Source organism: Diadema setosum, chromosome 17, assembly GCF_964275005.1.
Source record: "Diadema setosum chromosome 17, eeDiaSeto1, whole genome shotgun sequence".
NCBI classification, from domain to species: domain Eukaryota; kingdom Metazoa; phylum Echinodermata; class Echinoidea; order Diadematoida; family Diadematidae; genus Diadema; species Diadema setosum.
The window spans coordinates 25,490,209-25,562,297 of NC_092701.1; the positions used below are offsets into that span (position 1 = coordinate 25,490,209).

The following is a 72,089-nucleotide window of genomic DNA, read 5'->3' on the forward strand; positions in this document are numbered from 1 at the left end:
GTTGGATTTCCACCTGGCTAATAGTTAACAAAGGGGCATTCCAGACGATTTTCATAATTCAACATCATGTAGTACATAAATCAACAGCTCCGCATATAGATTCGTGTAATTTATTGTTGCCCTTGAGCAGAGAAACCAATAAAATGAAAATCTTAAACAAATTACACTGAACAGTGTTGATGACATCAGAGCCTCACATACTTCAGAAATTAAGCAGTGTAATTCCATTACAATACCCCCTGCTTAACAAGTACACCTGTGAAGAATCTATGCATGCTTTCTTCTTTTGTTCTGCTTCCTTGCGCCCCAACTCATGCATTCTTATGGTGAGGCTGCCATGTCATCATCCTTGTTCACTGCAATTTGTTATAAATTTTGGAAACATTCTTATTTCTCATCCCAATCACTATGAATTCATAAACTCTGTACTCGGTTTCACTAATTTATAGTTGTTCAGGTGTAAAAGTATGACAATCATCCGGAGGTCCCCTTTAAAGCAGCTGTAAGTTTCCGAGAATAGAGGCACAAGAGCAGTTCACATGAATAAAATCATGCTTATGCCTTTCCTGTCAGAGGTTTGAAGCCATTATCTTTCTGAGCAATTTCGATTAAGATTCATCTCGAACTCTAAAATATTTTGGAGATATCATTGCTTATTATTCAGTAACTGAAATGAGATTTCGCCTTTATGATAAAACGTATGATACGAAAGTAAATTCCGTCCAGAAATATACGCAAAAGTATGGATCAAAGCTGTGTGTGTTGTGAAAGACGAGTGTTTGAAAGTGCAACCTCCTGGAAAACCGATTTCATCACTTTTCCGCTTAATTCCGACAAACTAATATGGCATAGTCTCCAAGTACAGTTCTTTATTATTATTATTATTATTATTATTACTGTTATTATTATTATTATTATTATTATTACTGTTATTATTATTATTATTATTATTATTATTATTATTATTAAGTAATTGCCCGGAAGTGCCCAGTCGAGTGATGTTTATTTTCATTTCATCAATCTTTGCGCAATTTCTGTTAGCGCATTCCCGTGTCTTTATACCATCGTTTCTCGCTCATTTTTTATCCCAAGGGATGACGAAAAGTTATTACCATCATTAAAAATAAAGATCTTCCATAGAGAAATGATGGTTGAGGCATATCAAGGCAATTACCCCCAAAGGCAATTACCCCTGGCTAATACTTGTTAGTGATAAGGTTAGAGTAAAGATTAGGGTTAGGGTAAGGGTTAAAGGTTAGAGTTTGGATTAGGGTTAGGATTAGGTTCAGGATTAGGATTGGGGTTAGGGTCGGGGAACGGTCCTGGGTAAGTGCCCAGGGGATAATTGCCCTAGACCCGGTTGAGGTTTATCCAGCTTGGAACATACTCCGACTTTTACTTTAATGCCTTCATATAGACATGGGTTCAAAGGGAATTAGACAGTTGGTCTCATTCTCTTGATCCTCCTAGGTTTTATAAAATTCAAGTCGCGTAAAGGGGACAATGTTTTGTATTCAGGCATCCATTTGCCACTTTGCAGAGTGGATGCAGTAAGAATAGAGTGTGACTTACAAAACAAGTCATTTGCATGAATTGATTTTGTATCATAGCTTTGTTGACAGATCTAGAGACCTGGCAAAAAGTTTTCTGTAAGACAGTCTTTGTGTTGATGTGATATCTGGACAAATAGGCATTCTGTGTACCATAGGCATGTCTTCAGCTATTACACTATATAATCATAATATTCATTAGTGTGTTCTTTCATTTCCCATTAGCATTATCAGGTTACACGCGCAGCTTGATTATATCCGAAATAGAATTGACAATGACGACTCTTTTGATGAATTGATGTAAATAAAACATTTGGCAAAGTAGGCATGGTAGAGAGAATTTCATTCAATGACTTTCTGTAACAAAACGCGTAATCATCATTCTCCGTGTTATCTCTAATACCCTGCAACACGTTGTGCTCATTCAATACAATAGGTGTTCGTTCAATACTCATACCATGTTTGAATGGAGCATTCCATTCAGTACTATATCAATAAACTGAAGCAATAGAGCATGAAACTACTGTTCATCAATCTTCAAGGAACACCGTCGGTGAAGCTGGTTGACGGACCCTCTCACCTGGACGGCCTACTAGTCACCGGATCAGACAACTATGTCTGCTTTGATGGATTTACCAACGCAACTGCAAAGCTAGTCTGTGAGGAGCTCGGCTTTCCAGCGGCAAAGGAGTTCTCTGGTCAGATTTTGACCAGTAATCATACAGCAGCAGAGAGGAGGGTTGAACGCCTATCGTGTTCGAACGGTGACTACAGAATTTGACAATGAAATTAATACTCGTAGTACTCGATGCGTACTCGAGTGTACAATACCTCACTGAAAGATCAAGATTATTTCGATTAAAAACACATGGTAAATTCATCGCTCAATATTTGCCGAATAGTGCAATTTATTTTCATTGTCATAACTTGATTTCTTTTGAAATTCCCGTCTTATTTGGTTACTACTGTTAAAATCATTACAATTTTTCATTACATGGGTCATTTCTTGCTGACTCTTAGTAACATCGTGAGTTCTTGAACCTGACTGACATAAACGTTGACAACTACCTAATAAATCAGTGTTAAGTAGCAGCCACGATATTCACGTCGATGTGTGTCAATCAGTCGCCCCCCCCCCCCCCAAAAAAAAAAACAACAACAACAACAAACAAACAAACAACAAACAAACAAAAACAAAACAAAACAAAACAAAAACTCAAGAATTTCATTTTTTTGAATAAATACGCAGTACCCACCGCATGCTATAAGTAATAAAACCAGCACTAACTGTCGGGCGGAAGCTCAGTGGTCTAGTGGATAAGACGCCTGTACGGTGATCAGAAGGTCGTAGCTTCAAATCCTGCCCAAGTATGTATGCCCATGATTTCTTTCGTGGCTACTACCAAAAACTGATTAATTCCGTGCATATATTTACGTCGATGTACATTATAGGGCAATTTGTCAATCAGTTGCAATAAAAACAACTCTACGCAAGAATTTCATTACTTTGAATAAATCGTGAGCTCTAAATTAACAAACTATTGCATAGCTCAATTCTCCTCGATACCAATGTACAGGATCTCTACGTTTGGATGAATGCTTATCGACAACCACCGAGTGTTCTTCAAACAGAGCTGTTAGGCTGAAATGCCGAGGTAAGACATACCGTATACAGAATCCATGAATAATTATGCGCATACACTCTTTACTTGTGAACACACTTTTGGCTCGTGTTTTGAAAAAGAAATCGAAAAGATCGGAATCACAATATTCATGACTTTCAGAGGAGTACGTCCGGAGATTCGAGTTGTAGGGTACCATTGGCACTCGGAGTTGATGTTGCAAAATATTGGAAGGAAAAAATAGAGACACAAGTTACTGTTTGAGAAAGAAAACCTCACATGGAGATCCTTAATCTTTAATCCTCCTTGAAATGTTTTAAAGTCTACATGTTTGTATGAATATATATTTGGTTTATGGAATTGATATAATTGTATAATGATTGTTAGTGTTAAATATTATATTGTTGAAATCGGCGCATTATTTTCACGGATGTCATCTGTATTATATGTTCTTACAATTGTGATTTGTAACTTTCGATGTATACCTGCAATTATCTAAATAATTGACCTGGTTATGTATGTTAAATATTTCCTTGAATAAAGAAATGATTCCACCACCCCCCCCCCCAAAAAAAAAGAAATATATATATATTTCGCAATATAATCAAACACGTTTACGTACACATATCATGAACTTGATTTTGTTTAAACTGAGAGAAAAAACCCTTATCATTATGCCAGCATGCAGTTACAAAATCCCCTTTGTTGGATGATTCCCTGTTCCTTAAATTGAATATGCTCTTTATTTCCATTGACTGTATGTTTTCTTTCTCTATATATTAATCATCTAAAGTCATTGACACCTGCATAAAAAACGATAAGGATGATATTATATTAGCCGCACTTGCTGGTTTTCATCATATTTTGAAACTGCGTAGAACCCGGATTTCTCGGATGCTACAAGGATAACGAACAGGAATTTCAGGCCGTTTCTAACTTTGGATTTGGCGTTCATTCGGACGAAGAGTGTATATCTACATGTTATGAAAACTCCGTAAATAATGGCGTTGCTGTCTTGCACCAAGAGGGATGCATATGTTTCCAGTCGGAAGTGTATACAAACGTCCTTTCTGGCGGAAGCTTTTCCCACAATTGGACATGTCCTCTCAGGACACAGCTTGAATCCAACCAATTTTATTCATTTAACCGTGAGTATCAGAAGTACTTTTTTTTTCTTTACCGAGAGTGAAATAAATGCAGCCAAACATCAGTCAACGTAGTAGGTGTTAATTGGTCCTGATAGTTAAAATCTGTAATGCCCACATTACTTCGAAATGTTTATAACTTATCAAAAATGATTTTTAGTATATATATATATATATATATATATATGTATATATATATATATATATATATATATATATATATTATATATTCGGTGGCTACTGTATTTTGCTACGTCTTCAATGATCATCATAAAAGCACAAATTTGTCCTCACTGATGGCATAAAATGTAGTTTGTTATTACACGTAGTTGCTTGTAATTGAAATAAGAAGTTATTCCAAAACCCCTAGTAAATAATACATGAGTCTTTTAATGTTGTTGTTTTCAAGTGTTCACTGATCACTGAATTGATTAGCACTGATTTTTTATTATCTTCGTTGATGGCACCATACATTAAGATTACAGATACTACAAGGACTAATTATCATGTATATATAATATATGGGTAAGTATATTATTCATATTTCTTAGTAATTCTATACATGGCTTGGAAAAATAAGATTGAGTCATACATTTTCCTTTTACGTGTAATAAAAGCGTGTGTGGGTGTGTGTGGGTGCTGGTCTTTCTGACCTGAGATCCGCGGGAACTTCATTGTCGCGTCGGTCCAAGGGACTAACAAGTGAATTATTATGTTGTAGGAAAAAGATATATTGTAATATATTTTCCTTGATTATTATCATGATTGCATATTAACATGGATTATGATTATGGGAAGTTAATCCCTGCCGTCTTTATTCATTGAAAGTCTCCGTTGGGTTTTGTGATCATCCGGGGATTGTGCCTAACGGTCTTTGGGACTCGAATATCACACGCTTCGGGTCCAAGATAACTCTTGCTTGTGGCAGAGAGTTCGTCGTGAATGGGAGTGCGACAATGCAGTGTATGGGACTACCAGGGCGGTCGACCTACTTCCCTGTTTGGAACACTTCAACTCCGTCTTGCCGTGAAGCCAGAAAGGAGACCAACGGTGTGACGTGCAAATACATCCTACAGTATAATCTTGCCTAATCTCGGATAACCACAGTATTTCAAACCAATCTCTCATCAATTAGTGTGGAACAATGACAGATGGTTGTAACGACATTGAATTAATACTTCCACGCTTGATGGAACAATTGAACTAAGTAACTCAAATGCGTTTGTATCATTCAAGACTTATTAACCTAAAATCATACAACTCGTAATGCACAGATTCTGATACATGTAAACAATTGGGAAAGATTAGTCTTATCTCGGTCTTTTATGTTCATGAGAATGATGCGTTTTTGAAAATGCCCCTGGATATTTTCCCGCCTTTATTAGAAAACATACAAAAAGAGATAATGTATTTTTAACATTACCAAGCGATTCATGACAGATTACTACAGCGCTTTCATCACTACGTTTCAATAAGACAACATTTTAAGTCCGTGAAGTTTCTGAGTGACATTTTATGCTACGCTATGGGACGAATTCTGTTTATGTGGTTGTCACTTTTTTTGTGTGTGGGCCTTTTGTTCACAGACGATGAGTGGGAAGATGTCAACATCAGCACAAAGCCCACACAAAGTATGCAAAACACGTCTAATGGTAAGTACCAAGGCTTGCAATTATATACCTCATCATATCCGCATGAACAATATTTTTGTGTAGCAACAAATGGCCTAAAGATTATGATTATGATAATAAATAATAACAGCATGCTCATGAAGCAAAATCTCGACCAGCCTCTAAGCGCTTTTGAAAAACCGTGACAACAACAGCAAAGATGACGTCAAAGATATTGTTCATGAATATCAAAAATATTAGTTAAAGAGAAATGTTCATCTTCCTCGAAATTCAGTTGTCGTTAATGTGGTATTATTTCATTTGACTGCAACGGTTGATTTGAGACTTGTTAGAAAACAAAGACAATCACTTGAATTCAATAAAACGCCGACTTCTCTTTTGTGAGCACTCATACACTACAAACAGTTACTGTTGTACTTTGATCACCATGCAAATAAGTCTGATATCTGACAGATACAAGAATTGTTCTGTATATGCATGTACGTATTGTCGATCTTGGAAAGTGTGAAAACTGTAACATTGCACAGAAAAGTGCTGTCACAAAAAGTAAAAACTGATTAGGAGATTTCCCATCAACATGTACTAGTATATACTGTCAGTATTGCCTGTGTTTTGATTAAAATACACAGGGCATAGACCGACTATTCAAGTTCTGACGTCATTTGGAGAGACAACAGTTACTGTAACTTCTTCGTCACGTGAGTTTAGTAATTGATTCAACCCATATAGCAAGTGTTTTTTTTTTTTTTTTTTTTTTTTACTGCATTTTCCCCTTCTCACTGGCAGTAATTTCGTCAAAACTATTTTGGTGCAATTGATCTACATTTTAGGGTAATCCTTTTGTTAACATGTTTTTATGGCAAAAGCGAACCACGGGTGATAATTCATGGTAAATTCGACATCATTTTATTTGAATTTAAATTCAAGGTATGAAAGTGCTACTGCTTTATTTATGATGACAAAAAAAGTCTGATACTAAAATAATATTGGAATCAATAAAGCGTTTGCCCAGTTCTTTTTTTTTACATGAAAGTTTGTGAGTTGAGTTCATATCTCAATGAACACATTTTAAGAAGAAAGTCGCAGACAGTAAAGCAAGACAGACAGAAAGACGCAAAAAAACGAAAAAAATACCCATTGTCCATGAAGAAATGGCAAGTTGTAATGTGCTTTTTTTTTTCAACAGGGACTGAAGAAAACATATTATATTATGTTTGGCGACTTTATCAGGTCTTCGTAGTATCGTTACTGTCATAGAACACATTGCGTTGGTCGAACAGAAATGCATTTTCTTGAAAATCTCCAATCGTGAATATGGCTTACAAAAGCGATCAAGTACATTACGTCTGCCTATGCAAAGTCAACATTTACAGAAAATGTTGTTAATACTTTATTCGTTTACAGTTTTGTTCAGGTTTGAATGCTCTGCCTGAATGTAAATCAGGGACTTGGGAACTGTTGTGATAAACATTTCGACTACAGTAATCACTTCAGAATCTGTTTATAACACGAACTTGTGTAATAATTCCCCTATGCTCTTTCCGTCAAGTGTGTGAACTTCTATGAGTACAACACTTCAAACCGGGCACGAATAATCTGATTTTCTGAAGTCTCTCATCTCATGCTATCTTAACAGTCACTCGTCAACAGCAAAAACAATTTATTTTTTTATGTCAGTATACTGCGATAATTCAGCAAAGTGAGAAATCTTGCCAGGTTACGGAATAGAACTATTTCTCTTCATAACGATTTGATCTGATTATAAAAACAAACAAACGTCATTTCTGCCTATAGTCATCATAAAAGAGAGAAAAAAAAAAACTACGAGAGCAAATTCTTCCTCCATTGATTTTAAAGGCGACGATGGACTCACTAAATGATTTATCTTCCAGATACCGAACCAGATACCGAACTTTATGAGATGAATTTTATTACGTTCATCCTGGGAACCCTTCTCGGTGTTGTTTTCGCCGTGCTTGTCATACTGTCCATGATAATGGCTTGGTGGAAACATCAAAAGAAAAGGTGACTTTTTTTAAAATACAAACTATTATATGGGATGTAAGGGAATGGGGGTGTGATTAATTTATTTAGTGGTAACGGGTCATCACGAAAATATGATTAAAGTCGCCGAGAATCGAATTTCTGATTTTGGTAATTCTGTCATTATAACGATATTTTTGTTACTTATTTCGCAAAATCTCACCACCAATTGATTACAACGGTGAACACTTAACAAACATACCTGTGAGAAGACCGGTTTAGGAAATCACAATAGGAAAATCAAGATATCAAATAGCGGGGAAAACATCTCAGCTAGAAATTGCTGTTTTACCTATCGGTGCATTCTTCTGATGATGTTTTGTAACATACTGATAATGACAATAATCAAATCTAAACTGAAAATAATAAGAGGAAAGCTACATCTCGATGGCATTCTACTGACATCAAAACTTTCAACAAAAAGTTAAAACTTTCTTTTGTATTAAACTATACTAGCCAATTTATGGTTACGTAGGAATAATGTCTCATAACTTTTTTATTTTTATTTTATTTTAAGCGGTCTATAATTACATCTCCTCCAGTTTGACAGTATGCATTCACTTCTTAACGTTTCTCCTCTTTATTTCATGCGATGTGATACATATAGGCATCCAGAGGCTTCGGGTCAGTCAAATGTCCACTCAAGTGAAGAGCAGTCGCAGCTGAATCCTCTAAACACTTCGACTCAAGGCTCAACAGACGGTGTTGTTTCATTGCACTCTACCAGTATCGACACTTACTCAGCAGGTCGGGTTTTGCCTCACCATCCAGGCAACAAATCTGGAGGCGCTATCGGTCAGCGAGAGAACACGTATGAGAACTCAGCAGAGGTGATTAACGACACATAAATTCGGGTTCGCAGGTTGAGGTTTTTCATGTGAAAGTGTTATTTATATATATATATATATATATACATATATAAAGCATATATATATATCTTAAGGGGGGTGAGCAGGCTTCAAAAAGGAACAGAAAGCAAGAAACCCCTCAACGTGTGTGTGTGTGTGTGAGTGTGTGAGTGTGTTTCAATTCAGAACGTGTTGCGGGCTTTGGTATAGAGCAAATTCTTTTATCTCAGTCCATCGAGCAAACGTAGGTGATTACAGTGCACTCCCGTTATATCGAACATGGTTATGATACAATTCCGCAAAATTATCCACTATATTTTTTTTTTATTGTTTATTTGTTCGTTTACAACGAAATTTCGATATTACGAAAGAAAACTGCCGGTCCCGAGGACTTCGTTATAACGGGAGTCCACTGTATATTTCAGTCAGCGATACCTTCGATATTTTGATATGATCATGCTAAACTAATGCAACTAAGTGCCCCGAGATCTACGTCTATCTGACAAACTGACAATCTGTACCTGTAGTTGCTTTTTAGTTTTGAATGTCAACTTAGTCCACAGACAAATCGTCGACATAAGTTGACTCATTGCACTCACTAGAATAGACGGTATTTTTCGGATCTCCTTTTCTCTAAAGCATCATTCCTGTTTGTTTTGATTTCCAATCATGTATTTTGATGATGAGGAAACATGAAAGTTTGCTGAGTAATGATATTTCCCTTTTCAGAAGCTATCCTCATATAGATATGCCTCCTGGCGATTTTTTGTGGGTTTCCTGATACAGGGTCATACGTCATCTTCAACGGACCGATCTCGTGAAACTAGACAGAGGAGCGGGAGAGGTTCAGCATACACTAGATCATGTCCTCATGACGTCATACACCAGGATGGTAAACACGAGTGTAATAATAAGGCAGCGGATAACACGAAAGCACTATACATGGACATGTCAGGTTCAGAGAAGAAAGGGAAAAAGAAGGTAATATTTCTTCGATCCAGGCATTTTAATAAAGAGGAAGAAAATGTTGATGAAGACGGCTACCTCCTTTCCAATGTCAGTCTGCACAGAGCTACTAGATTTCAACCTGAAGCAAGTGTCTCACCATGTGGTAAAGAAATCAGCATAGCGTCATCTATTCAGTCCAGAGGTGTAGATGACGCTAGTCAATGTGGGAAATGCCAATCGTCAATTTACCACGAAATTCCCTCAGCTTCCGAACAATCTGCGCCTATTCCAGAACCACAGTACTGTCCTACCTACTGCAATATCGAAGGAAATGCCGAATTTGGCCCTTATGCAATGACCCGAAACGATCCTTTATATGCGGTATCTATCTGTCCTAGCACGTCACGAGTGGAGCATGAGGTGGATGAACATGGCTATCTCGTTTTAGAAGCAGATCCTGGTAAAAGCGTCAATGATGGTTGTGAGAGCCACAACAGCTTGTCTTCCACAAAGATAGATTTGTACGAAAACGAAATTTCCCACCAAACAGAAGATCACTTCAATTCAACAGTGTATGAGAGTATTACTCGCGAACCAGAACTGTAAAGATGCCTTTATACTTATTTTGCAAACTGGTAAATAATTTCACAACAACGACGAATATACGATGTTGGTCATTCCGGATGTTCGTTATTCCATAACACGCAAATACCCTATAAATACATATATTCTAAAAATTAAATTGGGTTTCTTAAGTCGAAAATTTGCGGAGTAATTCAGAAGGTTCGTTGGTCTAAAAATGATATGAAAATTGGAATTTGGAAGGTTCGTTAATCCTAACATATAATAGATTCGAATATCCGAAAATTAAATAAAGTTCAGATTTCCGAAGGCTTGTTGATCATAAGGTTCGCTTGTCCGGAAATTCGTCAATCTGAAATTGAAATACAGTTCGATATTCCAAAGGTTCGTTAATCCAAAAATAATGTAAGGTTTGTTATTCCGAAGGTTTGTTAATCCGAACAATGCGCACTAACAAAACTTCTAATTATCAACTTATATTTTGGCTAAATTATCTGTGAACTATTCGTCATGGAGCGTTAGGGAATCATTTAAGCTTTATAAACCTAATTACAACCATGCAGTATAACCCGGAAGTATGAGAACAAATGACCTTTTGAAGAGAGCCTTCAAAGAGGATTCGACCTTCGTCCTTAACAGGTTGAATTCAAGTGAAAAGCAAAAGTAATATTTATTAACGAACGCAAAGCAAAATAATTATAACCTGTGATGTTTATCGTAATCCACTGATGAAAATTATACATGAAGCATCATTGTCATCATTCAAAACTCGTTCTTTGCAATATTCGTGTTAGTGAAACATTAACTCCATTTTGTGAAAACTCATATTGGTATCGTTACTATAAGATGAATGTAAGATAAACTTGATCTGTAAATACACTTAGGACTTATAGCAACAAGTGGAATCCTTGACAGGACAAATCACATTCATGTTTATACACTGTATTAATGGATGTTATTTTGGAGTGTTTTCTTGATACGCTGCAAAGGTACATGATCTATCAGTATACCTCATTGAAGATACCTGTTTCCTACCATGACGTTTGTGTATGCACGATGATCAGGTTTGTTGGGTTATAATTACCGAAATACATTGGTAAATGAATGCAATTTAAAATTATAGGAACGCAAGAACCTCATCATGTTTCTAGCTTGGACTGGGACATGTCATCATTTAAATAGTCTCATTTTTCCACCCTACTATTAAAATATATATATATATAATACAATCTAAGGTAAATTACGTCGTCAGACTTCAGTGGTATCAATGTAGACGGCACACGTATTTGCTCGTGAATTATAAAAAGGTTTTCTGGCATTTTATTCTTCGTACCGGGCTGGACTAAACAGATATCGCAAGTGCCTTGCTATATTTCTGAATAAGCTGGTTTTGTGTATTAATAAAACAAAACAAAAAAACAAAACAAAAAAAAAACAAACAAAAACGAAAAAAAAGAACAACAACCAAAAATGAGAAATATGCTTGAGAACATAAAATGTGTCATAATATTTTATGATAATGCATGGTCTTTCGGATAATTCCAATATTTATTAATGTTTACTATAAGTTATCATCATTACGGTGATATCTGTGAAACAAGTTACAAGTCAATGAGTTTCAGTAAAAGTGAACAAGTGAGCTGACGTAAGAAACGCGAGAAAGCAACGAACACTATTCAGAGCTTTAGTAGGACCTGCGAGGGACGTTTGATAACTCAACTAACCCAGAATGTTGTATACACAATGTTCATAACTATGGTAATCTCAATGGGACATTGTAGAAAGTAATTTCAGGTATGGATTTCACATGTAATATTGTCAAATTGAATTAAGGGCAAAGAAGTCATCGTTCTTTAGATTGAAAACAGAGGAAATAATAGTTTGGCTGATGTTATGCAGTACCGGAATTCGTGTTATCAGGAAATACCTGGCACAATTTCATTCATGACCAGAAGACATCTAGAGCTAAAATTCCGGACTTTGAATAATGAAAGCAACGCTGGTAATAAGTAATCATTAGCTGATATTGTAACAAAGATAATTGGTGTCTGCAGTGCTATTTCTTAATGTCCTATAAAGACACTGAAAATACACTGTATCATATTCGTACAATTACAAGAAGCTTAATAACAAGAAACATCAGTTACTGATGCCGTTATTTAGTGGAAGTACACTGTATCAAGAAGAAGAAGAAAATAGTGCAGTTTAGTGTGTAACTTCTTAGTGTAACTTAGTGGTATTTTTCAGTTGTTGACATTGTCAGTTTTCATAGTGTTGTCTGTGCGCGTAAAGTAATTTGTGCCAAAGTTAGCCCGTCTGATAGTGTTCCATTAATAGTTGTACAGATGATGTAGTGTATATTTTTTTCCCTCTAATCTCAAGTGTGAGAAGTTGTCTAGCAAATGCTTGGACTTAAAAGGTTATTAAATGTGCAACACTGAACAGTATTCCGAACTAACTTATTTTTGATATATTGGAACATGATATCCAAATGAACTTTTGGTCAGAGGACTGCTACAAGCTTCCTGCTTCTATTAAAAACTATGTGCCTTTACATCCACAGCCATGGTGAATCTTATTAGTTTATCAAATGTGTCTTTCCTCTTGATCTGTAACTGATGCATATAAATATGTTTTTCTTTGCATCCAGATGCGTGGATGTACAGCATTTGAAGCTGTATGGATGGGTATATGCCTGCTACGCCTGTGTGTGTGTGTGTGTGTGTGTGTGAGTATGTTTGAATGTGTGTACACATACACTGTACATGGTATTGAAGGGACCTATGAAAGAAGTAACATGTTTAATAAGGTCAGAATCAGCTACACTGTATTCAGTTATTGCAAGAGGTTAGAACAGCAATTCAATTATGCGGAAGAGAAACAAAATGCTGTCAAAAAAGGTAGGAAATGGGAAGGTTTATAATTTGGTTCATTGACATTTGCTCCTGTGACAATTGTCGCCATGCAATATTTGCATGCTAAGCTAAACATAAATTCTACCCACACACATAACCCTAACCCTAATCCTAATCCTCACATCAAACTAAACCTAAAATACTATCACAACCCAAACCTGAACCCTAAGTCCTGGGAGATAATGAGACGGGAACAATTGTCACAGGAGCGAATTTCGTGTCACCTCATAATAAGGAGGCATATAACATATTTTCCTTCAGATTCTAAAGACAATATATATATATATATATAATATGTATGTTTTTTTTGTGTGTGTGTGAATATAGCTGTCATAATCTCAATGTAAGCAGGAAGGTTTGATAGATATCAAGTATTAACTGAAGTGTAATAGATGTACGTGTGTGCATGTGTGTATTGATAGGTACAGGACGAGGGTGTGTGTGTTACTGTGTTTGTGTTTGTGTGTGTGTGTGTGGTGGTAAAAACGAATTGAAAGATGATCGACAATGTAAGTACTCGCTCGTGCCACTTTCCTAAAAGCCTTGGGAATAGGCTAGTACGCTTTCGATTGGACATCTACGCACGCGCAGGGAGTGGCCGATTAGCTGAAGAGGTCTCATGACGTGTACTCGAGCCCTTATCTTCCTCGACATTGACAGAGCAGGAATATTATATGTGTTCACATAACTCTACAGAGCAGGAAAGATCTGGAAACGTCATCCGTTCTGCAGACATTTTCCATTTCGAGGGGGAACGGGCCTGAGTATCCATATATTATCATAAATTCAACATAATCATGCTAAAAATAAAATAACTTCAAACAAACTGGTACTACATTCATTCTGAATCTTGAATATCTCATAATTCTCAAGGATGCAAAAGTTGCTACATCCAGATGCAGGTTCAGCTAACTCGAGATAAAAAATGTAAAGAAAATCTTTAATTTTTGTTTCTCCCTTTTCAACAATCTAAAAGAAAATGTGGCAAGACGTCATTTTATGCGGCAATTTTGGCTTCCATCTTTAAAGGACAAGTTCACCTTCATAGGCATGTGACAGTGGCCGATCCAGGAATTCAGTAAAGTGGGAGGGGGGGGGGGCGCAAACAATATTTTTGGTGCTACTTCCGGGTTTCATCTCATTTTTCCTTTTTATTTTTTTTGTTTTAACAACAAATGAAGAGGTAGCGCGCACCCGGTGCAACCCCCTCTGGATTCGCCACTGTGTGAATCGGGTGAATGCAGCAATATTAGTAGAGAGCATCTGAAAGTTTGGGGAAAATCGGGCAATTCGTTCAAAAGTTAAGAATTACCACTTTCAATTTCATTTACAGGAATACAACTTCGCACTCTGAAATTTCAAATTCAATCAACATAAGAAGTTCCCATGCGTTTCTACGGGTCCTTTCTTGTTTCTGCAATATATTGGATTGCTGTATACATACAATTACATTTTAATTTCAAAGTTTCGTTTATTCAGTTTTAGTCTACTGTATTGTGTGAATAATCTCGTCTTCCACGTTCAAATTACAATATGTACTTCCTTACAGTGTTGATGTAACATTAAGGAAATGGCTATATCTCAAAATTTTGTCTACATTCAAATTTACATTTTGATTCCATTCCCATCTTCCCCGTGTCCATACCATAAGTTGCCACAGTCGGCTCAACTGTAGACCTGTTTCACCCAATGGTTTCACCAGTGATATATAGTCTTGCTAGTTGTCAAAAGCTTCGCCCTTGAATTCTGTCCGTATTCGAGATATTCATGTATACTCTTCTCTATAGCAGTGTTAGGGTTGTGTATGAATGTAATGTACATAATAAGTGATTCAAAGAAGAGTTATACGAGCTTTCATAGGCCCTATACAAGGCAAAAGTCTCATTTCAGAATACATTAAGTGTGCATATTCAAATAGATGAGTAACTACAAGGAATATAAGAAACAACGAAAAAGACTGTCCATATGTTGCAAATGTTTGCCTTATTGCTTATTGTGAATTTGAATACCTTAAACTTCTTCTAACGCCCTTTTTACATGTTTATTTGAGAAACTCATGAAATTGTATGTTGATTAAATCAAATTGAATAAACCAGTTACTTTCTTGAACGCTGACTCTGTGATCATTCAAAAATTCACTCGAACTTGAATGATCACATTTTTAAATCTGTTACTATTGCTATTACTATTACTATTACTAAATTTAAGAGTTTGTTTGCAAAAACCGATAAGTCCATTTTTGAAGATTTTGAAGTACGTTCTCTGTCAAAAGTACAAAATAATACCTTTTAAATGATATATCGGTCACTACATATAAAGGTATATTTTTGAAGTTATGGTCAAAAGAAGCAAAAATTTTCTTATTATTCTCTTTATTTTTTTGGACATTTAATCGCAAATATCTCCATTTGGCAAATATGGACTTATCGGTTTTTGCAAACAAACTCTTCTATTATTTATAGTGCGCTTTTCCCACAAGGCCCAAAGCGCTCACAATCAATTCAAAACATGTACGACAGTATGTGTAATTGGATAAAATGGATGTTACAGCTACGAACTAGTTGCTACTAAAAAGATGTGTTTTCAAGGCTTTTTTGAAAACACTGACTGATGGAGACTGTCTAACGGTAAGTGGTAAATTGTTCCAGTGCTTTGAAGCAGACACAGTAAATGTCCTATCTCCGACTAAGGTGCGAGTAACAGAGTATGTGAGACGAAGCGGATCACTAGATGACCTCAAATTTCTAGTAGGTGTATATAAAGTCAAACAGGCGTCTATATATTTCGGAGCTTGATTGTTGAGGATTTTATAGACAAACAAAACTAGTTTGAAAATTATCCTTTGCTTCAAAGGAAGCCACTGCAACGACTTCAGAAGTGGCTGAGATGGGTAGTCCCTAGAAACCTGAAACACTAATCGGGCTGCCCAATTTTGAAGTCGCTGCACATGATCCAATTGAGTTGAAGGAATGGAAGAGAGAAGCCCGTTACAATAATCTATACGGGATAGAACTAAAGAACGCACTGCGTTATGACATGCAGATTGATCAATAAATCTCCTAATTCTAGCAATATTTCTTAAATAAAACGTGACAGTACTACAAATTTGAGAAATATGTTGAGACATTAACATTCGACGATCAAAAATAACACCAAGATTTCTTATTGTTTCTGAGGGGCTAATTAGTGTGCAACCAACATTGAGCTGAATGTTTGGAAGACCGCGCAGATTGTGGGCTGAAGCCGCAACAAAAAACTCAGTCTTCGAATCATTCAGTTTCAACTTATTTGCTACCATCCATTTCTTAATATCTAAAATACACGTTTGAAGTTTAGTAATGGCATTACAAGAAGCTCCTGCAATCTTCGGGTAATAAGAAATATATAACTGTATGTCATCAGCATAAAGATGGTAATTAACATCGTGATGTTGGGCTATCTCGCCAACTGGAAGAGTATAAATTGAGTATCCTATGGGTCCTACTATTGATCCCTGGGGAAGTCCAAATTCTAACATTGTGGGGTTTGACAAATTGCCGGCAATGTCAACTTGAGAAGACCATCCCAAAAGGTATGAAACCAGGACAAGACTGTTGACCTAACACCTGTTCGTTTATATAAACGGGAAAGAAAAATTTGATGGTCAATCGTGTCAAATGCGGCTGACAGATCTAAAAGTACAGCAAAAACAACCTTGTTTGAGTCAATGGCAAACATAATATTATTTTTCACTTTTACTAAAGCTGACTCAGTACTGTGCCGAGACCTGTAAGCAGATTGAAAAGAATCAAAAAGATTATTAGACTCAATGTGATGAACTAACTGTTTACAAACTGCTTTCTCGATAAGTTTACCTAGAAATGTTAAATTTAACACTGGTCTATAATTTTTAAGTTCGTTTTGGTCCAGGCTGGGTTTCTTCAAAAGTGGTTTTACTATTGCCGAGTGTGCTCCTTTGGGAAAAACACCTGTGGAAAGAGATTGATTGACTATATTTGTAAGCAATGGTAATACATGATTGAGGTTCTCTTTCAGGAGCCATGTTGGAATGGGATCAAGTTTCTGTTTGCTGCAATGAACAGTTTACGATCTGAATCAAGTCTTGTTTTCCGCCATTTTCGTTCTGCTTTACGACGAAGTTGGCGAGCTACAAGTGTGGACTCATTAAACCAAGGCATAGGCCTACGTGATTTCAAAGGGCGAAATTTTGTCTCAGATGGAGCATAGGTATCGAGTACCTTAGTAACTCCAGAAACATACCAATCAAACAAGGACTCGCTATCTAATCCTGCGGGTTGAGACGACACTAAATCCTGCAAAGCATTAGCAAATTGAACTTTATCAATTTTGCGATAATTGGGTAATGAAGAAGTAATAGAAATTAACTCTGATTTCTGTTTAGCCAGTGAGAAACGGATCATACACTATGATGATCAGAGATACATGTTTCAACTGTATTACAATCTGATATTACTAAATCATCTCGGGTAAAAACTAAATCTAAGGTGTGACCCAGATTATAAGTTGGACCTTGAACGTGTTGGATAAGCCAGCAGATGCTATACTATTATTCATATGGAGCACAGCGCTTTTAGACATGTCTTCCCAATGGATATTGAAGTCGCCTAATAACACCAATTTCCCCGGATACAAGGATATCTCACTTACAAATTCATCGAATTCGTTCAGAAACTTAGAAGATGTGAGTCTATTTACTGAAGAGGGTGGTGGTCTATGCACAATGAAAAAATTGACCGAACATGACAAATCAGTAATGTGTGCATACTCAAAAGTGGAAAAAGACAGAACAAAATTTTTCATCATCAACTTAAGAGTAGACTTGTACAATACACCAATTCCACCCCCACGTGTATTTGTATTTCGTGGTGAATTTATAAAGGAATACCCTCTAGGAGTCAACTCCCCAATTATCACATCGTCCTTGGAGTTAAGCCAGATTTCTGTGATAAACATGATATCGAAGTCATGTTCGTGAACATATTCAGCAATGCATATAGTTTTGTTTCTGACAGAATGTGCATTCCATAAACAGACATTACAATTGGACTCTACAAAAGAATTACTTAAATTTGGCACGACTTTAAGATTGTCGACGTTCATCCCTCTCAGTTTCTTGTAGGTCAGTTTCCTACTTGATGAGGTGATCACTGGTATATGTGACGATGAAGGGGCACTTAGAATAATTGTGCTCACTCGTGTCCGTGAAATCGAATGCAAATCTGATGAAATAAGGCGGGAAAACCTATATTATCCCCCTGCCTTCTGAAAGAGGCAAGTCAAGTGGTCTTTTTAATGATGCGAGAAAAGTGAAAATAATATGTTGAAATGTCTTTATATTTTCTTAACATTGTTCTATACATGTAACATCACTAGCTGTAATAGTCTTCTCACCCTGCAGTGACAGAGCAGAAACTTAAAAAATTCAAAACTTTTGAACTGACGGTCCGATTTCCCCCAAACTTTCACTGATATGCTGTACTGCATGCATTCACTCAATCCACATGAAGGTGGATTGGTCCTTTGATATTTCAAAGCCCTCAATTGTAAAAGAGCTTCATCATCTAGATTTGAATCCAGCACTCACAAAAGAAAAAAGCAAAACAGGCGGGTTCAGCTTCTTGCACCAATACTATCAAACATTTAAAATGATATAAAATGCACAGGCCAAAGAGATAGAGAGAGAGGGAGAGAGAGAGAGAGAGGGGGGGGGGGGGGAGAGAAAAAGAGATAATGCTTTGTGAATTTGTTAAGGGTCGAAAGTAGTTTTCCACCCTCAAGAGTTTTGCTTATCACTTTGGTTTACATATTTCGTGTTCAAAACATGCATCATAGTACAGCACAATTCTTTATGGAGTCGTTCAGCTTGCTGGAAGCACTTAGCCAGTATAACTGTAGTCCGAAAGTATCTCATGAAAGTCTGTAACTATCACAGAAATATGATAATAGATCTATGATAGTAACATGACAATACAATATCTCAAACGATAGAGTGGGCGTTATATTACTGAAACTATAACGATTGGCATTCTCGAGTGGCTGTATGCTGTGGATCCTCCTGTATCGCTTCCTTGAAAGCCCAGGCAACTTTATGAGATAATTACAATTTCATTATGCTCGAACGCATTCTTATCATGCGCACTCAGACTTTATAATACTCCAACGTCATCAATCAGTACCATCAACTGCAATTATCGTTCATTCCTATTCCACGTACCGGTTGCATGTAGGGTTTCAAGGGAACATTACACCGACTTTCAGTCTTTTGAATAATAGCGTGCTGGTATTTCGGAGTTATCTGCAGTGGCTGTGCTATGATTCCCCCTTTTTCGCGATGGAGGAAAGAATGATATTCCTTGTATGGATTTCTGCTCATTTCATGTTTTGCAATCCTTCTATGAGGTCCTCAGCATTGGGAACTAATACATGTAGGTATACCTTTCAATTTTCTTTCCATCATTGACATATCTAGCACATTTCTCTCTTTCTCAGTTCTTATTGCATGTCAGTCTTTACACAAGAATGGAATGTTATATCAGATATGCTTGAACCTCTGTTCTAACAATTCCCACGAGTAATTAGGTTCTATTAAGTTAACCTTTATCATTTTTTTTTATCTGCTCCGCTTTTGAAAGAAAAACATTATATAACTTATTAAATAATGAAGACGAATGCGTTCAAAGAATTTGGTAAGAAATAGTACATGATTCGGTGCTTTAAATCATGTCACCGAACTGACATCAGCTCGAATACTTGAGGAATGTTTCATTGTTCCCTTTATTACTATTCTCATAATTCATTGATTTACGTGAACCCTTTGTTATCCTTATCATCACGCAGATTTCAGTGTAAATTGTTCGGGGATTCCAGAACGGGAGATATGGTGTAACCGAACCTGCGCTGACAACCGTGATAGTTGGGTTCTGCAGGCACCCCGTGGAAGGAGAATCCTCTATACCCTCAATTCCATCAACAATAATGTGGTGGGATTCAAAAGACTTGATGAAATAGCAAACAAGGCTACTTGGAATCTCATATTGAAAGGCTCAGAGTATTCTTCCTTTTTATCGCTCACCCATCAGACGAAGCTACGGTTATGGTATATATATCTACCCTGTGAAATTCAAGATGAACGTGAAGTGTTACGGAGGTAAGTGTAGTTTACACAGCATAAATACAACTGTCCACTGACTGTTACTTACTCCAACACTTGTTTTCCCTCCGTTATTCGAAACCTGATGTTTCCATCTGCATGACAGAACATAAAATCTAGGGATGAGTTGACAATAATTGTAAAAAAGACGTGTGGTTTAATCATCGTGTTTCTAAAAGAGTGAAACATGAAAATCTCCAGCGAGGACGCACTCCGTTGACACACATTACTATTAAAAACAATAAATTATTCAAGTCTTAAAACGTAAAAGACGCGATGAAACAGTGACATAAAATAGAAGTAAAATGAAAGTATACAAAGTTATTGAATGCCGTGTCATATGCCTCATTTTCATCGAAGCCATACTGCAATGTATCAAAATGTCATTTTATGTACAGTATACAAATATTCAGTGATTGACAAACAATTATATATACAGGACAGAAATACTGGAACGATCTCCCAATACAAATTAAGACACAATTTATTGAATTATTACATTTGCGTAAGTCCATTGAAATTTCTCTCTATCTTGTTTATGCGCGTTTTGCTGCTGTGCTTGGTTGTTGTTATTCAAATCAGTTGAGCCTCGCTGTTTGCGCTCTTTAATTCCTCCACATTAGTATACTTCTTCCTAATGTACAGACTTTGGAACTCGTTAACAGCTGGCTTTCTTGTACCAATTAGATTTTATACATTGGAGTTCCAACTGGCTGTGATTATTCAAACAGTTGTCAGATTTCTATTGATGTACAAAGGAATTCCACAGGTGCACTTGTGCCTTTGATGATCGATCTTCCTTGCCACCGTCGCTCAGAATTCTGAAGATTAATTTTGAACGTTATCACAATTTTGGCCATATTTTGCTTATCTATTTATTAAATGAAATGAAATTTCAATTAATGATAAAGCATGTATAACAAAAGACATTTCCGTCCAGAAATTTGCGCAAAAGTGTAAATCTGAGCTGTATCATGTGAAAATGTTTAAAACTGTACCATCCTGGAAAGCTGGTTTTATCACTTTTCCGCTTAGTTTCCACAAATGAAACTAATATGGAATAATCTTCAAGTATAATTCTTTATTGATAGATATATCAGATTAGTGCCCGGGTATGCCCAGTCGGTTGTGACTAAATTCTCTAGAACCTCCTTGGTTGTACTCACGTCATTGCTACTAGCTGGTAAATCTTTTGTTAGTACATCACAACCGTCTTATTTCCTTTGCTAGATGTTCGAAGCCGCCGCTAAAAAATATTTGAAGCATGTGCCAACCAGGATCTACCGCGCAGATGCCGAAGACAATTGACTCGTGTCTCATTGCATAATCACCAGCCACTTTCAAAGGAAGATATCTCTTTGTGATGGTAATTACTTTTCACTATCCCTTCTTATAAAAGGTAGGTGGTACAGACACGAGGATGCGCGAATAGAAATTGAGCAAAAATGCTGAAATAAAGATGAAAATTTCTCGACTGGGCATGCCCGGGCACTAATTTGATATACCTATCAATAAAGAATTATACTTGAAGATTATTCCATATTAGTTTCATTTGTGGAAATTATACGGAAAAGTGATAAAACCAGCTTTCCAGGATGCTACAGTTTTAAACATTTTCATATGATACAGCTCTGATTTACACTTTTGCACAAATTTCTGGAAGGGATTGACTTTTGTTTTACATGCTTTATCATTAAGTGAAATTTCATTTCATTTGATAAATAAATAAGCAAAATATGACCAACATTATGATAACGTTCAAAATGAATCTTCAGATTGCTCAGCAAGACGGCGGCTTGAAACATCGATCATCAAAGGCACAAGTGCACCTGTCATGCCTGTGGAATTCTTTTGTACATCAATAGAAATCTGACAACTGTTTGAATAATTACACCCAGTTGGAACTCCAATGTATAAAACCTCCTTGGTACATGCATGTTCTCTCTCCCTTATAAAGGCTTCCCATGTCTCTTCTGAGGACCAACATGTCGAGTGTTTGCAGTATTGTTCAAATCGTATTATCACACCATAATCGTTAACATCTCGAAAACAACTGTTCATATACGTCTGCAGAATGTGGTTATTTGTTTGTTTGTTTTCACTATATGTATTTGAGAAGAATCTGTTATTTCCCCGATATCCTTGCCTTTTAGTTTTGTTTTCTATATTTTGGTGCTATGTTGCAGCCGTGCTCCTTATGTGGTTTTGTATATCCTCTGTTCAGAATTTGGGATCTACGCTTAACAAGCTTACTTTTAAGTAGGTTCCATCATTTTTCTCTAGCATTTATACAGAAAGCCAAATTTACGAAGAGTGACCGTCATGTTTTTTTTTTATATGTTCACAATAATTTACTGTGCATCCTAGCCTGCTAATTTGATTCACTTTATTTTATTAAATTTGATGTACATTTCTTCATTGAGAAATATGAAAATGAATTGAATTAAATTAGATCAAATCATTTCATGGGATTGTTATGGCTCAGGGAAGAGAAACATACGAAATAAAATTTGCGTCAGTACTTTGTCCTTGAAGATAATCGATGGCAATTGCAATGGGGAGTATCCGGCAAATCTGACATGTTATTTTTTTTTTTTTTAATACTTCGTTGGTAGATATCCTGGCCATTATTCTTAAAAAATGCAAAACAGAAAGAGTTTATTAATGTCCTTGACCATGTGTTGTGTTGTTGCCCATGAGTGTTGTTGTAAAAATCAATTCACATAATAGCCATCATTCTGTATCCGTATCTGTCATAATGTATTATTGTACTGTATATTGTACTTAAATTGCTGCAAATGTTTATTCCAATACCGGATGAACAGAAAGCCGTCAAGTAGGCTTACCAACTATAACTTAATAGATTGATATCTCGACATTCGCTAATAATTAATCTCTAGAATAATAAGCGTTATTATAGATCTTTAGGTCACGTATGAATTGCATTATGGATTCTATTAGTGCCAGTTGACTCACGAAAGTTTATTTAGTTTCGTCATATTGTTCCCAAAATAATGTGGGGAGGAGAATTAAAGTAGAGTGAGATCTGTATTAAAAACAACGACAAAAAATTATAAATCGCATTGCTTCTTCTGTTCCTTTTGAGAAACTGTTAAGGGGAAACTATACAGTGTATAACTCGAAGAAGGATTTAGACCATAATTCTGATAATCGTCTTCACCTCGAATGAGCTACGACATGAATGATTGCTTATAGATTATTAGTTACCTTAAATAACATTTCGAACCTTGGTCATTAATTTTCAAGAGATACCATCGGTAAAGTTGGCTGACGGACCCTCTCCCCTTGAAGGCCTGGTGGTTATCGAATCGGATAAATACGTCTGCTATGATGGATTTACCGACAAAGCTGCTGAATTGGTCTGCGAAGAGCTAGGCTTCCCGGCTGCAAAGGGCTTTACGGGTCATTCAAGTTTGGCCAGTATGACTACAGCAACACGACACAGGATTCAAGTGGTATCATGTCGTAAAGGTAACCGCAGAATTGCATGCATGCCGGATCAGAATGTGTGAATGTATATGTATACCATATCCCAGAAAGAATAGCATGTATCGCATCAAATAAACTTGATCGCTACAAAGCACACTTTGTGTCCGACGTAACTCTGCAATATATTTAAAGATGGAAATACATAAACTGAAGCTAATGAGGTAGGCCTTTTGTCATTGCCATGATTCGTTTTCTTAACCATTGTTAACGTGCAACAGTTTTAATTTCCCGATATTTCAAAACTCCTTATATAATAAACTCTCTTTTTAAACTATACTGCCTGTTTTCTTGCTACAGACATACACAATGATGAAAAAAAAATACTTACAAATGACTACGTTCTTTGACGCTGGATGACAGTACTTAATGGTATAAATGCAGCAATCAAACGTTCATTAGAATAAGATTCGTTTTCTCTTCACACAAACTTATTAATGCCCAAATGTGTTCATTGCTGATATTGTCGTTGTGTTTTGTTACTATGTAGCTATTTTCTTTTTACATACATATTACACATGAGAGCCGTTATCTGTGTATCAAACTTTTATGAGAAATGCGGCGTTCAAACTTTATCTTTTTCATGAACGATTTGTACAATATCAATACACAGATTCGCTGCGTGTAATAGACTGCTTGACAGCAACCGAGTGTTTCTCAAACATGATTGTTAGACTCCAATGCCGAGGTAAGAGATTCAAAATGTCTTATGAAAACATTTATATATTCTTATCATTCATAAAGTCCAGACGTTCGCAAACATATTGATACCTATTCTTATGCTTTTGTGTGACTCTATATTATATACGTCGCATGGAAAGAGTGAATTAGTGTGTTTGATGTATGCGAACATAGTGTTCTTTTAGTCGCTAATTGTGTATGATGGAATGAAACTAGACACTGTTAAGAACCATAGATTCCGCTGTCAGCACACACACACATATATGTATGTATGTATGCATGTATGTATGTGTTTGATATTTTCAGGCGCTACAGATGTAAAGCAATTAACCTGTATTCAAACAGAAACACTTATCAAACTGTAATTTCAGGGATGATTTGTGACTAGTGATAGCTGTTGTTAAAATGCATTGGCCATAATGCACACTTCAAAGTACATGTATCAGGTATTGGAAGGCTGAAATAATCATAACATTCTATCACTGCGTAGAGCCTGCATTTCTTGGATGCTACAAAGACAACCAACTAAACTTTCAAACAGAGTTTAACACCGGATTTGGCGTTGATTCGGAAAGCGAGTGCATGTCTACATGTAGAAGACAGTCCGAAAGCAATGGCGTTGCTGTCATGCATGAAGGATTGTGCATTTGCTATCAGTCCGAAACGTATGCGCAGATCATTTCTGGCGGAAACTTTTCTCACAATTGGACATGTCCACTTGCGACAGAATTTGACTTCGACCGACATCATTCATTTAACCGTGAGTAATCCGATAAGCAAAGATTTCTTGACATCAGAGAGTGAAATAAATGTAGGCAAGCATCGGTGATGATAATGACGACAGTATAATTTGTCAGCGACTGTTGATACCTGTAATATGCTTTGTCAGGTTCATATCTTTGACATGTTTAATAACAAATTAAACTCCTATATATTTACTGTTATCGTGTACAATCAATGTTTATGATTTATGTTTACGTTCTGTGCTAGTCAGCTAGTCTTTTAATTTGGCAGATGAACAGGCATCTGAACCTCACCAAAAGCGATACAAAAGTGAATCTGTTTACATAACTATAGTATCTTTCTTCATAATGATTATTCCATGCAATATACGTTTATTATCGCAATGATATGATTATTTCAAGTTTTCCCTCATAGCTCATAGGAATTCCCTATACATGTCTCCTTTATTGAAAGTCTCTGTCGGATTTTGTGATCATCCTGAGATTGTGCCCAATGGAAGTTGGGACTCGGATATCACGAGCTTCGGGTCGAAGATAACTCTCACCTGTGACGAAGGTTACACCGTCAACGTGAGTGCGATACTGCAGTGTGTGGGACTACCAGGATGGTCGACTTACTTCCCGGTTTGGAACGCTTCGGTCCCTTCTTGCCAAGCAGTCGAAAGTAAAAACAAACGGCATCTCCTGAAATCAATTTGACTATATTATCGGTGATTATGATCTTAAAAATCTCTGCTTTGTGCAATAGTGTAAGAGAAATAAAAAGACAGCATTTTACATTATACCTGAAAGGGAGGAACTGCAAATTATACTCTAACTTTTTTTTGCGGATTTTTTTTTTTTTTTTTTTTTTGGTAAGCATCTATACTTTCCGAGAGTTATCGTCATCTGAGTGCAGATGATAACAATGTGTGCCATTTGAGCCTTCACCTGAAACACACCACGTAGAGCGCACCAGTGGGAATTAATACTGCCATATTTGATAGGCATGATAGGAGAAAAATTGAAATTACTAGCAGTCATTCAAATGCATTGACATGAGACAATGCTTACCAACAAATTTCCCATTTCTCGGAATTATGCACAATCTTGTTGTATCCTGTGAAGTAATTCATTGGGAAATATCAATTTTATTTTTTTCTTTTATAATCGGTCTATCTTCTTCGTGAGCATGATACGTGCTCTGAAATGCTCACTGCATGTTTTCTTTCTCTTAATTTGAAAATATGCCAAAGAGATGGGCATTTTTACCACCTGATCACGTGAGATTACGACACCACATGCACCACTGATTTGAACGCCATGAAGTTACTGAAATTCATCCTTTCTTTGTTGTGCTTTCAGACATCTTTTCATGAGTTTGTCATTGTTTTTGTGGATGGGAATGTTTGTTCACAGACGCAGAGTGGCAAGATGGCAATATCACCACGATGCCTACACAAAGTATAGAAAGCACTGCTCAGGGTATGTACTACATTGGCAAGTACGGTGTAACATAATATGAGCAAAACTTTGTGTGCAATGATAAAGTGATCGCAATGTTAACAGTAATTGATATTTGTAATTTTTCTAGAGTGTGATAAGCTTGAAGGCCCCTATGCGCTTGAATAAACATCACCACCAACAAAAAAAGATGGTAATTCACTAATATGAAGTTCGCAGGCATCGAGAGTAATGACAACTATCTGCTTAAATTTCTGTTATCTGCAAAGCCTATCACTTCATTTTTTTAACTATTATAATTAATTTGGGACATACAATTACAAGACAAAGACATGAATTCAATAAAGAATTTCTGTTTAGTGTATAATTCCCTTTTAGGAGAAGAATCTCATGACGGAATTTTGGATTTTTTTCTTTTGATTTTTGCTATCAGGATTTCTGAGTCCTCTTCCCTTTATTTTTTTTTCGGGAGAGCCAGATTTTTTTTTTTTTTTTTTTTTTTGGGGGGGGGGGAGATGAGGGTCGGCGACCTGTGCAATGCCAACATCTCCATTATGAACATTCATGGTCTACAAATTTTCATACTTTTATTATCACCACGTACAAAAATCTGATATCTTACAGATGAATAAATCTATTATGAAGGTTGTTTTTTTTTTTCATTTTGAGAATAGGTGTTTAGGACATTATATCATCAGCATGTATACCATCAATAATTGCAGTGGGTTTATCTCAATGTACAGGGCAGACGCAGACTACCCAAGCAATTACGTCATTGCGAGCGACAACTGAAACGTCTCAGCCAGGTGAGTTTAGTAATTGATTCGACCCGTAGTAAAAATATTTTTGCTTCTAATGTTTCCACTTTTACCTCTTAACGCATTAATTGCATACGCATAATTACATTAGTACTACTTCGCAATTATTGCCTAAAGTGCATCATTTGTTTCACCACTTTGTTTAAATGGAAACACACTAAATTTGGTTCTTCATCGTTTGTTCATAATGAAATCATCATGAATCAATGAACTGGATTCAAGTTTTGAAGTTGTTACTGTCTTAGAGAGAAGTGTTTAATTCTTATGATACAAGAATAACAAAAATTAATGTCCATGAAGAAATGTTGCAAAGCACCGTGCTTCAACAGGAACTAAATAGAAAACTGTTATTCATCGATTATCAGTTTTTCGTGGTGACGTAACTATCATAACGCAAATATTCGTTGATCCAATGAAAAGACATTTTCCTGAAAAAAAAAAAGCTTAATGAGGGAAAATAGGTTACAAGTGCAATGAAATTACATCTTTGTCATTGTGCAAAAGGGCCAAGTGATACTGTGAAGTATAAAAAGTAAGCAATATCAATGACCATATTTTGTTCCCCCGTTATTCTTTTATAATTTTGGAAATTCTAAACCCGCTCTCTACAGTGTATGTAGATCAGATTTTGATGTAATACACTTTACTACTTTACTATCCGAACTATTTTCATAGTATGTATGTTTACATAATCTATAATTCATTTCAATATAGATGTTTTATCAAACATTATAATTACATGTATCTTTTAGTAATTGTATCGAAATAAAATGTGACATTAGGAATATACAGTGTACATGTATATGAATATTGTGCATTTATATCTTAAATATTCAGTTAATGCTCTATCTTCCAGTTCGTGAGAGTGACGAGAATAATTATATTACGTACATCCTGGGAACCCTTCTCGTTGTTTTTGCTGTGGTTGGCATACTATCCATCGCTTGGTGTAGGCATCAACAGAAAAGGTGAATTTTTGTGAAAACTAGTTTGTAGATCTAGGGTGTGGAATCATTGTATGCTACCCAGGAAACAAATAAAGCATATTCAGAAATGAGTGTACATTACTGAATGCACATGAATGTTGAAGTAAGTTTGCTGATTTGTATTCTTCTTACATAACTATTGGTGGGTGGACTTGTTATCACGAAAACCAGAGTTTTTGGTCGCCAGACAAAATGATGTGGAGTTGAATTTTGGAGGCTGTCAAGCGAGTGTGAGTGGTTAGACTGCCAATTTGTGAATGCAGGTTTATCAAACGAGATGAGTATCTCTCCCAGTCCAAGTGCAAGTATTGAGTCAGCCTTGTGGTATTGTTTTAAAACAATAAAAGACATTCATCTTGATTTGATTTGCTGATCTCGTAAATATGACTCTTATAATTTTTTGAAATAAAATTGCATCTTTTAAAGACCCCGTATCGTGGGGATACATGGATTCGAAAGGCGGGCCCGGTTCGGGTATATTCGAAAATCCCCGTAACAAATTGTGCACAGTTTTATCACTGATCACTGATGTGCAAGTACATACTCAGCCTAAAAAAAAAGGGGGGGGGAGGGGAGAAGAAAAATCTTGACTGGAATCGTCCCTAAAACAACTGGCTGACGAGCACTATTCGTTGTCTCGAATATGCCTCGGTGGGCAGCGAATTAAGACCGATTCAGTCGGACACCCACATTTTCCAGTGCTACCGAGTCTTTAATTATTGACAATTCTAACCAGTCGTCTGACTAGTCTGCAGGGAGAAAGCCTCGAATGATATAACAATAGGAAGTCAAGCTTACTAGACCTTCAAACTGAAATGAACCGAATCAAAAGTAAAGTGGCACGGGTGAACACGAAGAAAGGGCAAAATTAATATACCTCTTTTTGTCAGCTCTAGGATTTCCGACATTATTACGCTAAACTATACATGGTCACGCGTCAAGCGCTGTCGATACCACGACACTATATTATGTGACTGCGCACCATGATTCTTTTGCAGTTTTTCAAATACTTTGTTTCGGTCTGATGTAGGCTTTCTCACATTTACCGATTTAAAACACTAGAAACCCTTCAGACAGTTTTCATCTCTAATAATTGAAATCACACTAATGTTGCATTTGAAGTTTATATTGGCCATAAATATAATGTAATTTAATGATGAGCAAACTTTCAGTTCAGTTTAATACATGTAACCACTTAATTGTGGTTGTCATGGAAATTTATATCTCTTTTCTTTGTTCCATTCATTGCAGACAGCTGGGGAAAATTACGCATTTGCCTAGACCCTTAACTTTAAAGCCTCTCTTCTGAGTACACACTTTTGCAGTGTGTGAACTGTCTTTCCATTATTTAAATGGGTTTGGCAAGTCTATTTGCACTGAAGTATATATTTCATTTTAAAGGGACTGTACAGTATCGTTGAGATGGGGATTCATGTTTTGAACATTCCTAACTGAGATAATGAGAAACCTCATATGAAATATGAAAGAGCATGTAATTTTAAGAAGGATGCAGCATTTATTTGATGAAAACTGGTTTTCAAATGGCTGAGATATCCAAAAAAGTGATAATGATAAAAGGCGACAGGCCACGCTTTTATAATAATCTCTTTGTTTCACATTGTTTTTGGATATCTCAGCCATTTCAAAACCGATTTTCATCAAATAAACTGTTCATACCCCTTAGAATTGCATGCTCTTTGACATCTCATAGAGTGGTTTCTGAGCATCTCGCAAAATGTTAAAGGCTACATTTTTACCTCGACCAGAACTGTACACACCCTTTAAATCTTAGATTCTGCTCTTCCACAATCTACTCTTAACTAAAAACCCATGTATGGCGACTTTTTGGTGGCTTTGCGATGCACGGTCACATGATATTATGCGTAAAATCATAAATTCAATTTCCCCATTAAATTGCAGACATTGGAGATCCCAAACCTCGCATCAGCCAAATGTTCACCCAAATGGCGGGCAGCTTCAGATGAATCCCATCGACACTTCTGTACAAGAGCCAATCACGACGGATCATACCGTTTTGTCGGACGCTACCAATCCCAGTGCTACAACAGCTGGTAGCTTTTTGCCTCATATTCTGGGCAACACCGTCGGAGACAGAGGGGGCCATCTCGGGCACACTAGTCACATCTACCAAGATGCTGAAGAGATAGACGAGGGGCTTTCTACCTTTATCAGCATAAATCGTGGCTTCCCTTGTACAGTTCCTGACGAAAGTCACATAAATACCGGCATCGGCACTTCTTTGACCTCAATGAATATTTCTTCTGATAATGAATATTGTGGCCTGCAGGAGACATCGCTGGACCAACCAGCGTGTGCTTCTGGAGATGATAATGACTACCAGGATGTAGACCTTTGTAAATTGGACGGGAGGATGAATGGTGCCATTAGATCCACTGGTAAAGCGTGCTTGTATGATGACAGTTATTACAATTCACTGACGTTATTTCACGATTCATCCGAAATGCCTACAGAAAGCGAGTACGATCGCCTCAATCATGCTTTCCCTGACGACAGAACAGGAAGTCGCAACCCTGGTCTGTCACCTATGGGTCAAACTTCACAGCGTAAGATCTACCCTGACAGAAAATATAGTAAGCCCTGTTCCAGCAAGGATGCTATAAAAGCAATGCCTTCTGAAGATGTCTTCTACTATCAACTGAATCCGGAGCAACAAAGTGACATTGATACCAACAAGCAACCGCGATGTCCTGATGCTTTCGACTCTGGAGATTATAGTCTGTTGAATCCTGAAAAAGACTTCGCCAATGATCTTCGTCCTAAGATGACAGAAGGGGACAGCTTCAATGATTGTCACGACACTGTGATTCAGAACCCGGAGAGTTTTATGTCAAGACCCCAAACCCGAGAGGACATGTACGCGACGGTGAACAAAACAGTAGGTAACATTTCGATCGTAGAACCGCCACCGTGTGAGGAGCTCTATGCACAGGTGGATAAAACACGAGGAGCTTCTAGGGTTGAGTCAGAACCAATGATGCAGGAAGAAATCTATATGAACTACACTGATACGTAGGTGGCTATTTGAAAGAATTCGAATTCACGAAGGTGGTACAAAATAATGAAACCAAGAATTCGAATTCACGAAGGTGGTACAAATGAAACCATGGTTTAAACCATGGTTTCATTTGTACATGTACCACCTTCGTGAATTCGGGCCTGTGGGTTCTCACAGAATGTATATACCAACACAGCACATAATCCACAAGTTCTTAGAAAGTATAATATATTATTTTGTGATTGTTATTTTGAAATCTTTCACTTTATTGCTAAAATCAATATGCAAATTAAGATTATGAACGACATTTTATAATAAAGTGATAGACAAAATTGCAAAAGAAACAAAATGATTCAAATACTAGTAGCGATTAATTTTTTTTTTTGATGTATCATTGTAGTGTTGATGGATATCTTAAAGTTTGATGATGTAATATAGTGTATAAATTCAACCAAGTAGCTTATTATTAACATTTTTCCTTTTTCCTCTAAGATTTCATGCTTTCAAGGATTAAGCCATGGTAATAACTGTGCTTACATTCGTGTACGTGTACAAAGATTACGGCGTATTATCAGCTCAACTGACAACCCCCCCCCCCCAAAAAAAAACAACAACAACAACAACAACAACAAACAAACAAACAAAAACAAACAAACAAACAAACAGGTCTGTAATAATTTTAAATGAAACGCAGTTTGGAGACTATATTGTCACTATAGTAATCTGTTACAGGGTGATGGGTGACACGAGCAAGACAGAAATTGAAGTTGATGTAATCACCATATACAAGGAAAAATGCATGCGTCCGTGTGTAATAAACTTACAAGTTTTCATACTTGATAACCAAATTGTCGCAGTGAGATCAGAATGAATCCATTACTAAACCATGTATTTCATGATTACATAGATAACGTATGAACTTGACAGAATATCAAACTCATGTTAAATTGATACATGTACTGTATGTGATGCTAAAACCGTAACAATTATAACGTGAGACCAAAAGAATAGGGTATGATTTTAAAGAATTCTATTCACTCACGGTATTGTCTTCATCACTGGACTGGAGTGAAATGTTATGTCGTGTTATCGTAACGATGGACACGCTTGTATGTATGATGGTTGTTTTTCTATATTAATATGTGTAATGTTTTTAACTGATATATGTTCCGTAATAAAAAAATTAATAAGCTTCTGGAGTGCTTTTCAATGATGAAAAGTTTGTGCCCATTATTACCATAATCCTATTAAAAGAACGGCAAAGAAATCGTCAATTACATACAGTCCGACCTCTCCTATCCGGCTTCCCTTTATCCGGATGCGATCTCGACGTGATTTTTTTTCTTCAATCTAATAATTACGGGGAAAAGGGGAATTTCAAACTCAAACAAAATTCCTAGACGAACTCACATGAATTAAATATTATTCTCAATATAATGAAGATACATTTACATCTAATTTTATTCTAACATGCATTCGGACATTTACTACCCCCCCCCCCCCAAATCACCGTAGGAACATGGACAGAAAAATTTATCATTAAATCAAGGCACGGTACAGGCGATCATTCGTCGGCAGCTGCGCGTATTAAACATTGAGTCTCAAATCCCTCATCCGCATTAGCTCAGGTCCCTACATGTTTGGATGGAGAGGTCGGACTGTATATGCACAGTTCAAACAGAAATGACATGAACGTTTTCGTATATTTTAGCATAAAAATCAAAAATCAACACAAAGTTGTCACTTCCAACTTTACGTGAGGACTCAAAATAGGTGATCGACATAATTCAACCTATATAGTCAGTCTTTAATTTGGTATATTTTCTGAAAGAGTCATGACAGAGTTAATCAGTTTCTGGATTTTTGTCGATTATAAAAATTTTGTACCATTCATTACCTAAACCCATCACAAGAACGGCAAAGAAATTGTAAATAACATATACGCAGTTTCAATAGAAATGACATGAAAATTTTGCTACATTTTAGCATATGATATGAGAGTTAGCATTCTAGCAAATGAAATAGAAAAGATAATAATGCTGCTCAAATACCGAACGACTTTGGAACTAACACAGGTATGACACGTCGAAGTACAGATTTTGAATGAATGGTTTCTGAAGTTACAGTTTGTGTGTCATCTAAATCACCTATTTGAAATGTGCTTGTTTAGATATCTGCAACATGGTGACGAATCAGAAATATACGTGACGAATCTTTCATCATTTGCTTGGTTGTCCACATTTGCGTGAGATATAAGATAGAGGAGGTCAGTTGAACTCAAGAATCGCAAGTAATCTTAATGGACATTTGTAGGCTAATTTCCTATGTAAAAATAGATGCACTTAACATTAACATCACATCATTATTGGTTATCATAGCAAACAATCAATTAAGGCAGATGTTTATTGCCTTTGTGCGGTGAATTTGCGTTCGTGAGGATTATTTCTCTTTTCAAGGAAAAAATGCGTTGTCCACAAAGCTTTTCAGCTGTCTCTGAAGGAGTGGAAAGAGAGTTAAGTTTCAATTACGCTTACCGACATGGAACAGAATGCATAAGATACCATTTATGCGTATGTAATTGTGATAACAGTGCAATAAAAAATTGTAAGAAGAAAAGCAGGGGCTTATATGCAAAATAAAAAACAAACTATCTTCTGATAATTATAATTATTGTATAGCACAGTCTACGTTTCGTGCGTGTATGTGTTTTTATTCCTACGTATAGGACACCAGAGAGAGAGAGAGAGAGAGAGAGAAAAGTTAGTCTAACCCTGTATATACAAATGAAGAGTTTGTTTGCAAAAACCGATAAGTCCATATTTGCCAAATGGAGATATCTGCGATTAAAGGTCAAGAAAAATAAAGAGAATAATAAGAAAAAATTTGCTTCTTTTGACCATAACTTCAAAAATGTACCTTTATATGTAGTGACCAATATATCATTTAAAAGTTATTATTTTGTACTTTATGACAAAAACCTGACTTCAAAATCTTCAAAAATGGACGGTTTTTGCAAACAAACCCTTCAAATATATGTAAACTTAGATATAAGAAAGAACCATGCCCTTGAGAAAAAAAAAACTTACGAGAAAACTAAACAACTGCTATAACATCAAGAATTTTTAGATTTACAACATGTATATTGTAGTTGCTCCGAGTATTGGCAGTACTAGAAATAGCAATGATAATGTCACAACAGAGGAATGCATTAAATGCCAATCTTGATTTTAATTAAAAATCCGAATTTTCGGGTGTCCTCCCCCTTCGTCAGGGATGACAGTGCGAATGAATTTTCACAGAAAATGAAAATTCATTCGCACTGTCATCCCTGACGAAGGGGAAGGACCCCCGAAAATTCGGATTTTTAATTAAAATCAAGATTGGCATTTAATGCATTCCTCTGTTGTGACATTATTATTGATATATATATATATATATATATATATATATATACACACACACTCAGTATAAGATTTTGACTTAGTTCCACTTTTGTGGATTTTTAGTTGGGCGGTCACATTTAAAGCGAACAAAACGATGCACTGTATAGAGCAACCATTAAAAATCCCTCAAATGAAAATGATTTCTGAAAAGAACGCACCAAAAAACAAAGTTTACTCGGAGCGAAGAGTGCTGCTTCCACTTTTGGTTGCCGAATGAGTGTGGAATTAACAAATTTGCTTTCCACGTCTTGTCCGCGCCCTAGTGGACGCCTGGTCTTAGTGGCCACGTAAAAGATAAGTTTGATTGTGCAATGATTTTCCTGACAGAAAGTTTTGCTGTATGATAGTTTTCTTCAGTTTAAAAGTCCCTGCAGTGGTAAACCGCTTCCGGGTTTGTACTTTTCCACAATGAATCATTCATCGCCATTTTGGGGTTAACCGAAATTAAGTCGTGATATTCTGTTGTTTTTTAATTGATAGTGACTATTCATCTTTACACATTCGCAGTTTAGTCGATGTTAGTATTTTATGACCAAAAACTTAAAACAGAGACATTGGGTTTCTAGATGATGGGAAAGAAAAGAACGGACCGAAAAACTGAGACCCCGCTTTGTATACTTTAAATGAGCGTTTATTCTTTTGATTCATAAGATTTATTTATTATTATTCTTGAAATAATAACAAATATCAAAAATTCATATCAAACAGAAAAAAAAAAGGAAATGGATTCGTTCTTTGGATTGATAGATGATAAGGCTTTCTGCAAAGAAAAGGAAAATTCACGGGTGCACGTCACGAGTTCGACACCCACGAGTCATACAGCCCAGGAGTCATACCTAACGAGCCATGCTGCCCATGAACTCGACACTATACACGAGGCAAATAAGGCCGATGAATCAACACTAGGCAAAAACAGTCCACGAGTCCAACACTAAATAAACAAGGCCCACGAGTTCGACACTCATTACATCTCGGGACTTAAACCCCCCATTCAAAGATATTAAACATGAATAACATTTCGTGAAATTGCAAATAGAGTTTTAAAGCTTGCTCCAGTTATTACAATTCCCGACCTCGCGGAAATGATTTGTGCAACATATAAAGCGAGGAGAATACCATTCTCCTGTCTATTTCGAAAACCTAAAGAATCTCGCAAAATACACCTGATACTTGTGACGTCACTGAATGGAATCAGCAAGCAAGAGCAGACTACGTCCTATAAATAATGCACAGGCTGATGATGATGATGATTTTGTATAGTGTCAAAATATCTGTTGTATACAGAAACATTCAAAGGCGCAGATTCCTGCAAGAAAGTTAGCAATTAAATGCCTGGTTAAACAAAATTGAGTCTTGAGGGAGGTTTTGAAGTGCTTTACCATGTCAATTTCACGGAAAAAAAAAAATATGGGATGAAGTTCCATAGGCGAGGAGCGATAGAAGAAAACTCGCGGTCTTAAAGGTGTAACTGTTTTCCTTGGTGAGCGTTTAATTGGTATCTAGCCGGAATAAATGCCATACCAGTGCAAAGTGAATCTAACATTTTGCAAAGTAAATCTTTCATTTTGAATGATCTGCTTTTAAAACATCAACAGTAACCAAATAATCTTCAAATAGAAGGTTAAATTCCATGTCTCTCAGACACTTACCCGCCCCGAACACTTCGCCAAAGGTCATTGTCAGCATTCGCTGGCCTTGCTAATGTTTGACGTCAGAAAAACTTTCGCCGATTTTTCCCGAATTCATCCAAAAGTGCTTGCATTACCGCAGACATCGTATGAATTTTACATTCTAGCATAAACACAGAGTATAAATCTGTGCCAAATTTTGATGTTCACTTTAATGTCTCGCGGGCCTTTTTGCCTAGGACTACATGGGCCTTATTTGCCTCGTGTCGAGCTCATTGGCTGTATAACCCGTGGACTTTCTTTCAATGTTTAAATCGTGGGCCGTATGACTCGTGCGAGTCATTCTCTTGGGATGACCTCAAATCAACAACTGTATTTAATAAAGCAGTGGAACAGTCGCCGACGGCCATATCCCGTACAAAAGCACGGCCAAATCAATTTTGGTTTGGCCGTGCTTTTGTACGGGATATGGCCGTTGGCGGCTGTTCCAATGCTGAAGCATTGCCTAAGCACGGCTAACCACGTCCAGCCACGTGTATATGTACGCGGAAAATCCATTTGTCAGTGATAAGCCGCTAAACACACGCTATTTCCCATGATACCACCGCGTAAAGGTGCATTCACATTGCATTCGACACGACAGCACGACACGACACAACGACACGACACTTCGACACGACATTCGATTTTCCGTTCACACTATGCACAACACGCCCGTAAATGTCGTGTCGGATGTCATTCGATTTGTAGACCATCTAATACCATTACCATGGCAACAAACAATGAAATGGCGGCCCCCGTATTTGATGATGAGGAAGCTGCGATTATCGCCCGCTTGTATTTGTTTGTAGTAGGAAGAAGAGAATGGGTGCATAAGATAAACCAAAAAAGGTCATCGCTGGGGGAATATTCCCACTTGGTGAGAGAATTACTGAGTCATGAAGATAGGTTTTATGGTTACTTCAGAATGGGTGTGGACGAGTTCACGCAACTCCATCACCTCATCAGTGACAACATAGAGAAGCAATCCACCACTTTCCGAGCGGCAATATCTTCCCTCGAGATAATGGCAATTTGCTGAAGGTGAAACTGATGAATTATTATAAAAAGATGCTCCATCCACCTTCGTAGATTATTAATGAATGTTACACTTTTTGAATAATAAGATTAAAATATAATGTATATTTACTGACACTCTGTAGTATTTTGTGTTCTTTGTTTCATACACGTGCAGGCACACAAACACACACACACACACACTCACACACACACACATACGCACACACACATATACACACACACATACACACGAACACACGCTCATACACATACACACATACACGCACATTCGTTTCATCGCTGGATATGGGCACAGTTGCTAGCAGATCATGATGAACACCAACAGTCTATATGTCACGGGATTGTAATCATTGGAAACCTGTGACACACAAGTCAAATCGTTCTGTGCGAGCTTGAAACATCATTGGAGATGAGAAATCAATAAGACTGACTTTATCAATTTATCCCATTTTTGGTTTCTAAGTTATTTTAATCTCCCTAAAACATACAAATGAACAAACAAACAAACAAACAAACAAGCAAACACTGATCGTTATGAGATCAACTCAGATCACATTACACTTCAGAGTAAAATTCATAAACAAAACGAAAGAAATGCAATTTTAAATTTTCACAGAATAGGCCTATATTCCAATGTTAATTGAAACGGCATAAAATCACCAAATAAATTTACAGGTTAGATTCAACAGTGGCACTGAGTCTGATTCTAGTGGGACATTGAATTTTAATAGTCCTGTATACAATACATGTATTTTCTTTTCCCATATATACGGCAATTAGACTGATTTCTCTCAAACCAACTTTCTGAATATTCCATGTGCTATTTCAGTCGACATACAAATTTTTGATAGAACGCCATCTAACCCACTATGGACTGTCACTCCCCTTTGATACTGCATTAAAATGAGATCAGAAGTATACAAAATTTAATTGAATCGGCTAACAAATAATTGCCTTCCATCTAAAGTTGTTGCCGAGATATTGATACATTGCAAGTATATTTTTGTCACTGTTTTATATCAACAAATCAATATGATCTCATCTTGAAATTTTATCATAACATAGGATGGATGTCTGGTAAACATGCACATTGATAAATAATGCATTATGTACAAACACAGAATACACCAGTTTCATACCTGTAAACAATGACACCCGAGGGAGGGACACATATTGGACTTAAAATCCCACAAATTGGATCATCATCAGATATTTACAAAAATAAGAAACTTGTAAAATAATGCTTACTTTACACTTAAAAATCTGAATTATGAATCAGGTGGGAATGATATAGGAATTTACTCACCAAGATACCACAGTACCTTCTGATTTACATTTTAAAGGTTTTTTTTTTTCTTTTTAGTACAATATTATACTCTTCTTAAAGGACCTATGTCAACCTAGAGCATTTGCTTATTATAACCCACCTCTCTATTCATACCTTTTCAACCACTGGCGTAGCCGGGGGGGGGGGGGCGATGGGGGCGGTCGTCCCCCCTAAGATTTGGACCGGGGATTTGGGAGGCGAAAAAAAAAATGCGTGTATACTGTATGCATTCACATGAAGCGGGTCTCCTTTGCAACCTTTCATCAAATAAGATATTTTTTTTGAATATTTCACTCAAAGTGTGCACCAGATCGTTGAATTTCAATTCAAAATATGCAAAATCTCTCGTGCTTGGGAGGGGGTATCCCCCTCTCAAACCCTCCCCCTCTGTGCCTCTTTCCCTAGCTTAGTACACTTTTTAGGTTTACCAAAAAAAAAAAAAAAAAAATATATATATATATATATATATATATATATATATATATATATGAATAATTCTGAGTGCACAAGACTTATCACTTATATTCCGAAAACTCAAGGTTCCCTCATGTATAAGGGGAATTTCCCCTTTTAATCGACCCTTTCCTCCCTCAGCCCCCCCCCCCCCCATCAGTTTTTTTTTTTTTTTTTTTTTTTGATTTCCCAAATGTTGATTCCATCAAATATGCATATATGAGATATCTCAATTTCAGGCAAAAGCTCCATCGGAAGGGAAGGGTGGAGATAACAATCGCCCACGCCTTCTCCCTGCTCGCCCGCCCCTCCCCCTCCCCCTTCCGCCCCTCCCCCTCCCCCTTCCGCCATGCATAGAAGTACAATTTTTGTATGTGGCTATACCCAGATCGCTTTATTTCAATTCTAAAAACGCAAAAGCTCCGCGAGCGGGAGGGGGAATCCCCATTCCCCTAAGCTCTACCTCACTAGACTTTATACATACACACAGATGGTGCATATTCGGAATAAGAGCTAAATTCCGTGATTTTAACACTTCGATGAAAAAGTATTGCACCAAAAATTTGCACCAGATCGCTGAATTTCAGGTCTGAAAACGCAAAATCACCTTCGTGTGGGAGGGGATATGCCCCTATCTACACCCTCGTGTGCATGCTTTTTCTGTTTGATTGCTGAACTGCAGACAGCGTTCATGATATTCAGTGTAAGAATTAATACAAGAAGATTATTTAAATGATATATTTTATAGGCAAATTGTTCAATAATAATCTACACTAAAATATACTGCAACCTTAAACAAGTGGGACTGTTTCAACTCGTTAAAACACGCAAAAACATGCATCAAATTGCACCATTTGCAACATCAAAATGCAAAAAGTTCTCACCGTGGGAGGGAGGACACCCCCTCCCACACCCTCCCCTCCCCCCTCGCTCGCTCCGCTCGCTCGGGTTCAGTCGCGTTCATGATATTCAGTGAAAAGAATTAATATTGAGAAGTGTGTTTAAATTATACCATATTTTTATAGGCAAATTGTTCAATAATAATCTACACTAAAATATACTGCTACCTTAAACAAGTTGGACTGTTTCACGTCGATAAAACGAGCAAACACATGCATCAAATTGCACCATTTACAACATCAAAATGCAAAAAGTTCTTCCCGTGGGAGGGGGGACACCCCCCTCCCACACCCTCCCCTCCCCCTCTCTCGCTCCGCTCGCTCGGGTTCAGTCGCGTTCATGATATTCAGTGAAAAGAATTAACACAAGAAGTGTTTTTTATTTGTACCATCTTATAAGCAAATTGTTCAATAATAAATCTACATCAAAATATACTGCTACCTTAAACAAGTGGGACTGTTTCTCGTCGATAAAACGCGCAAAAACATGCATCAAATTGCACCATTTACAACATCAAAATGCAAAAATTCTTACCGTGGGAGCGGGGGGGGGGGGGGACACCCCCTCCAACACCCTCCCCTCCCCCCTCGCTCGCTCCGATCGCTCGGGTTCAGTCGCGTTCATGATATTCAGTGAAAAGAATGAATACAAGAAGTGTATGTAAATTACACCATTTTATAGGCAAATTGTTCAATAATAATCTACACTAAAATATACTGCTACCTCAAACAAGTGGGACTGTTTCACGTCGATAAAACGCGCAAAAACATGCATCAAATTGCACCATTTACAACATCAAAATGCAAAAAGTTGTTACCCTCCCACACCCTCCCCCCCCCCTCGCTCCCTCGCAGACTAACCGCCCCCCCCCCCCCCCCCCCCCAAGATCAAATCCTGGCTACGCCGTTGTTTTCAACATCTAGATCAAAATATGTAGTCTAAAAGATCTGCGTGTTACAAGCAGTCTCAAAATGCTCGAGCCATTCGTTCCTATAACATATTAAAATTTTCTCTGTGACAAAGTTATAAATCTGCAAGTGAGACTTTAAATTGTTTTCACAGTCCAATGTTACATTGGCTCATGTGAATTGTTCAGATACTGTAGGCAGAAATGTTTGAGAACGATGAAATTGTTCCCTACTTCGGTATGAGTTAACAATCTTTGTTCATTGAAACAATGAATGGTATATTGAAAATATGTAAATTGTTCTTTTCATCTGAAAAATATTTTGGGGCAATATCCCTGAATGACTTTTTCGGGGTGGGGAAGATAAAGTTCATGGACCACACACAAATAAATGTATACTTTAATATTCTTCGTACAGATACTTGGCAACAGGTGACTCATTTGCAACTATCGCATATAGTTTCCGTGTGGGTATTTCAACAGTGCACAACATTGTCAAAGATGCCTGTGACAGACCGCTTAACTTTCGCGTCTTACCGCGTCTCCCCAAGTTTTAATTACTGCCGGAACACGGATTATCACGTGTGTTTCACGTGTGTTGCACGTCTTTACCACGTGTGCCGCCCGTGGTTGTCCGCGGAATAAAATTTTGAGCAGTTTAAAACTTTTTACTGCGTCCGACGCCGTTCCAATTTTCCCCCGCGTCCTGCCACGTCTAAAAATCGACCGTAGCTCGTCTTAAACTCGACACGGGAGACCACTTTTTGACGTGTTTTGGCCGTGATTAAGCCGTAAAGCGCTGTGTGACCGGAGCTAACGTTCTAATCACCCCAAGCATCTCCAAGTTATGCTGATCATAACACCCTACATTAATTACTTTGATGTTCAAAACTAACATCTGGCACGATGATTTGAATCACACGCAGTGAAGAGTGTAGATATAAGGCATGTAGATTGTAAAAGGGCATGAGCCATTATATTGCCCTATAAAGCAGAAAAAATTGCAGAAACAAAAAGTAATTAAACTAATCATATCTATCGAGGGACGGAGTTTCTGTTGTAATGCAAAGAGAACATCTGATTGACATTTTCAAGTGGTTACTGCATTTCTTAACGCACTACTTCCTTGAAGGCCTTGGAAACATGAAGAGATACCACAATTCAATTTCGAAAGGGAGTGGTCGTGCAGTTGCACAGCCTCACGTGAGCAAATCTGATTCTACTTTTTGAGTGTCATCAGCAGGGACAAAATAACCAGAAGTAGACACTGCTAAATTCTACATTTTACAACAAAGGGAAGGATAATAGAACAACAAATATAGCGTATACCTTCATTATGCAGTAAATTAGACTGCCTTGCCTTGAGCATTAGTATTCTGTGTTGAGCTGGAACTAGTCAGAGAATTACCCTATAGTCAGATATCGATTTTCCATATTGCTTTTTCACAACAGAAGGAAGAATGCAGTCCGGGTCGTTGTGGTTTGCCTGTTTCATCTTTTGCTGTCCTTTCGTGAATTCTTCAGCGCCAGACTTAGAAACGACAGGTATGTATACCTAACATTTTATTAAAACTTTCAAAAGTACTGAAAGCACTACAGTTTTCATTGAGATACACTGGTTAAAGTCTACTATCATTTTTGTCTTATGACCTCTAGAAAGACGAAAGAACCACTTGAAATAGAAAGTGGGGTAGATTGTTTTTGAAGCTTTTGCTGAATACAGTATATCCTTATTCCTAGAAATATTTTCATTGTGCTTTTCTCTCTTTTTTTTACAAAACAAAATACCACAAGATCTGTTTATCATTGCGTTGTTGTCTTTTAATCTCCAGCTGAATTTCCTTTAAACTGTTCGGGAAAGCCACTGGAACGTGAGATATGGTGTGACAGAAGCTGCGTTAAAAATGGTAATAGTTTGATTCTACGGGCACCTCTTGGATGGCGAATTGTGTCTACCCTGGAGTCCATTAACAACAGAGTGACGATATTCAATAACATCGATGAAATATCAAACACGAAGACTTCTTTCCCAATTCTCGGTCAAAACCAACTTTCCTCCACTTTATCTCTTACCCATCGAGTGAAGCTATGGATACAGTACTTAGTATATATATACCTACCCAGTCAAATTCAAGATCAACGTGACTTGTTACGGGGGTAAGTACTGTGTATAGTTATAGTGCCTTATTTTGCATGAGTATATAGATATGAATATCTATATATTCTGCATGTGATTTTCACTACTGTCGCTAATTACTTTCTCTTTTCTCTTGATTCTTTTTTTCTGTCTGTGTGTGTGTGTGTGTGTGTGTGTGTGTGTGTGTGTGTGTGTGACATTGAACTTTCACTCAGCAAAGACTTGCTCAGGGATCCAAACACTGTAACTTATGTAAGCAGTAACTGGCGAGATTCCACAATGAGAAGAAAAGGGTCTAGGGCAATTACCCCCTGGGCAATTACCCCGGACCCTTCCCCTGTCCCTAATCCTAATCCTAATCCTGAAACTAATCCTAACCATAACCCAAACTCCTAACACTAAACCTAACCCTAACCCTAATCTTAACTCTAACCTTACCACTAACCAGTATTTAGCCGGGGGGTAATTGCCCTCTGGGGGTAATTGCCCGGATACGAGAAGAAAAGATTATTCGATTGTTTGTACGCAGTGATGTAGATGCATCGCTATAAACGTTAATGCATAAATCAACTATAGGTAGGCATCCCGTAGCTTACTGGTTATGGCCGAAACAGATATTAACATGGAAAACAGGGCCCAAACCGAACAGGTCGATAGATATAATAATGTCTTGCCGTTTTTGTCACTTATCCAAATGATACGATGGTATCCCCCCCCCCCCAGTCTGAAATGCGTATTCGGAATAATTATGTACATTGGGTGTGTTAAGAAGGACGCAAATCTTCGGGTTCGTAGTGTTCTGTGCACACTTTGAAAGGATTTGAGACCGTCATAGCAGTGGCTATTTCCCTTTGTAAAGTTCTTCCTTGGTGGCTACGTGAACTGTATTTTTGACTTTATGCATTTATAGTATCTGTGCCTACTTCAGTGCAAACTATTGTAGAGAGAATAATATTTCTCATGAATTGCTTGCAATATAAATATTATTCAATATTAATCCACAATACCAGCCTGTGTTCACGACTTTGGAAACGGTTAAAAAAAAATGTTTTTACCAGGGAGGTTGGATTTCCACCTGGCTAATAGTTATCAAAGCAGCTGTTAGTTTCCTTTAGAGGCACAAGACCAGTTCACATGCAATAATGTCATGCTTATGTCTTTAGTGTCAGAAGTTTGAAAGCACTATCTTTCTGAGCAATCTCACTTAAGATTCATATTTCGAACTCTAGAATATTGTAGGAGATATATGTGACCCTGCACCTCAAAACAAACAAAAAGTCGCCAGACATTAATTTTTAGTTAAGACCATATTCTGAAAGAGCAGACTTTAAGCTTTAAAATGATGTATGACTCAAATCAAATGGACTCTCCTAACCTATCTAAATATTGGAAAGAAAGCACAAACTCAGGAAAAGTGTGTACTGAGAAAAGAGGCTCTGAAGTACAGTGTCTATTCAAGCGCTTAATCTTTACCAAACCGTGCTGGCTGTGCGATGAATGGGACAAAAAACAGGAACTAAACCACCAGAGTAATAGCAATAAAGGGATTATCAGATTAAACTGAAATTAAGCATGCCTCATTCACACAGTCTGTCCATGATTAATGCCAACTTTCAAAGCAGTAGCACTATCCTTTTTAAAAGTTATTAGAGTTGAAAGCGAAGAGAGTGGACAAGGTTTTTCAGAAATGAAAAAGGGATTCTAAAGACACACCTAATCACACTATTCTACCAAAAATGTTCGAGATAAACTGCTAAAAAAAAAAAAACACTTTCCTGCCCGTTTTACGATACCAAATTTTAGCATAATGTAAAAGAAGACCCACTCTTTCAGAAAATATGAAAAAGTCAAGTTCGGCTAGGTTGACCCATTTCACTAATTTTCAGTACTCACGCAAAATCAATGTGTGCGACTTTATGTTCGTTTTGAGTTGCACGGTCACATATTGCTTATTATTCATTAACTGAAATGAGATTTCGCCTTTATGATAAAACGTATGACACGAAAGTAAATTCCGTCCAGAAATATGCGCAAAAGTATAGATCAAAGCTGTGTGTGTTGTGAAAGACGAGTGTCTGAAAACCGATTTCATCACTTTTCCGCTTAATTCCGACAAATTCAACTAATATGGCATAGTTTCCAAGTACAGTTCTTTATAGATTAGTATGTTAAGTAATTGCCTGGAAGTGCCCAGTCGAGTGATGTTTATTTTCATTTCATCAATCTTTGCGCAATTTCTGTTAGCGCATTCCCTGGTTTTTATACCATTGTGTGTCGCTCATTTTTATACCAAGGGATGACGAAAAGTTATTACTATCATTAAAACAAATATCTTCCATAGAGAGATGGTGGCCGGTGGCTGAGGTGTATCAGGGCCATTACCCCCGAGGATAATTACCCCCCCCCCCCCCCCAGGCTAAATACTGGTTAGTGATAAGGTTAGAGTAAAGATTAGGGTTAGGGTATGGATTTAGGGTTAGAGTTTGGATTAGGGTTAGGATTAGGTTCAGGATTAGGATTGTGGTTAGGGTCAGGGGAAGGGTCCGGGGTAAGTGCCCAGGGGGTATTTGCCCTAGATCCGGGTGAGGTATATCCAGCTTGGAACATACTTCGACTTTTACTTTAATGCCTGCATATAGACATGGGTTAAACAAGGGAATTTGACTGTTGGACTCCTCCTCTTGATCCTCCTAGGTTTTATAAAATTCGAGTCGCGTAAAGGGGACAAGGTTTTGTATTCAGGCATCCATTTGCCACTTTGCAGAGTGGATGCAGTAAGAATAGAGTGTGACTTACAAAACACGTCATTTGCATGAATTAATTTTGTATTATAGCTTTGCTGACAGATCTAGAGACCTGGCAAAAAGTTTTCTGTAAGACATTCTTTGTGTTGATATTCTATCTGGACAAATAGGCATTTTGTGTACCATAAGCATGTCTTCAGCTATTACACTATATAATCATAATATTCATTGGTGTGTTCTTTCATTTCCGATTAGCATTATCAGGTTACACGCACAGCCTCCCCGGGGTAAAGTTCAGCGGCATTGATTATATCCAAAATAAAATTGACAATGGCGACTCTTTTGATGAATTGATGTAAATAAAACATTTGGCAAAGTAGGCATGGTAGAGAGAATTTCATTCAATGACTTTCTATAACAAAACGCGTAATCATCATTCTCCGTGTTATCTCTAATACCCTGCAACACGTTGTGCTCATTCAATACAATAAGTGTTCGTTCAATACTCATACCATGTTTGAATGGAGCATTCCATTCAGTACTATACCAATAAACTGAAGCAATAGAGCATGAAACTACTGTTCATCAATCTTCAAGGAACACCGTCGGTGAAGCTGGTTGACGGACCCTATCACCTGGACGGCCTACTAGTCACCGGATCAGACAACTATGTCTGCTTTGATGGATTTACCAACGCAACTGCAAAGCTAGTCTGTGAGGAGCTCGGCTTTCCAGCGGCAAAGGAGTTCTCTGGTCAGATTTTGACCAGTAATCATACAGCAGCAGGGAGGAGGGTTGAACGCCTATCGTGTTCGAACGGTGACTACAGAATTTGACAATGAAATTAATACTCGTAGTACTCGGTCTCGATGCGTACTCGAGTGTACAATACCTCACTGAAAGATCACGATTATTTCGATTAAAATCACATGGTAAATTCATCACTCAATATTTGCCGAATAGTGCAATCTATTTTCATTGTCATAACTTGATTTCTTTTATTACATGGGTCATTTCTTGCTGACTCTTAGTAACATCGTGAGTTCTGGAACCTGACTGACATAAACGTTGATAACTACTTAATGAATCAGTGTTTAGCAGCCACGATATTCACGTCGATTTGTGTCAATCAGTCGCCCCCCAAAACAAACAAACAAACAAACAAACAAACAAACAAACAAACAAACAAACAAAACAAAACAAAACAAATCAAAACAAACCAGAACAAAACAAAAACTCAAGAATTTCATTGATTTGAATAAATACGCAGTACCCACCGCATGCTATAAGTAATAAAACCAGCACTAACTGGCGGGCGGAAGCTCAGTGGTCAAGTGGATAAGACGCCTGTACGGTGATCAGAACGTCGTAACTTCAAATCCTGCCCAAGTATGTATGCCCATGATTTCTTTCGTGGCTACTTCTAAAAACTGATTAATTCCGTGCAATTATTTACGTCAATGTACATTATAGGGCAATAGCACATTTGTCAATCAGTTGCAATAAAAACAACTCTACGCAAGAATTTCATTACTTTGAATAAATCGTGAGCTCTAAATTAAGAAACTATTGCATAGCTCAATTGTCCTCGATACCAATGTACAGGATCTCTACGTTTGGATGAATGCTTATCGACAACTACCGAGTGTTCTTCAAACAGAGCTGTTAGGCTCAAATGCCGAGGTAAGACATACCGTATACAGAATCCATGAATTATGCGTATACACTCTTTACATGTGAACACACTTTTGGCTCGTATTTTGAAAAAGAAATCGAAAAGATCGAAAAAAAAGAATCACAATATTCATGACTTTCAAAGGATTACGTCCGGAGATTCGAGTTGTAGGGTACCATTGGCACTCGAAGTTGATGCTGCAAGATATTGGAAGGAAAAGATAGAGACACAATTTTCAGAGTTACTGTTTGAGAAAGAAAACCTCACATGGAGATCCTTCATCTTGAATCCTCCTTGAAATGTTTTAAAGTCTCCATGTTTGTATGAATATATATTTGGTTTATGGAATTGATATAATTGTATAATGATCGGTAGTGTTACATATTATATTGTTGAAATCGGCGCATTATTTTCACGGATGTCATCTGTCTTATATGTTCTTACAATTGTGATTTGTAAGTTTCGATGTTTACCTGGAGTTATCTAAATAATTGACCTGGTTATGTATGTTATATAATTCCTTGAATAAGGAAATGATTCCACCCCCCCCCCAAAAAAAAATGTAAATATATATATTTCGCAATATAATCAAACACGTTTACGTACACATATCATGAGCTTGATTTTGTTTAAACTGTGAGAAAAAACCCTTATCATTATGCCAGTATGCAGTTACAAAATCCCCTTTGTTGGATGATTCCCTGTTCCTTAAATTGAATATGCTCTTTATTTCCATTGACTGTATGTTTTCTATCTCTATTTTAATCATGTAAAGTTATTGACACCTGCATGAAAAATGATAAGGATGATATTATATAAGCCGCACTTGCTGGTTTTCATCATCATATTTTGAAACTGCGTAGAACCCGGATTTCTCGGATGCTACAAGGATAACGAGCAAGCATTTCAGGCCGTTTCTAACTTTGGATTTGGCGTTCATTCGGACGAAGAGTGTATATCTACCTGTTATGAAAACTCCGTAAATAATGGCGTTGCTGTCATGCACCAAGAGGGATGCATATGTTTCCAGTCGGAAGTGTATACAAACGTCCTTTCTGGCGGAAGCTTTTCCCACAATTGGACTTGTCCTCTCAGGACACAGCTTGAATCCGACCAATTTTATTCATTTAACCGTGAGTATCAGAAGTATTTTTTTTTTCATAGAGAGTAAAATAAATGCAGCCAAACATTAGTCAACGTAGTAGGTGTTAATTGGTCCTGATAGTTAAAATCTGTAATGCCCACATTACTTCGAAATGTTTATAACTTATCAAAAATGATATTCAGTATATATAAGTTATATATATGTATATATATATATATATATATATATATATATATATTCCGTGGCTACTGTATTTGCTACTTCTTCAATGATCATCATAAAGACGTAAATTTGTCCTCACTCATGGCATAAAATGTAGTTTGTTATTACACGTAGTTGCTTTTAATTGAAATAAGAAGTTATTCCAAAACCCCTAGTAAATAATACACGAGTCTTTTAATATTGTTGTTTTCAAGTGTTCACTGATCAATTGATTAGCACTGATGTTTTATTATCTTCGTTGATGGCACCATACATTAAGATTACAGAAACTACAAGGACTAATTATCATGTATAATATATGGGTAAGTATATTATTCATATTTATTAGTGATTCTATACATGGCTTGGAAAAATAAGATTGAGTCATACATTTTCCTTTTACGTGTAATAAAAGTGTGTGTGTGTGTGTGTGTGTGTGTGTGTGTGTGTGTGTGTGTGGGTGCTGGTCTTTCTGACCTGAGATCTGCGGGAACTTCATTGTCGCGTCGGTCCAAGGGACTAACAAGTGAATTATTATGTTGTAGGAAAAAGATATATTGTAATATATTCTCCTTGATTATTATTATGATTGCATATTAACATGGATTATATATAACTGATTATGGCAAGTTAATCCCTGCCTTCTTTATTCATTGAAAGTCTCCGTTGGGTTTTGTGATCATCCGGGGATTGTGCCTAACGGTCTTTGGGACTCGAATATCACACGCTTCGGGTCCAAGATAACTCTTGCTTGTGGCAGAGAGTTCGTCGTGAACGGGAGTGCGACAATGCAGTGTATGGGACTACCAGGGCGGTCGACCTACTTCCCTGTTTGGAACACTTCAACTCCGTCTTGCCGTGAAGCCAGAAAGGAGACCAACGGTGTGACGTGCAAATACATCCTACAGTATAATCTTGCCTAATCTCGGATAACCACAGTATTTCAAACCAATCTCTCATCAATTAGTGTGGAACAATTACAGATGATTGTAACGACATTGAATTAATACTTCCACGCCTGATGGAACAATTGAACTAAGTAACTCAAATGCGTTTGTATCATTCAAGACTTATTACTGTAGTAACTTAAAATCATACAACTCGTAATGCACAGATTCTGATACCCTAACATGTAAACCATTGGGAAATATTAGTCTTATCTCGGTCTTTTATGTTCATGAGAATGATGCGTTTTTTGAAATGCCCCTGGATATTCCCCCCCCCCTTTATTAGAAAACATACAAAAAGAGATGAAATGTATTTTTAACATTAACAAGCGATTCATGACAGATTACTACAGCGCTTTCATCACTACGTTTCAATAAGACAACATTCTAAGTCCGTGAAGTTTCTGAGTGACATTTTATGCTACGCTATGGGACGAATTCTGTTTATGTGGTTGTCACTATTTTTGTGTGTGGGCCTTTTGTTCACAGACGATGAGTGGGAAGATGTCAACGTCAGCATAAAGCCCACGCAAAGTATGCAAAACACGTCTAATGGTAAGCACCAAGGCTTGCAATTATATACCTCATCATATCCGCATGAACAAAATTTTTGTGTAACAACAAATGCCCTAAAGATTATGATTTATGATAATTACAATAGATGATAATAGCATGCTCATGAAGCACAATCTCGACCAGCCTCTAAGCGCTTTTGAAAAACCGTGAAAACAACAGCAAAGATGACGTCAAAGATAATGTCAATCAATATCAAAAATATATATAATATAGTTAAAGAGAAATGATCATCTTCTTCGAAATTCAGTTGTCGTTAATGTGGTATTATTTCAGTTCAGTTCAGTTCAGTTCAGTTTTTATTTCTGCATTTCAAAATCAATACAAATCAACAAATCAACAAAATACTTACATAGTCATTTACAGAGCTAATATTCGTAACGTTTGGATCATACATACATTTTTTTTTTCAAGAACGAATATTATATATAAAAGGAAGCAATAGGAAATGATAAAAATGAAATGCAGGGGACCATCATCATAAGCTAAGCTTGACGAGGAAGATGGTCCCAGGTAAAGAGATACATAAAGAAAATCTTGCCACTCACTGAGTGGGGGGTAATTGTGCGAAGGGCACAATAAAGAGATACATAAAGAAAATCTTGCCACTCACCGAGTGGGAAGTAATTGTGCGAAGGGCGTGCGGTGCAGTGCGGTGTGCATTGTGCTTGGGTGAATCTTGGTTTGTACGTTGAGTGTTATTTTGTGTATCAGTGTGATGAGGTGAATGTTACTTCAGTTAAGGCCGTGAACTCATTGTTAAGGGTGTTTGTTGACCAGGTGGTATGAATATTTATGTATCAAAAGTATACTGGATTATGAGGGTGTTTTTTAGTTCTCGTTTGAAAATGTTCAACGACGTACATTGTTTTAAATTAGGGAGTAAAGAATTCCAAATATCTGGTCCATTATGTTTTAATGATTTTTGAGCTAAAATGATTCTGGGGTTTTCGAGATGGTAATCGGACGACTGACGTGTTGCATATGAATGAACGGTGGAATTTGGAGTGAAGAAGCCATCAAAAATTTTTGGAAGACCATTAAATGTATATTTATACATAAAAACAGCAGTTTGAAAGGTTTCAATGTTTTTAGTTGACGAAATAGGGGATTGGATGGGGATAAGTATCGGGAATTGGTAATTAAACGTACAGCACGTTTTTGGAGAGTAAGAATTGGATTAATTTTAGTTGAGCCACAGTTTCCCCAAACGATATTGCAGTATGTGATATGTGGTAAGATCAATGCATTATATAAAATAGTCAGGGAATTTTGAGAAATGAAGTTTTTCAGTCGATATAAAATTCCTACAGTTCTTGAGACAGACGTGTGGATATTATGAATGTGATCGTTCCAAGTTAAACTCGAGTCAATTGTGATTCCTAAAAATTAGGTAGATCTTACTTCAGTTAAGGATAATCCATCAATATTAATATTATAACTGCTGTTAATGTTCTGTGAAGCAGTAGGTTTAAAACGTATAAAATTTGTTTTAGAGACATTAAGGGATAATTTATTACATAATAACCATTGGGAGACTTTGTCTATTTCCGTGTTCAGAGTATTAACCAGTGTTTCGAGGTTCTCATGGGAGTAAAAATTTGACTGCAACGGTTGATTTGAGACATGTTAGAAAACAAAGACAATCACATGAATTCAAAAAAATGCCGACTTCTCTTTTGTGAGCACTCATACACTACAAACAGTTACTGTTGTACTTTGATCACCATGCAAATAAGTCTGATATCTGACAGATACAAGAATTGTTCTGTATATGCATGTACGTATTGTCGATCTGGAAAGTGTGAAAACTGTAATATTGCACAGAAAAGTGCTGTCACAAAAAGTACAAACTGATTAGGAGATTTCCCATCAACATGTACTAGTATATACTGTCAGTATTGCATGTGCTTTGATTAAAATGCACAGGGCATAGACCGACTATTCAAGTTCTGACGTCATTTGGAGAGACAACAGTTACTGTAACTTCTTCGTCACGTGAGTTTAGTAAATGATTCAACCCATATAGCAAGTGTTTTTTTTTTTTTGTTTTTTTTTTACTGCATTTTCCCCTTCTCACTGGCAGTAATTTCGTCAAAACTATTTTGCTGCTATTGATCTACATTTTAGGGTAATCCTTTTGTTAACATGTTTTTATGGCAAAAGCGAACCACGGGTGACAATTCATGGTAAATTCGACATTATTTTATTTGAATCTAAATTCAAGGTATGAAAGTGCTACTGCTTTATTTATGATGACAAAAAAGTCTGATACTAAAATAACATTGGAATCAATAAAGCGTTTGCCCAGTTCTTCTCTTTTTTATATGAAAGTTTGTGAGTTGAGTTCATATCTAAACAATGAACACATTATAAGAAGAAAGTCACAGACAGTAAAGCAAGACAGACAGAAAGACGATGCATATTCAAAAGTCAGAATACCCATTGTCCATGAAGAAATGGCAAGTTGTAATGTGTTTTTTTTTTTTTCAACAGGGACTGAAGAAAACATATTATGTCTGGCGACTTTATCAGGTCTTCGTAGTATCGGTACTGTCATAGAACACATTTGCGTTGGTCGAACAGAAATGCATTTTCTTGAAAAAGCTCCAATCGTGAATATGGCTTACAAAAGCGATCAAGTACTTGAACGTCTGCCTATACAAAGTAAACATTTACAGAAAATTTTGTTAATCCCTTATTCGTTTACAGTTTTGGTCAGGTTTGAATGCTCTGCCGGAATGTAAATCAGGGAGTTGGGAACTGTTTTGATAAACATTTCGACTACAGTAATCACTTCAGAATCTGCTTATACGAATTTGTGTAATAATTCCCCTATGCTCTTTCCGTCAAGTGTGTGAACTTCTATGAGTACAACACTTCAAACCGGGCACGAATAATCTGATTTTCTGAAGTCTCTCATCTCATGCTATCTTAGCAGTCACTCGTCAACAGCAAAAACAATTTATTTATTTTTTTATGTTAGTATACTGCGATAATTCAGCAAAGTGAGAAATCTTGCCAGGTTACGGAGCAGAACTATTTCTCTTCATAATGATTTGATCTGATTATAAAAACAAACAAACGTAATTTCTGCCTATAGTCATCATAAAAGTGAGAAAAAAAAAAAAACTACGAGAGCAAATTCTTCCTCCATTGATTTTTAAGGTGACGATGGACTCACTAAATAATTTATCTTCCAGATACCGAACCAGATACCGAACTTTATGAGATGAGTTTTATTACTTACATCCTGGGAACCCTTCTTGGTGTTGTTTTCGCCGTGCCTGTCATACTGTCCATGATAATTGCTTGGTGGAAACATCAAAAGAAAAGGTGACTTTTTTTAATACAAACTATTATATGGGATGTAAAGTGGTAACGGGTCATCACGATTAAAGTCGCCGAGAATCGAATTTCTGATTTTGGTAATTCTGTCATTATAACGATATTTTTGTTACTTATTTCGCAAAATCTCACCACCAATTGATTACAACGGTGAACACTTAACAAACATACCTTTGAGAAGACCGGTTTAGGAAATCACAATAGGAAAATGAAGATATCAAATAGCGGGGAAAACATCTCAGCTAGAAATTGCTGTTTTACGTATCGGTGCATTCTTCTGATGATGTTTTGTAACATACTGATAATGACAATAATCAAATCTAAACTGAAAATAAAAAGAGGAAAGCTACAACTCGATGGCATTGTACTTACATCAAAACTTTCAACAAAAAGTTAAAACTTTCTTTTGTATTAAACTATACTAGCTAATTTATGGTTACGTAATAATAATGTCTCATAACTTTTTATTTTTATTTTATTTTAAGCGGTCTATAATTACATCTCCTCCAGTTTGACAGTATGCATTCACTTCTTAACGTTTTTCCTCTTTATTTTATGCGATGTAATACATATAGGCGTCCAGAGGCCTCGAGTCAGTCAAATGTCAGCTCAAGTGAAGAGCAGTCACAGCTGAATCCTCTGAACACTTCGACTCCAGGCTCAACAGACGGTGTTGTTTCGTTGCACTCTACCAGTATCGACACTTATTCAGCAGGTCGGATTTTGCCTCAACATCCAAGCAACAAATCTGGAGGCGCTATCGGTCACCGAGAGAACACGTATGAGAACTCAGCAGAGGTGATTAACGACACATAAATTCGGGTTCGCAGGTTGTGGTTTTACATGTGACAGTGTTTTACATATAATTATATATATATAATTATATCTTAAGGGGGTGAGCAGGCTTCAAAAAGGAACAGAAAGCAAGAAACCCCTCAACTTGTGTGTGTGTGTGTGTGTGTGTGTGTGTGTATGTGTGTGTGAGTGTATTTCAATTCGGAGCGTGTTGCGGGCTTTGGTATAGAGCAAATTCTTTTATCTCAGTCCATCGAGCAAACGTAGGTGATTACAGTGCACTGCACTCTCGTTATATCGAACACGGTTATGATACAATTCCGCAAAATTATCCACTATATGTTTTTTTTTTTTTTTTTTTTTGTTTATCTGTTCGTTTACAACGAAATTTCGATGTTACGAAAGAAAACTGCCGGTCCCGAGGACTTCGTTATAACGGGAGTCCGCTGTATATTTCAGTCAGCGGTACCTTTGATATTTTGATATGATCATGCTAAACTAATGCAACTAAGTGCCCCGAGATCTACGTCTATCTGACAATCTGTATCTGTAGTTGCTTTTTAGTTTTGAATGTCAACTTAGTCCACACACAAATCGTCGACATAAGTTGACTCATTGCACTCACTAGAATAGACGGTATTTTTCGGATCTCCTTTTCTCTATAACATCATTCCTGTTTGTTTTGATTTCTAATCATGTATTTTGATGATGAGGAAACATGAAAGTTTGCTGAGTAATGATATTTCCCTTTTCAGAAGCTATCCTCATATAGATATGCCTCCTGGCGATTTTTTGTGGGTTTCCTGATACAGGGTCATACGTCATTTTCAACGGACCGATCTCGTGAAACTAGAGAGAGGAGCGGGAGAGGTTCAGCATACACTAGATCATGTCCTCATGACGTCATACACCAGGGTGGTAAACACGAGTGTAATAATGAGGCAGCGGATAACACGAAAGCACTATACATGGACATGTCAGGCTCAGGGAAGAGAGGGAAGAAGAAGGTAATATTTCTTCAATCCAGGCATTTTAATAAAGAGGAAAAAGATGTTGATGAAGACGGCTACCTCCTTTCCAATGTCAGTCTGCACAGAGCTACTAGATTTCAACCTGAAGCAAGTGTCTCACCATGTGGTAAAGAAATCAGCATAGCGTCATCTATTCAGTCCAGAGGTGTAGATGACGCTAGTCAATGTGGGAAATGCCAATCGTCAATTTACCACGAAATTCCCTCAGCTTCCGAACAATCCGCGCCTATTCCAGAACCGCAGTACTGTCCTACCTACTGGAATATCGAAGGAAATGCCGAATTTGGCCCTTATGCAATGACCCGTAACGATCCTTTATATGCGGTATCTATCTATCCTAGCACGTCACGAGTGGAGCATGAGGTGGATGAACATGGCTATCTCGTTTTAGAAACAGATCCTGGTGAAAGCGTCATTGATGGTTGTGAGAGCCATAACAGCTTGTCTTCCACAAAGATAGATTTGTACGAAAACGAAATTTCCCACCAAGTTCACTTCAATTCAACAGTGTATGAGAGTATTCCTCGCGAACCAGAACTGTAAAGATGCCTTTATACTTATTTTGCAAACTGGTAAAGTAATTTCACAACAACGACGAATATACGATGTTGGTCATTCCGGATGTTCGTTATTCCATAACACGCAAATTCCCTATAAATACATGTTTGTTATTCTAAAAATTAAATTGATTTCCTTAAGTCGAAAATTTGCGGAGTAATTCAGAAGGTTCGTTGGTCTAAAAATGATATGAAATTTGGAATTTGGAAGGTTCGTTAATCCTAACAAGATTCGAATATCCGAAAATTAAATAAAATTCAGATTTCCGAAGGCTTGTTGATCATAAGGTTCGTTCGTCCGGAAATTCGTCAATCTGAAATTGAAATACAGTTCGATATTCCAAAGGTTCGTTAATCCAAAAATAATATAAGGTTTGTTAATCCGAAAATAGTAAGAATAGTAAGAAGGTGCGCACTAAGAAAATTTCTAATATATCAACTTATATTTTGGCTAAATTATCTGTGAACTATTCGTCATGGAGCGTTAGGGAATCATTTAAGCTTTATAAACCTAATTACAACCATGCAGTATAACCCGGAAGTATGAGAACAAATGACTTTTTGAAGAGAGCCTTCAAAGAGGATTCGACCTTCGTCCTTAAAACAGGTTGAATTCAAGTGAAAAGCAAAAGTAATATTTATGAACGAACGCAAAGCAAAATAATTATAACCTGTGATGTTTATCATAATCCACTGATGGAAATTATATATGAAGCATCATTGTCATCATTCAAAACCCGTTCTTTGCAATATTCGTGTTAGTGACACATTAACTCCATTTTGTGAAAACTCATATTGGTTGAGTTACTATAAGAGTGTAAGATAAACTTGATTTGTAAATACACTTAGGACTTATAGCAACAAGTGGAATCCTTGACAGGACAAATAACATTCATGTTTATACACTGTATTAATGGATGTTATTTTGGAGTGTTTTCTCGATACGCTGTAAATGTACATGATCTATCTGTATACCTCGTTGAACATACCTGTTTCCTACCATGACGTTTGTGTATGCACGATGATCAGGTGTGTTGGGTTATAATTACCGAAGTACATTGGTAAATGAATACAATCTAAAATTATAGGAACGCAAGAACCTCATCATGTTTCTAGCTTGGACTAGGACATGTCATCATTTAAATAGTCTCATTTTCCACCCTACTATTACAAATATATATATAATGCAATCTAAGGTAAATACGTCGTCAGACTTAAGTGGTATCAATGTAGACGGCACACGTATTTGCTCGTGAATTATAAAAAGGTTTTCTGGCATTTCGTTCTTCGTGCCAGGCTGGACTAAACAGATATCGCAAGTGCCTTGCTATATTTCTGAAGAAGCTCGTTTTGTGTAAAAAAAAAAAAAAAAAAAAAAAAAAAAGAGAAATGTGCTTGAGAACATTAAATGCATCATAATATTTCATAATAATGCATGGTCTTTCGGATAATTCCAATGTTTATTAATGTTTACTATATTATAAGTTATGATCATTATGGTGATTTCTGTGAAACAAGTTACAAGTTAACAAGTTACGGTGAAAGTGAGCAAGTGAGCTAACATAAGAAATACGAGAAAGCAACGAACACTATTGAGGGCTTTAGTACGTGGTTTCGATTATATCACAGTGATGGTAGATAACATGAGAATCGATAATTCTGTAACTGACAGGAAATCGATGAATTAAGACCCGCTCAGCTGCTTATTGATGATTAATGTGATGTGTAATATTATGATGTGAAAGTGTAAAAAATTGTCATTGAAGAGTTCACTGCTGAGAAGGAGAGATCCTGCGGAAGCTGGGTTTGAAAGAGTTTGATATCAAACGGCTCTGTCCTAAAAATGCATTTTAAGTAGACAAGCATAAAACAATCAAGCAAAAGGATACGATCACTCCAAAACGCCGACCCTTGAAAAGTTATACCATCTATACCGGAGCAACTGATTTGAAATAAAGAGGAATCAAATTACCATTTTATCAACCTATTTGTCGACGACTCAATATAATTCATGTGCAAGAAGTGAAATCCCGCGTTCAGAATCAAAAGATTTCAATGCTGACTAAATAGTTAATAATATATGTTCAGTGCAATGAAAGTAGATGAATAGGGAACAACTTCCTTTTAGCAGCTCCATGTTTGAGGCAAACAGTATTTATAAATTTATTAGCAGTCAAGGATATGAAAGTGAAAACAAATTTTGAGAGAGGAGTGGGCTTTCTTCTTTGCATGGACATAGGCAGCTCACGGAAGGCCGGAAATACCAACACAATACAATATGCTTGGTCGAACTTCAGTTACACTTTCACACTCATACAATTTTTGAAGAATAGTTGCGCAAGTTCATCCCGCGCTTCGACCTGATATCAACAAAAGGAGGGCAATTATCACGAGTCATTGCTAAGTTTTCACAGCGTTGGAAAAAAGTGCCCTTTGAAATAAAACCGTATGACTAATGACATACAAAGACACACACTGCAAGTAGTCTCAATATTATCTCCTACTTCCAGTCCTTGCGTGTTGAAACTGAATGATGATACTAAGTTATCAAAAGAAAACCCAAAACATTTTTACTCAAAATTACATTCCCTCCCTATAAAAGCATTACATGATCATGCACCTTAAAACATGAAACCGGATCTTGGAATTAAAAATTTGGAATGCTTTCTTAGATCACTTCAAAAAATGTTTTTCATCATTTTACTTTAGTTCTTTAAAAGCGCAATGACTTTAACCATGACACATTTGAAAAAAAGAAAGAAAACAACCAAAAAGCACCCCTGCGTTCACGCTTCAAAATGAAAAAAAAAAAATCTTATGAAATAATGAGGGCATATTAACTTTGTGCTGGATATGACCAATACACCTATTACTTATACAAACACACGCACGCATGCACACACACACACACACACACACACACACACATGCTCGACACTTATTCTTTTGTCTGATAGCCCTTTCGGGCCACGAAGATCTTGAAATTTCAAAATTTGATGGAAAGAAATAGAAATAGATACAACAATCTGTAATGAACATTAGCTGCCCGATCGAACAATCAATATAACCTGTTTGGAAATTGTGTGCTGTGTGCGTGTGCGTGTGTGTGTGTGTGTGCGTGTGTTTATCTGGTGTGAAACTGTAGGAGTGTTAATGTGTGGTTGTGTGTGTGTCTGGCACATTGCACACTGTGGTCTGCCATGTAAATCTCTCGCTGCATAGTTTTTTTTTTTATGTTGGTCTCAAATCGGTAACTGTAGAACGGACCATCTGCAGCCCTAACATTACCTTGTATCAAGATGCTAGAATAAATGGAGGTGGGGGATTTATGAGGAACAAGTAAAAACAGACTGAAATAAAATATGCTGTTCCTGAAGGGTGAGTTCCTATGACAAGAGCAACTTATTTGCAGATTTCCCACACCCCTCTTTAGATTGAGTGAGACTGCGTAGTACTATGTTTCGTGCGCAAACTCTAAATGGCACAGCGACGTTTTAGTGGAAACCCCTGAAGATTAAAAACTAAAGAGAAGCATGTTGGTTTGCCTGCATGTGAAACACGGATGACATTGAATCTGTCGTGTAATTCATAAAATCTTCTGTGATTTTGTTTATACAAATGTCTTTATGGAGAATTATTTGCTGGTGCGATACCTATTAGTCATGTCTTGAAAACATGAAAATAATATTACGAAATGAAGTCAAAATGGTTCACTATCATCAATTCTGTAGTAAGGACAGTATTCACAAACAAACAAACAAACAAACAAACAAACAAACCACGCCATTAAGTCTAATAGGGAGTCAAACAGCAATAAATACCGTCGTACCTCTGGAAACAGGAAAATATCCCGCCTCCACGAAAAAGACAAAATAAAACAAAATAACAACAACAACAGCAAAAGGAGGGGTGGGGACAAAGAATAAAACGTAAGAAACCAAGAGGAGGACCCCATCTATCGACAAAAGAGCGTACAGCTCCTGCTGGGTTCCTTCATTAACGGGAAAGGGGAGGGGGCATTACTAATTCTAGTCGTTTGCTGGCATTTAACCCATTGATTGTCGAAGCGGATACACAGCAGGGGCTGTGGGACGGGACGTTATGTAGCGTGTGTGTGTGTGTGTGTGTGAAGGGGAGGGATTGAATCAAGGGTCAATGCACGCACCTACCTACTTTGATTGGAATAATTGCGAGGCAGAACACTCGAACGTAATGTTTTTTATGCGTTTTTTATGTCTTTTTAAAGTGTGCTTATGACGGAACCCCCCCCCCCACACACACACACACACATGAATTTCACTTGAATTCCCCTTCCTGTTCAAGTCAACTTGGATGGCAAGAGTGCAAACAAACAGAAAAACGGAAATTTCAACACAATACATGTACCTGGGCTCACAAAAAGAAAGTTGCGAAGTTTTGAAGTTTCTTATGTTTTCAAAGAGTGACGTAATACAATGTGTGAAAAAAATCAGGTGATGGCGCCATTTAGCTCACAAGTCCTCCACTTGTCATGGCTTGTACACAGATTTTTTCTAAATCAACATTAATTTGGATTTGAATAAGTTCACATTAGAGAAGATGTAGGCCTATCTACCTTATTCAGTTTTACGTTCAGAATTGTAGTGATTTAGGCCAGCCGACTCGAAGCCTAATTCCGATTACGAGACCATCGATAAAATTACCACAGAAAAGAACAACAACAGAGGTCAGATTTCAAACATTAGAAATACATATACCGGGTCTTTCAAATAGAGCTAATAGGAGAGCAAAGAGTAAATGCACACATTTCAGACCTGGCAATGACGAATGAAAAGTAAGATTTTGTTTCGCAACTGTGTACGCTGTATTCATTTGATATTATACCTTGTTTCGTTTTGTTTTTTGTTTTTCTTTTCGCGTTGTTTGGAACGCGATCTCGCCAAAAACATTCTGATCTGTGTTTTGACGCAGTATATGCAGATGTTGTTGTTTTGATTCTTAAGAAGAAAACAAACCGTCTGTATTCACTGATAAGATAACTATAGTTCCCCCCCCCCCGTAATCTTAACCTCCTCATCCCCTTTCGTGGTTTTACGTTCATCCAAGATGCCATATCATAGATTCACGAAACTCTTAATAACGTGCAGTCTTTGACATCAGGCAGTAGATGTTGTTTTATAGTTATCTTTGCTATGATTACACAGTTCTTTTTCTTTTACGACGACTACAAGATAATCTCATTCAAATTTCGCATGATTCAGGGCTATATAGCACCACCGCCACCTATCAGTAATATTGGACTTCTCACCAACAGTGTCAACTTTGTTTGCATTCGCGGGCATGGGGAAACGACAGTTAAGTTTGAAGAAAGAACAGGAAAATATAATCTTGATTGGAATGACTGGTGTGGCCGATGTTGGCAACATTCTCTAGAAGCGACAGAGAGAAGTTCACTAAGAAGGAGAAACAGCATTAGTCATGGTTGAAAAAGCAGGCAAGTATAATATTTTGTTAGTTTTGTAAGTTGCACATTAAACATTGTATGCGTTATCCGCAATGATAGCTCTGCAATGTTTGCATCGTTTATCGTGCTTGGCTTGTACCGGCACTTTATGGTCACAGGAGACCAAACAGGTCTGTACGATGCGTGTGCTTGTGAAATGAAGATAATTTCTCGCAGACGACAGAGCGAATTTTTAAATATAGACGTAAAAAGTGACGTAATTCATACTGCACGAATAGTTCGTCAGTGTTCGTGGGAGTGAGACATTTATGATTCAGCCAAATGAAGGAATCCGCCATTGCAACCCATAATATGGGGTAATGTTGATAACTCTTCACTGTAGAACTTGTTAGACTACTGCTGCAATTCTTCAGAATAATCTGCGACTGCTATTTGACAACTAAAAGACTTCTATTGCATTTTTTGCTCTTATAATTGATATGCGTATAGGAACAGTCACACTGTTTAGAAATGGTGATTGCTCTCTGAAGTTTTCTGTTCTGTGATTAGTCAGATGAAACGTAAATAAAAGATAAATCTTGAGAAAGTCACTTTTATTTTACTTTCTTTCTTTCTTTATTTATTTTTAGTTGGAAAAATACAATAACTACTACGACTGCTAAAGGTACTCCTACTCATTGCTAGATAATGCATATTATGAATATAGATATTTGTTATTGCTATAAGTATGACAATGATATCAGTATTAAAGTGATAATCATGGGCGCCATTTATATCTGTTCTCATTCACTAACAGAATTCGTCTTCAAAGAAGGGTTTCACGTCACCCCAGAAGTTCAAGCAGCTTACGATGAACACGGATTTATCATTGTCAGGTTGGAAAAAAAAAACTTTCACTGTGTTAAACTGAACCCCTTATATAATGAGCTTCTATGTGAGCTTATATACTTCTATACCAACATATTTACTCTCACTCTGCATAGATTATGGGGAATCATCTTTAATTTTTCGGAGGCAGTGGCCGGCTGCCTTACCCCTCCTCAAAAGAGGGGAAGAACAGGTTTTGACACTCTCAATTTACCTTGATATGATTGTTGTCATAACTCTGACTACCAGTACTTAGCGCACGTACACATGACATATTGTCAAGGTTCCACATTTTGTATGCAAATCACTGCTACTTACACGAACACAATGTGTACTTTAACCTCACATGTACAACGTAAATAGAATGTCGCCCTTTGGACTGGAATAAACGACTGCAGGCTCGTGTCATGTGATAATCGGAGGGGGCGTGTACCGCACTCTGTACCAACACCATCCTCATCTGGTCTTTATATCACAATGTTGATGCTAATATGAACAAATCACCATACGAGGGTTAAAATAATGTTATCGGAGGGTTTTTACTAGCCTTTGTTAAAGAAGACCTCACTGAATCCCCTAAGGGTCAAACCCCACAGAGAGAAGCAACCCCCAGCGCTATAAAATGTTTTTTGCTTGTCACCGGAGTATCACAACCAATAAGCAAAGTTCTGTTCGAAGAAGCTCACACGCTAAATATTTTACACGACTCGGCGACGCAGGGCAAATTTGACCATTCCATTGTTCGAAGTAATTGACTGAATTATTCAGTGACATTCAGTGACTCCAACGCTCTTGTATTAACGCCCCTGTTTGAGTCGTGATGTGAAATCCATGGGGAGTCATTTTCAAACATTTTTTTTTCTGTAAGTCCATCGTCAGGTAGAACAAAATGAAATATTTCCATTGATATCAGTACTCTTTACATTATAAGGAATATTTTTGAAGATTTGATGAAAAGTATCACTTAGTTGTTATCTTATAATATCCTTTGTTTCTCATTTAATTGCAAATATCTCATATTGACAAAAACGGAATTCCCTCGTTTTGCAACCAAACTCTTCATAGGAGCATACATCGTAAGAGATCAAAGACTATCTCATCTTTACCGTCAAGCGTACCCCTGCAGTCTTGTACACTGATGGGTAATGCCACTGATCTGTTATAAGACGTATCTGGATACCTCATTGACCCATTCACTCTGAACCAACAAGTGAAGCCTCTGTGCCGCCATGTTGCCAGACTTGCACACGTTTTCCAGCACGCAGAGACTGTCATCTAAATAATGTGATGTTGTGAGTTCCAGCACAATGTGTAGCTAGGCCTATATGCGATGTGCGTGGTGAGATGGCGGCGCGGTGGCTTCAAAGCGATCGACCTACGAGATATCCAGATCTTTCCTGTAGAGATCAGTGGGTATAATACCGATGATTACTGACTGTAAGCAAATGGTAAAGTCTCAGTGCTGTATCATACGCACTGCAAAGACTGACCAGAGCGGGTTGATAGATCAACCCGCTCTGGGACTGACGAGAGGGCGCCACACAGCGACGCGCTTCATCAAGAGCAATCACTACGGGAATAACTCGTCATCACAGAAATATCAAGTCATTGACTGCGTGGTCCCAAAATACCTAAATGTAACCCCATGTTTAGGATCATATTATAATGTTTGTTTGCAATTATCGTTTGCACTCACACATTACTTTATGGACAACCTTATGATAGATTTTTGAAGCTTCATTAATATTGCCCAATTTTCATGAGTGCAGCATAAAGGACATCTCCATTTCATGAATAAGCATGGAACTTTAAAAAAATATCCACATCTTTTCATCCTCTACCCATCATTAAACATGCAAGCCCCGTCTTCAACCAAGTCTATGGTCTTGCATATACGTTCATGATGCCTGATCGAGGTAAAATTGGTATTTACCGCATTCATTCGAGCTGAAAGATTATCCTTCGTTCTCTTAATACTGAGTGTGAAACTTGTTGCACGTAATATGCTTGCTGCCTTCAACGTTAATTATCTTTGTTTGGCATGAGATTAATCTAGCCTTTGAAATCATTTCTGTTTAATTTAGAACAACATTCATGTAAACGCATTCAATGTTAGTGCAATCTGTAGAGTCAGTACGGAGGATGAAAAAACAACAACTACTAAACAGAAACAATGTTAGGCGTTAGCTGAGGTTGTGAACTTTTCTGGCCCCTGGTCCACAGGTCACTGCTCAGTGCAGCTGAGATGTCGAAGCTGCGGCGAACCCTAGAAAATGATGAAGGGATAATGAAACACTCGTATCCCGTGAACGACGGCCACGGCAGGGAAACTCGCATGGTGCTCTGGAGTCACCCCGGCAACGACATCACGGGCATGATCGCCAGGTCACAGAAAGTCGCTGGAGTCAACGAGAAGGTAGACCAGCCTTGAATCCTTGTCGCCTGATTTTTCCCGCCCAAGTGTTTCATGTTCGTCACATCTCTTAAACATAACAAATCCAGTGATACTTTGCATTGGTTCTTTTTCTATTGTAGTTTCTTCACATTATTTTCATTATTTCTTTTTTTCTTTGGCTTCTTCTTTCATTCTCTTTTTCTTCTTCATTCTTGGTCACTCAGTGTGTATCACATGGGCACACACACAAATCTTATGTAAATTAAGAAAAATCACAGGTAATTTTTTTTCTTCAAATTTATTTGAAGTCTATTCACAATTAACATGAAGGATACTAAAATGCGGCCGATACCGAAGACAATTAAGGCCTGTGCTATATTATCCAGTTTCGATATTTTAGATCTATCAGGAGCAAGTTGACGTTTGTAGTGTTCAATTTTTACCCAGCTGTTGGGAGGGGAAATATACCACTACCATACCAAGATGATTATGAAAGAGCCAAAGACGGGTGGACGTTTTGTCTGGCACCAAGACTACGGGTGAGCATATTTCCCCTTTATATTCATTCATATTCTCTCTAAGGTGACTGATCTGAAAAAGAAACCATATCAATATCTTGCAAGGATAGCAACTTTCTTTTAATCAAAAAGTCTCTTTTGCTGCCTGCCAAGGGGTGTTCAATCCCCTTTCTGAAAAAGGGGGGGGGGAACAGAGCATACACCCTATATGTTTTACTGTATAAATAAATAGCAATAATTTGTAAACGGTGTCAACCAGGTAACTTCACCAAATATACGAATAAATATTAATGGATACATGAAACGAAAGAAAAAAAAAAGAGATACAATGAACATGATAATGATATGATCACGTTCTGAACCTTGCCTTACACTTATCAATAACACATACGATCTCATAATATTTCAAAATCAAACATAAAATGTGACGAAATGCGCCTCAACCGATCTGAATATTGCATCTGTGTAGGATTGACAGATTTTGTAATAGCTCTTTTAGCATATGACCGGACAGATATAAGGAATGATACCAGTTTGTTGAGCGAATCATAATTATTACCTGCCCATTTATTGTTACATGCTGATGTTCCATATGTCATATTCTTCTTTTCTTCATGTAATTTGTATTTTTGACATGTTTTTATCTCTCATTTTTTCTTTCCTTTCCCCTTGTCTCTTCTCTTTCGTGCTTAAAAACCTTGTAGAAAGTGCGTCACAAATGTAATGTATTATGATTATGATTATGATTATGATTATGATTATAATCATTATTATTACTATTATTATAATAATTATTATCATCATAATTATTATCACAATAATAATAATAATACTAAAAATAATAACAATAATAACACTGAAAATAATAATAAAAAGATAATAGTAATAATGATATTAGTGATGATGATGATGATGATGATATGACTACTGTTCGAAGGTACTGGTATAAAAATGGCTGCCTCTTTCCCGATATGATGAGCTCTACATTCATTGCAGTGGACAAATGCGACAAAGGAAACGGCTGCTTACAGGTAAGACGGTTGACACCATGACGATTTGTGTATAGTAACATTGCGTTGCTTTGTGTTGTGTTTTGTATAATGTAAGAGTGCATATGTGTCTTTTTTATCTTGTAAAGTTGTATGATGATACTTGTATATTAATGACTCAGAGACGATTCGTCTGGGTGACGAACAATAAGCTATTTATAAATATTTGATAGAACCTCTAAAGTATGTGCGATATGATACTTTCCTTTTATCCGCACTGGAGACTATAAGAGTGCTTTATGATAGGTGACGTTTTACTCTAAAAGACACATTTCCATTTGTGAATAACTTAGAAGTACATTTTTTTCGACATTGTATTGGAAAGTATTATCTGCATCTGTTAAAAAAGTGAGACATGGCAATTAACTAAACTAAAGAAAAATGAAATACCCTTTCTGATAAGTCTACATCAGGGACGATACACAAATACACACACACACACACACACACACACACACACATCCAGATCCACTTCTTGTCGCAACTCGTTTAAAGGTTATTACAAAATGAGCAACAACTGGATGTGTGGAGCAGATGCAATAATGTTGACTACTTGTCGTTTTCGTCATTATTCATTATAAATATCCCCGATCATTTATATACATATTTTCCTTCAACGTGAGTGTCATGAGTAAGCAATGCCACCTAACAGGTCATACCTGGTTCCCATAAAATGGGCCGAGTCGACCACGACATAGTTGGCGGACAGACGGGAGCGAATCTGGAGCGCGTCGAGCACGCCAAGAAGAGGCTTGGACTCGCCTTCGTCGAGATGGGACCCGGCGATGCCATCTTCTTCCACTCCAACCTCCTCCACTGCAGCAGCCCGAACAGCAGCGAGCGACGTCGCTGGTCCTTCATCATCGCCTACAGTCGCAAGGACAACGACCCGGTGATCGTGCACCACCACCCGCAGTACACGCCCATGACGTTGGTAAATCCGGGAAGGGTTTCAATATGAACAATTTGCTCATGGGTACCTGGAACGAAAAAATTGAGATTTACAATATATTTCATGAACGGGATATAAATATATAAATATATAAATATAAGCGGAAGAAAATTTTGTGTCGCAAAAATGTTGCTCTGCTTCATTCACACTTTAAAGAATTGGGAAAATTCGAGAGTTCATTGACAAACAAACCGCAGAACAATTAGTTCATGCTTTTGTTATGTGCCACCTTGATTTTTGTAATGGATTGCTTTATGGATTGCCGGTCAAACAGATGCAGAGATTACAATCAATCCAAAACTCTGCTGCACGAGTAGTATCCAAAATCAAGAAACATGAACAAATTTCACCAGTTTTAAGAAGCTTACACTGGCTTCCAGTGAAAAATCGGATTCAGTTTATTAAGATACTGTTATTAGCATTTGAATGTTTCTATATGTTTGCTCCACATTATTTAAGGGAGCTACTTTAAATCTACACACCAGAGAGGAACCTTCGCTCAAAAAGTAAAGATTTATTTGTTATTCTAAACAGAAGAACCAAATTTTACGGAGAACGAACATTTGTTTTTAATGCCCCTACCTTATGAAATAATTTACCTCAGAAATTAAGACAAATCACTGATATAAATAGATTCAAGTCTGCTTTGAAAACGCATTTGTTTACAGCGTAAGCAAACATGAATCTCGGTACCATCACTGTAATTGGAATTGTATGTTTTTGTATTATCTTTTCATTTTTTGAGCGCATGGGACATTATCATTTTGTGTTATGCGCTATATAAGCAATGTCATGTATTATTTTTTATTATCATTATTATCATTATTATTATTATTGTTGTTATTGTTATTATTATTGTTATTATTATTATTACTATTACTATTATTATTATAATGGGGTCTTGCTGCTATGCTTTGAGCTTATTTATACTTCTACAACGGGTCCATTATCATGTAAGTTTATCAATAATGAGGTTTAGAATGAACTAATTCATAAATCAAAGTTATTGACATTATCGTTACAATATTAATTGTCATTATGTTTCCCTTTTGCTCTTCTCATCATTTTCGCTCTTACACCCTGTTGTAACTACAATAGTATCTATAAATTACAATCGTTAGCATTCCTTCCTTGTTCTTATCACTAGATTGTCAGTTGCGATGTTATGAGGAAAATATTCACACAGTGTCAAATAAACTGATCAATCATATTTCCCACTGAGGGATGTGAACACTTTCGCCGAAATATCGATTTAAGTTGGACAAGCGAGATAATAAATGCAAATAATCCACTTCTGTTTTTGCATGTTTACATCAGTGTATATATCACCTTGTTAGCATCGTCAGAAAAGACAGTTCTTTTATTTTCTTCATTAACATCTACCAAGTTGACATCAGAAAAACTAATTGAACAATATGTACTTAAGTTTTTCCAGTATAATATGAACGAGATTAAAGTTGATTTTCCAAACTATGTACTCAGTACGTAATACCATGGAATGTTCATGTCATGTGCTGGCGAACAATATGCTGGACCTGAATACACTTTATTCACCTTGGGTTCAGAGACAGCGTAAATAAAAGAAAAGTTAGACAATCTATTCAAAAGTTTGAAACTCCCATGTGCCGTCCTCTTAAAGACGACAACTTCAAAGTAACTTGTGACAGTATGATGTCACACTAGAGCAAGGATTGTCAGGACATCTATACAAAAATTCAAATGTTTTTTTCTTCCTTAAGAATATTATAACTTTCCTTCAGCTGAGACATGTTAAAACTTATATCATTATACAACCTTCTCCATGACAGATAATGTTTACATTAAAAAGTTGTGTTTCTTTTCTTCTTCATACCTTATGACATGTTATGAGGATGAGTGACTACAGTAAAAAGAGAACCAATCCTGATTAGCTTTATAACTGTTTTAAGTAGGCGATGTTGGAAGAATCACATCCTTGGTATTACACAATTCGTATGACTGCGGTGAAGCTTCCTTCTGTTTATCAATGAAGATTAACGATCACATCTTCTCACATCCAGGTACCAGACAGTGCTATCATGGAGTGTTCGGACGTGCCGGATTTGGCGGGAAAAGATTTCATGGATCCGAAAAGTGACAAGACGGTTAGATATAAGGACGGCGACGAAAACAGTGACATTAAGAGACTCAAAACGGAGCACAAGGCATGATACTGTTGAAAAGATATAAGTGAATTGTTTAGTTCAATAAGGAAAAATGAAGATTTATATGGATATGGATTTATATGGATATGACTTTTTATAGTTTAACGATTAAAAAAAAGTGCAGAAAAGACCGCCCGTTTGTAATGGGTTGCAGACCAAACCAGATGAAAACCTTGCTCAAATTGTAGACGTGTAACATCAACAACTGAACACAAATGACTCGACTCAATTGATTCGTTAACGTATGACATGTACCTGTATATTTTTATGTATTAAAAAAAAGATGTTTAAAATGAAGGAAAATAATGTGCACCACCGATAAATTAACTGAAAAGATGCAACGGCTTGCAGAAATCAGGACTTCAAAGTCCCCGGGAAATAGTAGACTGACGTTATTTCGAAGAGAACTTGAGTCAGAAACTGTTTTCAGGTATAGAAAACGTAAATGAAGACTTTTCAAATTTGCTTCTTTTGCTTCTGCCAAGGATCAGTCCATTAATTGAGTAATTGTAGTGTTTCCAGTATGTGTTCTGTTTTGTTTGTTTATTTTGTTTGCTGGTTTGTTTGTTGTTGTTGTTTTTATTCTTTTGCTGTTAAAAAGACTCTCACTCTTGTCTGAAATTAACATTAATAGGCGGATTTGAGAACCAAAACTGACGAACTCGGTGAACTCGGTGTATTGTAAGAGTTCATCTCTCCTCCCCCTCCCCCTCTCCATTCCCATCCCCCTCCCCTCCCCTCCCATCTCTCTCTCTCTCCTTTAATATCCCTCTTTCTATCTATGTCTTCTCCTTCCTCATTCTGCAAGCACATTTTCCAGACAACGGCTCTCCTGTCGAAAAGATATTAGAGACAGTAATACATTAATTGTTCGTGTTGGTCACATGTTCAGTTCTGCCCCCAAAAGACCTTACAATCTTGAGATGTGAATTTTCTGCAATTTGTCTCCCTCTCTACAAATGAAATTTGTAAGATCGCATGCAACTGCTGATCTATGGTTTAACAAACATGTCAATTAATACACGCCTTTGCTTAATATTCTCTTAATTGCTTTCATTATATACTCCTGTTTTCATGAATTTTCCAGAGTTTAATCTATCCACGATTGCATCAAATTCTGTTTTAAGCATATAAGCCTTATATACTGCAGCTTCTCTTCTCCCAGATTTCCCCTATTCATGATGTACTAGAATCCCCTTCTTTGTCAGGTGAATTCGTTTGTGTCTTGTTATATTCCCTGTTGTTGTTCTCCTCCTCGGCCAGATGATATTGAAAATACTCAGAAATTCAAGTTGTTTATCTGTGTGTGTCTGTTCTGAATCTTCAGTTAAAGTTAAGCATTTTTTTTTAAATATCATACCGCCCAGAGGCCGTTATCCCAGTCAAACGAATTGCTTATTGATAACGGTCTCCTCCACATGTACCTCTAGTATAAAATGAATTGTGTGTATATCATACATGTTGATGTATCTTTGTCTTTTGAATACTCTTGTATATAATTATTTTGATGTGACAATTGTCGATTTTGTCACAGAGGTAGTTTTGATTGATACAGTAAAAGCATGAAAAGTAGAGAAATGAAACAAACAAAAACTGCGAAAGTGACATGAAAAACATTAGTTGAAATTATACCATTTCACGAGATTCGTTTGCAAACAACGTATTTTGTTGGTGACTTCTTTCATGACTCGTAACGGAACATCCAAGCAAGATATTTCCCAGCTGCAAGTGGTCTTTTGTTTCATTGAACCGTTTAGTGTGGGCTGAAATTGATTAGAAATTGACATTCAAATGGCGGCAATCATTGCAGAGGTCTTTCTGTGCATGTCATGGTAATGATATTGCTCATTATGTTGAGTAAGGATGTATATTATACTCAGGGTCAATCTAATCAGTCTTTCGTCTCCTGCGTCATTTTTTTTTTTCTGTGGTTTGAAAGAACATGCGATAAAGAGGGTTCGTAGATTCTTCGTTGTTGTTCTAAGAGTCCTTAAAATACAGTGTATGTGAAATTGTGATGAAAGGACGAGTGATACTTTTACTGGGAATGAGTGTTGTTCTGGAGCAAGCCTCTACTATAGTTGCGTGCGTGCGGATACATGTGTGTTCGTTTGTTTGTTTGTGTGCGTGTGTGCGTGTGTGTGTGTGTGCGTGTGTGTGT

At 37.0% G+C, this 72,089-nt stretch overlaps 3 protein-coding genes across 3 annotated transcripts; all 3 read left to right on the plus strand.

Annotated features, from left to right (window-relative positions):
* The first annotated feature begins 2,064 nt into the window (after positions 1-2,064).
* On the plus strand, positions 2,065-31,688 carry LOC140240562 (uncharacterized). Its single transcript, XM_072320325.1, has 8 exons — positions 2,065-2,248; positions 3,128-3,205; positions 4,051-4,320; positions 5,146-5,367; positions 5,904-5,969; positions 6,578-6,646; positions 7,841-7,973; positions 30,554-31,688. The coding sequence occupies exons 1-8, from the start codon at positions 2,065-2,067 to the stop codon at positions 31,686-31,688; spliced, it is 2,157 nt and encodes a 718-aa protein (XP_072176426.1).
* Positions 31,689-47,941: 16,253 nt separating this feature from the next.
* Positions 47,942-56,507, plus strand: LOC140240913 (uncharacterized). Its single transcript, XM_072320688.1, has 8 exons — positions 47,942-47,972; positions 48,828-49,097; positions 49,931-50,152; positions 50,707-50,772; positions 52,720-52,788; positions 53,994-54,126; positions 54,714-54,936; positions 55,746-56,507. The coding sequence occupies exons 2-8, from the start codon at positions 48,965-48,967 to the stop codon at positions 56,505-56,507; spliced, it is 1,608 nt and encodes a 535-aa protein (XP_072176789.1). The 5' UTR covers positions 47,942-47,972; positions 48,828-48,964.
* Positions 56,508-61,978: 5,471 nt separating this feature from the next.
* On the plus strand, positions 61,979-69,934 carry LOC140240563 (L-proline trans-4-hydroxylase-like). The gene is made up of 7 exons (XM_072320326.1): positions 61,979-61,994; positions 62,761-62,839; positions 65,055-65,247; positions 65,674-65,765; positions 66,682-66,775; positions 67,446-67,727; positions 69,785-69,934. The coding sequence occupies exons 1-7, from the start codon at positions 61,979-61,981 to the stop codon at positions 69,932-69,934; spliced, it is 906 nt and encodes a 301-aa protein (XP_072176427.1).
* The last annotated feature ends 2,155 nt before the right edge of the window (positions 69,935-72,089 follow it).

Excerpts from the sequence above, each read along its gene's own strand:
- LOC140240913 (XM_072320688.1), top strand. The coding sequence starts at position 48,965 with ATGCACCAAGAGGGATGCATATGTTTCCAGTCGGAAGTGTATACAAAC. Across the intron at positions 50,153-50,706 it reads AGCCAGAAAGGAGACCAACG|ACGATGAGTGGGAAGATGTC; the intron begins GTGTGACGTGCA and ends TTTTGTTCACAG. Across the intron at positions 54,937-55,745 it reads CGTATGAGAACTCAGCAGAG|GGTCATACGTCATTTTCAAC; the intron begins GTGATTAACGAC and ends TTCCTGATACAG.
- LOC140240562 (XM_072320325.1), top strand. The coding sequence starts at position 2,065 with ATGAAACTACTGTTCATCAATCTTCAAGGAACACCGTCGGTGAAGCTG. Across the intron at positions 6,647-7,840 it reads TACTGTAACTTCTTCGTCAC|ATACCGAACCAGATACCGAA; the intron begins GTGAGTTTAGTA and ends TTTATCTTCCAG. Across the intron at positions 7,974-30,553 it reads TGGAAACATCAAAAGAAAAG|ACATTGGAGATCCCAAACCT; the intron begins GTGACTTTTTTT and ends ATTAAATTGCAG.
- LOC140240563 (XM_072320326.1), top strand. Across the intron at positions 65,248-65,673 it reads TCGCTGGAGTCAACGAGAAG|CTGTTGGGAGGGGAAATATA; the intron begins GTAGACCAGCCT and ends ATTTTTACCCAG. Across the intron at positions 65,766-66,681 it reads GTCTGGCACCAAGACTACGG|GTACTGGTATAAAAATGGCT; the intron begins GTGAGCATATTT and ends TACTGTTCGAAG.